This window comes from Gekko japonicus, unplaced genomic scaffold (genome assembly GCF_001447785.1).
Source record: "Gekko japonicus isolate JY-2015 unplaced genomic scaffold, Gekko_japonicus_V1.1 scaffold1352, whole genome shotgun sequence".
NCBI lineage: Eukaryota > Metazoa > Chordata > Lepidosauria > Squamata > Gekkonidae > Gekko > Gekko japonicus.
The window spans coordinates 458,930-521,665 of NW_015168691.1; the positions used below are offsets into that span (position 1 = coordinate 458,930).

General features: G+C 44.2%; 1 protein-coding gene across 1 annotated transcript; it reads right to left on the reverse strand.

Moving 5' to 3' along the window:
* Positions 1-1,953: 1,953 nt before the first annotated feature.
* WIF1 (WNT inhibitory factor 1) lies at positions 1,954-60,377 on the reverse strand. Its single transcript, XM_015415456.1, has 10 exons — positions 59,940-60,377; positions 58,349-58,488; positions 29,909-30,017; positions 16,231-16,371; positions 14,851-14,946; positions 11,358-11,453; positions 7,847-7,942; positions 6,182-6,277; positions 5,818-5,913; positions 1,954-2,686 (listed from the first exon to the last, which is right to left on the reverse strand). The coding sequence occupies exons 1-10, from the start codon at positions 60,088-60,090 to the stop codon at positions 2,565-2,567; spliced, it is 1,143 nt and encodes a 380-aa protein (XP_015270942.1). The 5' UTR covers positions 60,091-60,377; the 3' UTR covers positions 1,954-2,564.
* Between the last annotated feature and the right edge of the window lie 2,359 nt (positions 60,378-62,736).

Below are 62,736 nucleotides of genomic sequence, written 5' to 3' on the forward strand. Positions count from 1 at the left end.
CTTCAAGCCAGATACACTAATGCTACAAGGAAGGAATGTGGCTAAGACATTTGCACATAGTACTCCTGCAGTGCACTGAGCTGCACAGGCCAAGTACCAGCAAGATCACCCTGAGGTGCTCAGAACAACACAGTCTCTATATGAGCAAAACAATTCAGGAACACAAGTAGAGAGGCCATCACTTTTGTGGAAGGTGGCAGGAGTTGACTTAACAGATGACTGCTTCTTAAATGGACAGTTCTATGTGGCCTGCTCCAGAGTGAGCTCATCAAGCAGCCTGGTGATCCTAGCACCTGAGGGCAGAACCACCAATGTGGTCTAGAGAGAGGTCCTTCAGTAGAGAAAAAAAAAAGTACGTATGTCTCACTTCATTTCTTACACTACAGTCTTCCCCATTAGAATTCCTCTGACAAATGTCACATTTCAAATTTCACATCATCAGTATTATAACTGGATTTACAGAACGTAAATACTGTAGCGAAGCACGGGTATCAGGCTAGTTTTAAAATATTTTTGATATATTGAAGAACATCCCGCCATGTCAAGTGCTTAACCCTTTTTTGGGGGTGTGCATATCATATGGAGACTCCTTCCCATTTGTTTCTAGTACAAATACAGCTGTTCTTCCCTATAAAGGATGAGTGCAACAGCAGTCATAAAACAAGCGAACCGAGTTTCATTTTGCACAAGATGCTTATATTTTTAGCCCTATAATGCCTCTAGCACATTGGCACTATAGCATCATACACTGTGACACATTTAGGGATAGTGGGAGATGCAAGCACCAGGCAGAGCCTTTAAATGACAATGCAGAAGAGAAGCTAGGAACGCTGGTCCTCTTGGTGGGAATTTCCAAAATTGACTGGCTGTTGGAAGTGTACTGAAGGAAAAGTGCAGAAAACCCCCACAGAGTTGGGTGGACTTGAGACAGTGGCTTAGGATGACCACCAAGTGCCCAGATGCCCCAGAGGACCAAAATGGAATAAGGCTTGGAAATGTTCCTGGACACATGGGTGCATGAAGCTGCCTTACACTGAATCAGACCACTGGTCCATCAAAGTCAGTATTGTCTACTCAGCCTGGCAATGACTCTCCGTGGACTCAGGTGGAAGGAAGTCTTTCACATCACCTACTACCTGGTCCTTTAAACTGGAAATGCTAGGGGTCGAACCTAGGAACTCTTTTATATTAGGGCTTGGGTCCACCAGTGTTCTTCCATGGGTAGAGGTATTTCTGCCAGTGGAGGGTGATTTTCTTCCCCCCTCCATTCCCCATGCAGCCCAAGATTCCTTTCAAAATGCTGTTCCTGAGAGTTCCCCATCCTTCAGGAGCAGCACTGGGGGAGCAGGATGATGGAGGAGCTGAAAAAGTCTCACTTTGTGGGAAGAAATCCTTCTGCCACCAAAAAAGCTCTGGTGGATACAAGCCTAAGAGACGGTGGAGATTACCTTTTCATTTCTTATAGAAAAGAAGTTTGAATCTGTGGTCTTCTTCACTCATATGCGGTACTCTGCTCTGCTCTGTATTCCATATACATATGCTACTTTTTAAAAAAGATCACTACATGGATTTACTAGTACGAGAGCAAAGGATGATCCTTTCAGTACTACACAAGTAATAAATTCATCCTCTAGTTTCTTGCCATCCCACAAAAAGTCCCGGTGGTGCCCTTATGGGATTTGCAGGAGCTCAGAAAGAGTAATGAAAGGAGTGACCAAGGTATTCGTTACACTGGTCCAAGTGGGTTGTTTTGGTTCCCCTGGCATTGGGACAATGTCCCCTTGTGCCTATGACGTATTGAATGTGCTCCTCGTCACAGTGGAGCCAAGATCAGCCCAGTAATGAGATTCTTTCGATACATTGTCATATGTCTCCACACACAAAAACTAAAGCAGCATCTTTATTTCATACATAACAATCAGTATAAAAATGTTTTATTACATAAGAGCTGTTTTGTGTACAATATATTATATTGCTATAAGCCAATGCAAAGGCTGTGTTCATACTTCATAGTTCCACTTTGTTTCCAATATATTATATTGTTTCAGTGCCACAACCACATTTTATTATAATAGAGAATGCAGTAGAAATGGGAACTGGTTTTAAATTAGAAAACGTTTTGTTTTATCAAACAAAATATGTTTTAAAAATCCACTGTGCCCCCAAATTAAATGTTCTATTTTGCTTAAGCTACCTCAGCACAATCAGGCAAAACTTGTATATTCCAGGCCAGCATTTTTTTTTAACCCTCCCTCCATTTTTTGGGTTTGTCAATTTGTTCCAAGGAGTGAACTGCAGAAAAATTTAACATGCTAAAGAGTTGAAATAAAGAACAAAAAGAAGCCAATCAAAAGCACTGAAAATAAGAAGCCTATATAACTGTGCTAGGCGAAGTAAAACTTAAAAAGAAATAGCAACTATCAACTCAGTGGTTTATAATGAAGCTAGTAAAATTCAGGCCAGTAATCTTAAAATGTAATGAACAGCATTTTAACATTCAACACATGAAAGGTTAATGAAGGCAATGAACTTTGTGTAACCTAAAACGTTTCAGATGTTGGAGTTCACCAGATATAATTGGATTCGGGTGGCGTTTGCCTCTCTTCGGCCCTTTTAGGTGAAGGTGTGTGCTGCCTGTGCTTGGTGCCTGTTGGCCTCAGGGCATTTGCGAGGTTGGCTCCGTACCCTGAAAAATGATCCAGTTGAAGAGTAAAGAAACCACAGATGCAGACCTGCTGTTTTTCACTGTTAATATTTCACATAGAAAGAGTTTTCTGTCCTTGAATGCAGCAAGGGACTGTACAAGCCCTGGCACCATCCAAGGCAGTGCTGGGTGATTCAGTTTTCATTTTGAAAATATGACATTTCCTATGACATTTCTGGATCTAGCATTCAGTAGTAGATCACTGCTAGTCAAGAGCTGAATCACTCAGTCACTTTTGCTTGACCATTTCCCGAGTGCATTCGGGCACATTAAACAAGCCTTTTAAATGCTTCAACACATTGTCGGTTACAACTCTTGCCGTGTTCTGGTTTCTTGCTTTTTAAAGGATTTGGGGACTTGTGATCTAGTAAAATATTCGTACGCTACAGGAAAAAATTCAATTAGTATTGACCTCACAATTTCTCTTAACAAGAGACTTTATGAGACAAACATTCAGATTACTTACTGGTACCCATTCTAAAGGCTTGTGATGTGTAGTAATAGATGCAATGCTGAGATGGTCTGTATGTAGACAATGGGCTCTATCCTATGACTCTATTCCACTAAATGAGGAAGCTTTCTTCTGACAGGGAAAGCGTCCTCTGCTAGAACAAGTTTTTTCATTTAGTGGAAGGGGATCATAGGCTCAACCCAATAACTTTTCATAGACTTCTTGTGCAATCCTAAAAACACTTTTCTAGAAGTAATCCTGATTGAATAGACCTGATAAGGATTTGGAGTAGACCTCCTTAGAATGGCACTGGTGGAGATTATATAGTAGGGCTATCATAATTGATAGTGTTAATTTTGTGCATCCCACCAGGTTATCTGGTCAATCTGGTTTGGCCAGTTTTTGTAGTATTCCAGGTTCAATCTGCAACAACAGATGTATTGGACAGCACCCATAGATCCCTTGATGAATAATGCTCTGTCCCTACACCCCTGACTAGGGTTTCTGCCTGCTCTTTTATTCATATTATTGGCTTATATGTCTGATGATTTTATCTTGCTGCCTGTTTTTTAGGTTGTCATACGGATTTATTTTATTTTTTTAAATATCAATATCCCATTTTTCAGCCCAATCAGGGGCAACAAGAGAGCTAACAACTAAAAACAGAGCAGTATGAAAACACATAATAAAATGAATTAAAAACCAAAACTAAAATACACACACATATAAAAACAGAGAAAAATTACTTTGAAATATAGGGCAGGGAGGAGGGATTCTTGATGGAATGCCGGACAATGTCTTCACCTTCTGGTGTAAGACAGTGATAGAAGGGGACAGATGAATACCCTGGGGACACAGTTCCAAAACCTTGGTGCCATGACCAAAAGACCATCTCTTGGGTTGTCACCTGCCTGAACGTAAAAGAGGAGGACCCAAAGCAAGACCTCAGAAGATGACTGTAGTGATTAGATATGTTTGTATGGGAGTGGGTGGTCCTTACGTTTTGCTGGCACCAGTCCATATAAGGCTTTGGAGGTCAACGCCAGCACCTTGACTTGCTCCCAGGAACAAACTGGGAGTCTGTGAAGATGAACCAAGACTGGCATGATATGGTCCCTATGACCCACTTCAGTCAACATTGTGGCAGCAACATTCTGGACAAACTGAAGTTTCTGAACACCTGTCAAGGGCAGCCCCAAGTAGAGTGCATTGCAGTAATCAAATCTAGATGTCATCAGGGCATGCCCCACGGTGGCTTGATTTTTTTTTCTGTACAGGAAAGGCCACAGCTGGGTAACCAAAAGCTGGTAAAAGGTATTCCCAATTACAGCTGCCACCTGCTTCTCCAGAAGTATGGCTGGGTCCAGTGTCACCCCCAAACTATAGACTTGCTCCTTTGTGGGAGAGCAACCCCATCCAGAATGGGAGACACCTCAATTCTCAGGTTAGTCCTTATGCTCACCAACAGCACTTCCATTTTGCACGATCATTAAGTGTTATGCTGTCCATGCTGCCTTTATTGGTCTTTGTACTGTGTTATTTTATTGTTTTCACTTGCTATTGTACTACTGTTTTAATTTGGAGGCTGCTATGGGCAATCTTGTTGAAGATGTGGTAAAGAGATTTTTCACTAAATAAACAGAAGACGGCTGTTTTATTATGTATTATGTGAAGGGATGAAGGCACATCAGTGGTCATGCAGCCATCAAAAATAGTGTCAGGTTATTTGCAAAGAGCTTCTTAAAGGAGGTTCCCTTTCCCCTTCCTTACATTTGAATGGTTATCAAAATGCTGAAGCAGAATCCTGGTTAGTGCCATTGTAACAGTAAGGCCAAAGTCACTTCCACTGACCCACATAAATACTTAAATTTACAAAGTCTAAAGTAGTCCAGTCTCATAAATTCCAGGGAGTGGGTTTTGAGGAAATATTTTGTACTGAGTAAGTGGAAGATCTTAATAATCCAAACACCATGTGGAGTATTAAGTAAGTTGCTCCAAACAATCTCACATGCTGTGGCACAGAGCTAGTGCTGCAAGTTGAACCTGGATATCTAATATTTCACAGCAGTGTGGGTTCATGTTATCCTGCGAGTAGAGGTCACCATTGCCAGATGTGGCATACAGACTTTGTACAATGCTGTTGCTTTCAAAATAATTGTTTGGAGAGGGTGAATGGGCAGGTATCCCTTCCATGCAACATTCGCAATGAATATGCTTCTGCACCTAATAGTCTGATGGAATTTCAGCAGCCAGATGGGAAGGAATGTCATTGTGCCTCCATTATCTCAAGCTATTACCTCATTGTAGCCCTGACCTGGATAGCCTAGACTTAGCCCAATCCTGTCAGATCTTGGAAGCTAAGCAGGGTCAGCCTTGGCTAGTATTTGAAAGGAAAACCTTCAAGGATTACCAGGGTTGTGACGCAGAGGCAGGCAATGGCAAACCACCTCTGAAATGTCTCTTGCCTTAAAAAACGAGTCCAGCTCATCACCTAGTGGTGCATAACTCTAAAAGAGCTAGAACTTCTGGCTGCCAGCCAATCTTAGGATCTCCTGGCTATTCTATACCCAATGCCATATGATGATGATTATGATTATTATTATTATTGCCCCATTGTATATTTATAGATTCAAGAATCAGATTTTTTAAAAATTCCACTTACTTTTATTGCAATACCTTCCATGCCATCCATCCTGACATTGGCACTTGTTGGGTTCAGTACAGGCCCCATATAATCCACAACCAGGTTCACAAACAGCTGAAAGAAAATATCTATTTTTAATAGCCAAACCAACTTTCTGTTGAGGGGTCAATATATTTATTTATATATAAAAGCAAATCTACAACATGGACACCTACATCTTTTGTGTGGATGTAACACCATAGAATAGCTTTAGAAAAGCTTGATTCGTGTGTGAAGTGCAAAGTACTTCTGTTTTACAGTGTGGACTAGATTTTAAAAACAAATAAACTGAAATGAAATCTTGGGGGGGGGGGGAGAGACATAACGTGAATGTGGCACTTACGCTTCGAACAAAGATCTCCTTGGTAGCCCTTGGAGCACTTGCATTTATTTTTCCCAGTACATTTACCGCCATTTCGACATGGCTGATGGCATTTGCCTGGAAACAGAGAACAGTGCTTTTAACATCTTAAATGAAAACCAGGCCAATACCACCAGAACTGGAGTAATTACAGGACAATAGTATGAGGACTGCGATACACAAGTGATATGGATGCCACTATGGTCAATAAAACTGGACTTCCCAACCACAGAGTAGGTACAGTCGGATAGCCTGTAAGCTGTCTTGTAAGACATACACCCCCCAACCCATCACTTAGAAAACTGTCATGGAGAGGGCTGTTGTTCAAAGATGTTTCAGAACTCACTGGGTACATAATACCCTTTGTATTCAGGTCAAGAATTCTAAGGAGCAGACCAATGCTCCCTCTAAGCTGTGGAGTCTTGTGAGCAGAAATGCTACTTTGTGAACTACTGGCCTTAAAGTTGTGAGCGAGCGATTTGGCTGCTGCATCGGTTAGTTTGCTCTGGAGCCATCCTTCCTGAGCTAAGACCAAAATGTGTGAGCCGGAGGCTAAAAAACTGTGAGCTAGCTCATACCAGTTCAGCTTAGAGGGAACACTGGAGCAGACGACACGTTACACCCAAACATGTGTAACAAAAGCCTCGTGCCAGGTTGTCTTAAAGAAAAGCAGCTCCAGGGGAATGGAGAGAGTCAACCCTTTTACTCAAAATCAATTCCTTACTAAGTGGTTTTCTTTAAAAAACAAAACATCTTGCCCCAGAACTCTGTTATATACATTTGCTTGTAAACATGTAGTCAGTCAGCTCATAAAAGAACTTCATTACTCTCATGATTTCTTGCTGCTGTGGACTGAGGTGGCTAATGTTATAGAAACTTGCAACTAAACAGAGTTACACCCTTCTAAGCCTATTGACTTCTGGGGAGGAGCCATGGCTCAGTGGTAGAGCATCAGCTTGGCATGCAGAAGGGCCCAGACTCAGTTCCTGGCATCTCCAATTGAAAAGACCAGGTGGTGGGTGATGTGAAAGACCTCTGCCCGAGAACCTGGATAGCCTGAACTTGATGGCAACTTCAGCTTCATGTGGATTTAGAAAGGTGTATCAGTGGCCATTAGCCACAAGGTATAGATAGGGGCTCTGGGGCAAGTGATGCTCTGTCTTCTTGGTGCTTGGGGGGGTCAACAGTGGGATGGCTTCTAATGTCCTGGCCCCACTGGTGGACCTCCTGATGGCACTGGTATTTCTGGCCACTGTGTGACACAGAGTGTTGGACTGGATGGGCCTTTGGCCTGATCCAACATTGGCGTCTCTTATGTTCTTATGTTCTTATGTTTGGGACTGCCTTGTAAATTACTTCTCACTGAACTGTAGAATGTGTTCCTTTTGTGTTCCTTTTTTCTCTGTTTCGTAATCACATGGCTGAATCATTCATTCTTGACAATATGGGATTCATACAGTAGTTGACTAAATGCACCTATTTGTCATCTTGCCACAACTCCTGCTGCATGGTTCAAAGTACAATAAGCACAGTAATCACTGGGTAGCCCTGTGCTAAGACTTATTTTGGCCACGAATAACCTTGTGCTTTAGGGACTTCAAGCAAAATGCTTTTGGTTTAGTATAATGATTTAAAACAGGAACTCACTAATTTCACACTGATCCCCCTCAAATCCTGCAGGACAAATACATTTTCCAGGATAAATGCATGTTCCTCCATTGAAGCAGGTTGTTGTGCAGTTTGCTGAGGGAGACAAAACAAAATATTAACATGAGTACGTATTTGTTTTAAAAATGGGTACCCCCTACTGGTGGTGGTTGAAAGTGCCGTCAAGTCACAGCTGACTTATGGCAACCCTGCAGGGTTTTCAAGGCAAGCAGGGGTCATTTCCTGCAGGAGCACAGCTCTGGCAGTAAAGAGCCCAGGGGGCGGGCACATGCAACAAGCCCCAACCCCTGCTCCCAGCAGCCCTCAGTCAGAGCAAGAAGCAGCCAGGTAAGTTGCAGAGCTTGCCCCGCCCCCCCAGTCCAAAAAAGTCCAATGGCACCTTTAAGACCAAGTTTTATTCAGGTATAAGCTCTCCCTCCTCTGTGAGGACAGATCTGCACTCCCCCCCCCCCATAGCTAGCAATCCAAAACAGTCCAGTGGAGCCTGAGCAGTGGGTGTTGCCTTCTGACACACTTCTGGTGATGTCAGGGGGTGTGGCATATGCAAATGAGTTATGCTAATGAGTTATGCTAATGAGCTCCTGCACCTCTTTTTCTACGAAATGACCCCTGAAGGCAAGAGATGAACAGAGGTGGTTTGCCGTGACTACTCTCAGTTAAATGCTTTTGAAGCTGCTTACAAACTACATGGGTGCCAGCCTGTATTTGATCCTGTATAGATACTTAAGAAAGAATATGGTATAGTTTTGATAGGGCACAACAAATTTTGGGTCTCATAAACAAATTCAGCCAAAGGCTACCAAGGCAATGTTCTGCTGTATATTCCTCCATAGGATCCAATATATTCCCAGAATTCCAGCATCTCTTTATGTGCAAAGAACTGCCATTTCTACTGAACTGAATGGAGTAGCGTTTCAGACAGGAGAACTCTGTGTTCACTCAAAGCCCAGTTGTGAGAGCAGATAAAGATAATTCCTGGATCTCACCTATGTGAGACTGATGCTGAGTTCCGGCCAGGGCTGACAACATGAAATGGTCACTCAGAGTGCATGCTGTCCCAGAATCCTTTGAGCACATTTTAAGGTTATTGCTCTATTTGTGCAGGGAATCAACTATGCTGCACTGGCTTGGTCTTTTCAGTGCAAATTGACAGTATGTCACCGAATAGATGCAGGGCTGTGTTCCTGTAAGAACTCTACTTTCACACTGGGAAATTGTGACTATTCCTATCCCTTGTGTGACCTTACAGGACCAACATAGGCAAACAGAAGCAGGAAGCAGAGCATAGGGACTGAGTGGAGATGGGAGAAGAGCCTTGGCTCTAGACAGGATTGCCATGTCCCATCTTCTCCCCAGTGGGGGGATTTCGGGGCAGTCTGGGCAGAGCTCTCCCCAATGTGATGATGTCATGCAAAGTGACATCATCACATTGGGGATGCAGCACCACGTGTGCAATGATCCACCCACCCCCGCTTTCCCCCAACCATTTAAAGGGAACCTTCCCCCAACCATTTAAAGGGAACCTTCCCCCAACCATTTAAAGGGAACCTGCACTCGCCTGCCCCACAAGCTGTGAATTCGTGGCTTGCAGGGCAGGCATGCATGGTCCCTGCTTGAAAAGAGCAAGTGCCCTGCACATCTGCCCTGCAAGCTGCAGATTTGTGGCTTGCGGAACAGCCGTGCGTGGCCCCCACTCTTTTCAAGGGGGGCCATGGATGACTGTTGGGCTGGCATCTGGGGGAGCCCTCAAAATAGGGGGATCCTTCACCCCCACCTGGAAGGAGTATAAAGAGCTGGAAGGAGTATAGAGAGAAAGGGAGAGAGGGAACCAGTCCCCTTCCCCTTTCCTGCTGCTGGGAAAATGTCTCTTCCCTAGATGTTACTTTGATGGTCATTTAGTCTACCATTCATTATAACAGGAGAGGCTATGAGTTGGATCCAGTGTTCCCCTTAAACTGAGTTAGTGTGAGCTAGCTCACAGTTTTTTAGCCCCTGGCTCACACATTTTTCTTAGTTCAGGAGGGAATGCTCCAGACTAACTTATGCATCAGCCAAATCGTTCGCTCACAACTTTAATGCCAATAGCTCACAAAGTAGAATTTTTGCTCACAAGACTCCACAGCTTAGAGGGTGCATTGGTTGGATCCCACCAATTTTCGCTGATCACCCCCTCCCCACAGTGGGCCTTCTACTTCTTGCTGTCCCTTGGGTCCCCTGTCCTTCAGAAGCAGCATTTCAGGGGGCATTTGGGACTGCAGCAAATTGGGTGGAGGTAGAGAAGTCATGCTCTTCTGACAAAAATCCTTTAGTCACTGGAGATTTTTGGCAGGATCTAACCCTATCTTTGTTTCCCATCAAGTTATGTACAAGAATATTCATTACAATAATAAGCCAGAGTTAAAATGGCTTCTGAAATTAAGATGTTCTCATCCAGCCCATACTATTGAACATCCAAACTTACTTATTTAAGCCCTGCTCTCTCAATGAAATAATATGCCCTGAATGTATGGGACAAGATAGAGCAGGATTGCTCCTGTAGGACTGCTCACTTCAAGCTCTGTGTGTTCAGAGAAAGTTATGAAAGCACCACTGCATGTAGGCTTTGTACCCACAATCAGGGGTCGTTTAGTAGAAAAAGAGCTAGGGGAACTCATTAGCATAACTCATTAGCATATGCCACAGCCCCTGACATCACCGGAAGTGTGTCATAAGGCCACACACCCCGTCCCCAATGGTCCCAGCTGCCGCCGCCGGCATTGCAGTTCCACCGCCGAGCCCCATGAGGGGCCCGGCGGTGGACCTGCAAGGCCGGCGGGAGTGCAAGGAAGCCCCGCGAAGGCCCTCCCTGGCCCTAGGCAGGCAGGGGTGGGGAGAGGCAGGGAGGAAGCAACTTACCCTCCCTCTTCTCCTGCCTCCTCCTGGCTGAATGAGGGCCGGAAGCGGGGCGGCCGGAAGCAGGGGGTGGGGCTTCGTCATGTGCCCCGCCCCCGTACCTCACCCGGGGGAACTGCGACCCCCCGCGATCCCCCCCGAAATGACCTCTGCCCACAATCAGGAAACCTGCCTTGTCACAGCTTTTACTGAGTCCGTGGAGGCTGGGAGCAAAGATGGTGGGCATGATCCTGCTCTTCATGCCCTTCTCTCATGAACTCAAAATATGAGTTTTCAGCATTTGGCAGGTACTTGTGGTTCTTATTGGCCAAAGAAAAACTATAATGTTGTCATGTTAAAACACAAAATAGGTGTTAATTGTGGGCCGGAATGGGGGGGAAAAACCAGCAAAGGTGCTTTCCCCCATTAAATTTGGTATGAGAAAGTGGCAAATCTGTGCAGCCTGCAGTGGTGTGCTTTTCAAGAGATCTTGGTTGATTACAACTCCATCAGTTAGCCGGGGCTCTATTTTTAATTTGCAATTTAAGGCTTTGGTGGCTTAGTCTCTGATCTAATCAGTTTCAGCTTGGATTTCTAATCATCATTCTTTTCAGCGTACCTTTATCACAGTTGATGCCATTGAAGCCAGGTGGGCAGATGCACAATCCAGGCATGACACAGAGTCCCCCATTCATGCAGTGTGGTGTGCACAGAGCTGATGGAAGGAAATGGACAGGGGACATCAAGTGAATTTAGGGAACATTTAAAAAAAATCAGGACTGACTAGAGGAAAAAGCACTGAAGCTTAAAACATATTGTTGCTCACAGTTTTGTCTTGTTAAGATAAGTAATTACATGTCTTGTACAAACAGAACAGCTGATTCATTGGCAGTGCCACAAATCTGGTGGCATGCACAAGCCACTACCCATGATTTGGCTCAAGCTGGGTCTGTAAATGCCTTTTGAACCTCATATTGCTTCAGAAACACAGTCAGGGCTGGCCCATCATAGACAATTTTTAGGCAGTGGCCTAGAGTGACCCCTTAAGAGGGGGTGCCTCCCCAGCCTGCCACCCCCCCTCTCTCCCTCCCCTTTCTGGGAAGGTGACCGGCTTGCCCATGGGGAGCCGAAGGCACCATGGGAAGCAGCCTGGAGACGGTCCTACCTGTGGCCGCCAGTGGAGGCACTTCGCTTAGCAATCACAGGACGCCCTCTTGCCCCCGTGCCCCCCGGGGGGGGGACTCCTGGCGCGCCTGCCTTTGCCACCCCACCACCTTCTTCCACTGGCCAGCAGGATCCAGGGCACCTGTGCTCTGCCCGCCGCCCTTGGCTCTACCTGCGCCGCCTCCCTCCACCTGCCCGAGCCAGCCCTACCTGGCGGCCACCCCGCCCCTGGACCTCCAGGGCCCCACCGGAGCAGGGCCCTGAGCCAGGCCAGGTGGGATTGCCAGACCAACCCCCGGGCTTAAAGCAGGAACGGGGACAGAGGTGGTGAAGGCCGGGTCGGGCACACGCAACCGACGCTGGCAGCTCCCCACGGTCAAGGAGCAGCTTTGCAGAACGGAGGGCTTGGGTTGCCAGCCTGCAGGTGGGACCCCGGCATTACAGAGATCAGATCTCCTTGAGGAAAGGCATGCATTGGACTCAGCTGAGCTGCCTCCTCCCCAAACTCTGCCTTCGCCAGACTCCCTCCCCCTTCCGCAGTCCCCAGGAAATTTTCTAACTCCGAGTTGGCAACCCTGTTTAGACTCCAGACACTGGAGGAAGCCAGGAACTCCTGTCTTTGTTAATGACTCTGTTATTGATTCATTGGTGTTTTTATGTTTATTGATTGTATTACTGTGCTAATTGTTACTGTAGAACCAGATCAGGAGCAAAAGACACTGGGGCTTTTGAACTCCTAAAGGGTTCTTCCTAAAATGCATTTATGTTTGAAAATTGGTGGGCACACCGGGGGGGGGGGGGGCACCAGAAGGTAGCCTTGCCTAGTGTGCAAAAAACCTGGAGCCGGCCCTGAACACAGTATTAGATTGCTCATAGACTCATTAAGATTGTTATGTGATATAATGTAACTACAATAATGTAATGCTAGTTGCAAGATTTTGGAGAGTCTTGAGCAAAACACTCTTAATGCGTTCCCTTAACCTGGAAGAGCTGGGGCACACAAATGGAGGATTCTCTTACCTCCTGAGGTGCTCCACATAAAATGAGAAGAGTAGAGACACCACTGAGCAGTAATCCCTCTGTGGGTCTTGGTAAAGGTAAAGGTAAAGGTTCCCTTGCTCGAAAGCCAGTCGAGTCCGACTCTAGGGTTGCGGTGCTCATCTCCATTTCAAAGCCGAAGAGCCAGCGCTGTCCGAAGACGTTTCCGTGGTCATGTGGCCGGCATGACTAAACACCAAGGCGCACGTAACGCTGTTACCTTCCCACCGAAGTGGTACCTATTTATCTACTTGCAATTTCTTGCTTTCGAACTGCTAGGTTGGCAGGGTCTTGGAGTGGGTCTTGGGGGTGGGTCTTGGAGGCCCCAGCAAATGCTCGACCTTATCAAATGCCCAGATACAGTAAAATCTGTTTATCCAAAAGGAAGATGCTGTATTTAACCCCCCCCCACTCTACAAAGAAGGGGGCACCTTCCATTTGCGTATTAGGCTCTGCTTAAGTGGCAGGAGGCTACTATTGTGACCCCAATGCTAGGGTTACCCTATCAGCTGGGCTGCTTCCAGTCCCTCATGCCTGCTGTTGGGCCTGCCATCTGTCCCCCATGCCTACTGGCTGCTGCCAGAAGATGCAGAGGTGGAGAGCTCACCATCCATCTACTTGGGCTGAAAGCAGCCTGGCAAGACAGCTGGTTGGTGCTGCCCCCCCCCCCCATCAGCCCCGTGCCTTCTGGCTAGTGCCAGACAGAGATAAGCACACTCCCCCAGCCATTGTCTTGTTTCAATGCATAACTGTATTTTTTGAATAGGGGGGGGGGTTGTCTTACATTCTTCTGGGTAAATATTGTTAGGACACACCATCGGAACATTGGACTGGACCAGTTTCAAAGTATGTATTCCCTGGGACATTTTCTTCTTTTTTACTCATAGCACATGAAATGCCTTATACTGAGTCTCACCACTGATTTTTCAAGGCCAGTACTGTCAACTCTGATAGGCTGTGGCCCTCTGGGCTCACAGACAGTGGTCTTTCACATCACCTTCCGTCTGATCTGTTTAACTGGAGATGCTAGGAAATGAACCTGGAACCTTTTCATCTCTGCTTTCAAAGACACATAATGAATCAGATCACTGGTCCATCAAAGTCAGTATTGTCTACTCAGACCGGCAGCAGCTCTCCAAGGTCTCAAGTAGAGATCTTTCACATCACCCACTGCCAGATCTTTTAACTGGAGATACCAGTAGGGATACCAGTCCCCAGGTTGGGGTGGGGGATACCCCTCTTTTACGGGCTCCTGTCCACCGCCATCCAGCTGGCTGGTGGGAGGAAGTTCCTCCCACTGCATGTGACACACTGACGTCACCCAGAAGTGATGTCAGCGTGTTGGTGACATGGGGGGGGGCGACATTCTGCTTTTTTGGCAAAACTCTATGGTTTCAGGCCATTTTTTACCACAGAGTTTTGCCCAAAAAGCAGAGTGTCAACCCTGAAGACACTGACACGCTGATGTCACTTCTGTAAAAATAATAGTAGAGTAGTATTTTGTCTTATAGCTTTTCATTAGCAACAGCATTCTACTTAAAGTTTTGCCAGATGGACTTGCATTCAGTTGTTGATCAACTAGATTTCATGCTTTAAATCCTTCACTAGAGACAACATTATCTTTTCTGTAAACAGTCCATGCTTTCTTAGAAGCCACAGCTCATAAACTATTTTACTTATGTCTTTAGATTTGATTTTTGGAAGCATCCTAGCAACATATGAACATTTCCACTAAACAGTATTTTGAAAGGCAGAGACAGTCTGGCTGTTCTTGCAATATAAATAAAGGGCATAACTTGTGGGATAGGGTGGGGTATAAATTAAATCCCACTCGTGGGATAGGGCGGGGTATAAATTAATTAAAATAACAACAACAACAACAACAATAATGAAGAAACCATTTTGATTACCTTTTTCACAGTGAGGCCCGTAAAATCCATCTGGACACTCGCATACATGCCTTTCATTGCAAAAACCTCCATTTCTGCAGCCACCGGGACATTCAGCTTGAAACCAAATAATACAGATTGAAATAACTGCATGTGCTGTGAACCATTTTGTGATTTGCCCTTGAGTGAGAGCATCAGATCCTACTGATAATATAGTAATGAAAAATATTAGCTGCAAACTGCACTGTACACATGATTGACAGGGGTAGTGCATGTTGACTGACATGCTCAGGAAAAATGTGTAAGAATATTCTTTTCCTTATAGTGTTGAAATATTTAAACCATATATAACCAATAGTTTCCCAAAAAGTCTGATGCATCAGCCCAACACTTTTTGCCCCTGATTAAAACCAATCCAACAAGTTAGTAAACACACTGCTTTCAATGGGACTTAGTTACAACTAATCCAGGGCAGTACACTGAAGTTATTCTTCAGTAACTTGAATTTGAACCAAAGATAGGGATGCCAGCTTTGGGTTGGGAAATTCCTGGAGATTTGGGGATGGAGTCTGGGGGAGGGTGGGGTTTAGGGAGGGGAGGTACTCCAGCAGGCTATAATACCATACAGTCCACCTTCCAAAACAGCCATTTTCTCCAGGGGAACTGATCTCTGTTGCCTAGAGATCAGTTCTAATCCCAGGAGATTTCCAGCCACCACCTGGATGTTGGTAGGCTTGCCAAGTCCCCCCGGGGGCGGCGAAACCCCCGCTCCAAAGGCCCGTTCCCCGCCACCGCCGGATCGGGCCCCGAGGGGAACTCCACCCCAACGTGCACGTCACCAGGAAGTGACGCGACCACGTCGGGCATACTGGGGGAGGGGCCACGGTCATCCAAGGGAAAACTCTATGGTGCTCCAGGATCGACCCAGGAGTTCCCCGCTTCAGGACGAGATACGACTTGGCAACCCTAGATGTTGGCAATACTAACCAAAAGCATAGGAACAAGCTAGACTGCAAGAAAATCTATCAACTGAGACTTACAACAGAAACCTATAAAATCCAGGGTCACTAGCACTAGTAAATTCAGGGTAGTACACTGAAGAAAAATTCTATTCTTGAAAATAGTTTTAAAGTGGCTTATATCTTATCTGATTTGGGAGTTATGTCTGATAATGATTTAATAGGCAACACTTTTAACACTGATTATATCCCCTTGGAAAAGTATGATATTCAGATTGATTAATAGTATTTGGATAAGATTAGGGAAGCCAGTTTTGCATAGTGTACCAATACTATGTTTAGTCGCAATCTCTTGGCTTTTCCTGTGTTTTGCGTCTGAACAGGTACATAATCTGTTGATCCTCCCTAAATATGACAAGATAAATATTTCAGTTCTGGATACCTTGCTGACATGTTTTAAAGAAGATGGCATTCTGTGGTGTCTGGAGTATGATGTTGCCTTCTGAGTTCATTATAATCACTGTAACTTCAAATGCTGCCACTCCATCTTGCTTCCCAAGACAAGGAAATCCGACCTGAACAACTAAAAAGGAAGGGTGGGGAGGGGGAGGGGTGCAGATGTTAGTAAAGTCAAATGCAAACTTCTTAATGACCAGAGATGCAATTTATATTCGTCTAGGAAAAACAATCACTGTGCAGAGAACAAGACAATCCAATTCTACTGCAAACTATAGTTACACTCCCAATGCAGTGTTGTCTTATTTATTTCAGTGAACACATTTTGCCGGCATCCATCACAAGACAGTCCTTAAGAACACATATGAGCCCAAGGTTGATCTGCCCTAGTATCCCATTTCTACCAGTGTTCAGGTAGGAAGTGCGCAAGCAAGGTGCACAGGCCACATCTTTTCCTCTGTGTGCCCCCAGTGCCTTTTATTCAGCACTGTACTACCTCTGGATTTTCTCATAGCTACTGACAGACCCAGGGGTCATTTTGTAGAAAAAGAGGTGCAGGAGCTCATTAGCACAACTCATTAACATAACTTATTTGCATATGCCACACCCCCTGACATCACCAGAAGTGTGTCAGAAGGCAACACCCACCGCTCAGACTCCACTGGAGTGTTTTGGAATGCTAGCTATGGGGGGGGGGAACGTGCAGATCTGTCCTCGCAGAGGAGGGAGAGCTTGTACCTGAATAAAACTTGGTCTTAAAGGTGCCACTGGACTGTTTTGGACCCAGGGGATGGGGGGGGGGCTCTGCAATTTACCTGGCTGCTTCTTGCTCTGACTGAGGGCTGCTGGGAGCAGGGGGTGGGGCTTGTTGCATGTGCCCATTCCCTGGGCTCTTTACTGCCGGAGCTCCGCTCCTTTTCGCTCCTGCAGGAAATGACCCCTGGACAGACCTATCCTTCCTTCTTTCTAATGCAGATGCTGGTGATAAATAGGGCGGGAAGATGGAAAGTTGTTGCCATCATACTTACACCTTGTTTTCCAGAGAGCCAGCATGGTGCAATGGTTAGAGCGTCAGACTAAGACTTGGGAGACCCGGGTTCTAATCACTGCTCTGCCACAGAAGGTGACTTTGGGCCAGTCACTCAGCCTCACCTACCTTACAAGATTATTGTGTGGATAAAATGGAGGAGGGGAGAACAATGCTCTAAGCCTCTTTAGAGAGAAAAGTGGGATTATAAAGACATTGCTTGTGAGCTTCCTAGAGACATTAGCCTGGCCGGCATTCTGCAACCTTGGTCTGATCTAATGAAGTTTGTCTTAGTTCTTATGACAGCAGAGCAGAACAGGGTAACACCACACTATAAGGATTAGGTGAGCAATCCTAAAAAGGTCTCCTCAGAGTCCTACTGGGGTCTATTTAATGGGATTTATTGCAGGGAAAGTGTTGTTAGGATCACACTGTAAATACTCTTCACTCTTATTTAAATGCTTGCAATTTCCACACAAAGAACTTGTGTCAGAAATCAGTCCCCTTTTGAAACCACCGTCTTCTCCAAAACAAGTGCCTATTGCTTTGGGTTTCCCCACCTTTTGAGATCAGGCAGGTGACAACCCAGGACAGGGCCTTCTTTGTCATTACACCAAAACTCTGGCATTCTCTCCTGAGACTTTCATGTCCTGTTCTGTTACCATCTTCTGTGTTCGTGTGAAGACTTTTTTGTTTCATCTGGCATTCCCTCAGTGATCCCTCCTTCCTGCCCCTTTTAATTGTTGTTTTTATATTAATGTATTCTGTTGTATTGTATGTAGGGGTCCCAAATCCCCCCGGGGGGCGGAATTCCCCCCGGTTTCGAGCCCCGATTCCCGCTCCCGTGGAATCGGGGCCCGGGGGAAACCCCACCCCCGCGCGTGCATCACCCGGAAGTGACGTCACACGCTGGGGGCGGGGCGACGCCATTTGAGGGGAAAACAAAGAGTTTTCCCCTGAGGGGGAAGCCTGCAAACTGAAGCTGGTGCAACAGCAGCTCATGGCATCAGAATCGGTGTTTGGACCGGGCATCTCTGCATGCCACCTTGCAGGGCCCAGTCCCCAGAGCGTGGGGATGTGTCGTTTGGGGTGGTCCAAAGATTATTTTGGGGTGCAGCCTGGCCCCAGTGCCTGCCAGTGTGACTGTCCTGGGGGCACCGCACTTTGGAGCAGCTGGCACCAGAACCGCGCTTTGGACCAGCATACAGATCATGTCCCCTCGAAGGGGAGAGTCCTGTGAATGTGGGGGTGTATGAGGTGTGGTGGTCCAGACCTTATTTTGGGGTTCAGAGCTTTCCAACTCACTCTCTAGTGTTTCTGAATGACTACACGAATAAGTAACGAATAAGGAATGAATAAGGAAGTGCGAATAAGGAACCAACTTCAGCCTCCTCCAAGATAGCTAGTTGGCCACCCCAGGAAGCACAATGTCAGATTAAATGGACCTTTGGTCTGATCCAGCAGGGCTTTTTCTATGATTTTATTAAAAAAAACTTGGGGGGGGTGGACTCCAGAAAGAAAGAGCTATAACAAATTTTGTCAAGCGTTCTATATACAATGAATAGATGGAGACGGCTGCTTCCAATACAAACTTTGTTTTTAACTACAAAGAGTCAATGAAAAGCAGTAAATCTGGAATATTTTAATGAGGAGAAAGGCCTGGTAACCCTACAGCCTTGGAATGCTGTTCTGTGGTTGCTTCATCTGAAGATTGCTTAAGATTAATAGTGACAATTATCTGCTTTCTTCATGGCTGGCTTCTCATTCATGCCTTTAAAACTACATCTGTTACTTAGTTTCTTTCTCCTTCCAGCACATTTAAGACTTTATAGCAACATACTCTCCTAATGTGGTGTGAATCTATTTTTCAGGGTGTCTCATTGTCTTAAACAACTGATAATCAAATATATGTTACACATCATGTAAACATTCTTCATCATGGATCAGTTTTTTATTAATTTAATATGATAATTTTCTTGTCTTAGATGGTCCTGGGCAAAGTTATGATCATAGGTGTAAAATTCATGCCTCTTAATTCTTTTTAAAGCATGTATCTTTAGCCCTGCTTTAGTTTCCATTGACAGAAAAAGCTTGTCAAAACACTACTATTCATTTAGTTGCATTTGGGTTAACCCATTCTGTTGAGTCTTAAATTACTAATATGTCATTTTGACATACACATACATTTCAGACCAGTTTACTGATTACTACTGCATGCCATATGAATTAATTTAGTGTGGGCTTATTCTGCACTACAGAGTGTAAGTATATTGGTAGATCTGCACATGCCTGCCACATAGGAAAAAGCTGTCCATCTCACTAGCAGTCTTGGAAGTCAGTCACCAGAACTACAATTAAAACACTACCTTCATTCCATTCAGACCTCCCAAAATGATAGTTAGCAGAGCTCCTGCTTAAAACAGGGAGAAGTCATCTCTCCCTGACAAGAGTGGGGCATAAAGCTAGATGAAACAGAGCACATCTCAACTGGTCATTCACTGAAACGGAAGAAAGCTTCAGAATACTTGTTGTGTCCTCCTAACTACTTGTTGCTTTGAGTCTGATGAGATAAGGTTGGTTATACATGATTAGACAAATATGACACATTGTGCATTAAAACTGATCCTTTCACACACCTTGGCCAATTTTTCTGCTCAGTCATGCTTCACAGCACATTTTCATTGTTGCAGTCCACCCAAGCTGACTATTTGTAATTTTCTGTGAGTTTCCCCCCCTGTGTGTACTAAGAACATTACAAGGGCTTTTGGAGATACTTAGTTATTAGAGCATATGACACAGACAATTTCACAGAGAAAGAAAGCATCTTTTATATGCATATAAAGTTGCTTCTATAGGGTGAGAATTCTCCATGCTGCTTTCATCACCACTGCAAATACAGAGGTGTGTGCATTAGAAACAAGTGTGGGAGCAGGGCTGGTTCCAATTTTTTATGGAACCTGGGCAACAGAGTACAACTGACCCCCCCGGTACAGTCCCATTCTACTGTAACCACCACATCCCCTCCTAGGGTTGCCAAATCCGTCTTCACTGGGAGCGGGGGGCTCCCGGCCGGCGTCGGGGCTATGCGTGCGCACGCACCGCGTGCACGCACTGCGTGCACGTCACCCGGAAGTGATGTAGGCACGCTGGGCACGCTGGGGGCGGGGCCACGGCCATATAAGGGAAAACCATAGAGTTTTCCCTTGTATGGCCATGGCCACGCCCCCCCCCTCGCCCACATTTGGCAGCCCTATCCCCTCCACTGACTCTACCCTTCCCTTTGGCTCTACCCTTTCTTCTTTAACAATTCCCTTTTCAATTCACTTTAGGGTTGCCAGGTCTTAACTGGCTGCCAGTGGGGGTGTTCCTCCCTGGTCCCAGGATCTTCTGGTGTGACATCATCATGCCGGGCACATCACGGGGGGGATGCTCCAGCATTTGAACAAAAACCTCTATGGTCACCATAGAGTTTTAACCCAAATGCTAGAGCGCCCCCTGTGTGAAATGCCTGGCGTGATGACGTTACCCAGGTGACGTCATCATGCTGGGCACATAGGGCATAATGGGGCTTTTGGGGGGCAGGACTCCCCCACTGGCCAACAGGCCATTGGTGGATTGGGGGCCCCAAAAGTGGGAGAACCCTCACCCCCATCAGTGGGGTGGCAACCCTAATTGGCTTACCCTGGTAAAGAGAAATCATACCAAATGTTGCTTTCTTGGTTACCCTTTATTACTTTGTATTAAACAATATAACTAAGGTATAACTGATGTAACAAGTAAAATTATTTTTCTGTAACAAAATTCTTTAAAATCTCATGTATTACATGAGTGCCACACTGGTGGAACAAGCTCCCGGAGGATATCAGGACCCAGCAGAACTTGCTACAATTCTGCAGGGCCTGCAAGACGGAGCTCTCCCACCAGGCATTTGACCACATCTAACATCTGGTACATCTGGTTATAACATCAGAGGCTTCCCTGGGATCCTGCCACCGTCACTGTTGCACTGACTGACTCCTGTCACAAAAATATTGGATATGGCAATATCGGAACATGTTCGCTACTGCATAGGAAACTATGAATGTATAGCACTTTAGTTTTTATGTTGGTTTTAAACGGTTTTAAATTTTTATGTAAGCTGCCCTGAGCCTGCTTCAGCGGGAAGGGCGGGGTATAAATCTAATTAATAAATAAAATATGTTGTTTGCAAATTAAAAGTGACTTCAAACCAACACAGCTGACCAACTGGATGCATTTAAGTAGAACACTTTCCACCTTGTTTTTACAGCAGCAAAACAGTGAATCACAGGGCCAAACTAGATGTGACCACAAGGACAGCCTAACATCTTAAAGTCATTTATAAATGTTGTGAGGGCCTGATTCTGATCAGGCTCACAGCATGGCAGCCTGAGGAACTATTGTTCCCTGCTGTTATCAAATGCTGAAATGGCTGCACACACCCCTGGCTTTTTTTGGCACTCAAAAAGGTGTGTGGGGGAAACAACATCTCAGCCCATTGCAGTACACTTGCAACATTTTAAAATGTTGCATCCTCTAGTTTTAAGTTAAAGTTTGAAGAATGTTAAGAACATAAGAACATAAGAGACGCCAATGTTGGATCAGGCCAAAGGCCCATCCAGTCCAACACTCTGTCACACAGGGGCCAAAAATACCAGGTGCCATCAGGAGGTCCACCAGTGGGGCCAGGACATTAGAAGCCCTCCCACTGTTGCCCCCCCCAAGCACCAAGAAGACAGAGCATCACTGGCCCCAGAGCCCCTATCTATACCTTGTGGCTAATAGCCACTGATGGACCTCTGCTCCATATGCTTATCTAATTCCCTTTTGAAATGTTTGCCTAAACTTCTGCAAGATTTAATAACTATAGCATATCTGCTTGTTTTACAGGTGACTGCTTTACATCCTTTGTCTGAACTTCCTTGTGCAATTTGGATGTTGGGTATTCAGGAGGGTTATTTTTATTGTTTTAAATCTGCCTGTAAATACTCATTGAGGCCTTCTGTCACAGGCTCAGCCAGTGGAATACCATTGGAGAAGACCATGGTTTTGCATGTACTGCAAGGCTGATTACAGTTAGTGGTTTTTTTTTAAAGCCCCCTGGTGGTGCAGCAGGGGAAAATGCTGGGGAAATGACCATGGCAAAATGGAGACAGTGTAGAAGGAAACTGTGCAGGCATGAAAATGTGCACCATTCTTTCCATTCCTTCTGGACAGTGTACTAACATGCTTGGACAGCATTTTTTCAAAAGTAAAACAGGTTTGGGAAAGACCATATTGAGGATGGGGAAAAGCTTGAAACAGGATGGTTACAGCATAATGCCATGTGACTGTACAGTACTGAGGAATTACATGTAGACCAGAGACAGAACTTCCATATCATCACACGTTCCATTAAACTCAAATGATTTTTTTTCCAGAGGAGGTAGTTCTCATGTTCAGTTATTAAGGAATACACATTGAGTCATGAGAATGTAAGGTTTCTGAATCAATCCATATGTTATGGCACCAAGTGGAATACAGCTAGAAATGCTTCTGTGAGGCAAAGATTCCCAAGTGACAGCTTTAATGTGTGAAAGGTGCATTATGCCCTCCATGTGTTGCCATCACTACACAGGAACAATTTTCAGTGTAGTAACAGTGGTTGTAATAAGGAAATGCAGATCCAACACCCAAGAGGCCTCTGGCGTCAAAGAAAACACTCTCGTCTGGGAACCAAGCAGTTCAATCCTAGGGCTTCTGGCTGAAAGGAACTGGTTCCCCTTTATGGAAGCAGATAGGCATGGAAATGATAATCATCTATTCACTAGACAGATTGCTGTTGGGATATCCTGAATTAGAGCCATAAACACCAAAGACATGCTCCTGATTACAACTGGGTAAAGGGAATGGCAGAAAGCATGTGTATACTGGAACACTGAATAAAAGCACATAAAGTACTCATAAATAAATATATAAATGAATAAAGTGATAAATATAGTAAGACTGTTTGTTTTGCTACCTTTTAAATGTCCCTTAAGAAAAGCAGAAGTTTTACGAACATGGAAGAGTGGAGAGAGAAGGCAAGAGAGGGAGGGTGTCAGAAAATGCCAGTGACAGTTGACTGTAGTTGGAATGGTTGTTTTTTTCTGCTGCTTTGTACACAAATGCTCTGAACAGCCAACTGTATTCAGCTCACTAGGAAGAGCTGTGCTACTGAACTAAATGGAATTTGTGAATTCAGTGGTGACAAAAAACCATAACGCTAATCAGATTAACAAACCAGGTACAAACTGTAGCTTAGAATTCTATTATTTATTTGTTAGTTTATTGCACTAGATTTTAAACCACCCTCCCTCTACTCAGGGCAGTGTACAACATAATAAATTCATATTATACATAGCTAAAACAATTTCAAACAATAAAAACAGAGTACTTAGCCTAAAAGATGGTGTTAAAAATTCCAGTAGTGCCACTGCCTCACCGCGGGTGGGGGTGGGGGAGGATGGTACCATCACTGTCCTCAACCAAACACCCGACGGAACATCTCTGCCTTACAGGCCCTGCAGAACTGCATCAAGTCCCGTAGGGCACAGATGTTCAGCAGAGAGTTCCACCAGGTTGGAGCCTGGGTGGAAAAAGCTCTGGCTCTAGTTGAGGACAGCTGGATATCTCTTGGGCTGGGGACCACCAATAGGTTCTGATCTACTGAGCATAATGCTCTTCTGGAGGTATACCGGGAGAGGTAGTCCTGAAGATACATGGGTCCTGGACCATTAAGGGCCTTAAAGGCCTACATAGGTGTCAAACTCATTTGTTCCAAGGCCCGGATCCAACATAAATGTCACTTTGTTGGGCCAGGCAATGTGGGCTATAAAATGTAACACGAGGTACCAGAGATATAAACTTTATAAAGCTGCTTTCAGATGTTGAATGGCAATAGCAGGTGAATGACAATAGCAGGCTTGATTGGATTAGGTGTGACATGCAAAGGGGTAGTAGGTGTGGAGATATCAGTGTTGGTAGGTCTCAATTCCATCCAGCGGGATTCAGTCCAGGAGGACGCAAAAAATAAATGGACATAAGTCTGACATTAGAAACCACAACATTCAGCTGCTGACCTAAGAGTAGCAGTGCTCTTACAAAGGAATTTCAAAGGGAGAGTAGAAAGAGAGACTGCTGAATTGCAATTGATAATGAGGCTCAAGATAATGCATCCTCCTGGATTGAATTGAGACCTAGTTTTCCTGCCCCATTATCAATGTGTGCTATTATCATTTGGCATCTGAAATCATTCCACTCTCCAAAATATAAAGACCAATCTACGTGCTCTAAGTCCTAATCAGGGTATTTTTGAAAGAAAATAAATCCAGACAGGAACAGAGAAATTCAATCTACGTAATTCCCCCCCCAGAATATAAACCAAAATAATTTCCTCAATGTACATTGTGCTTCCCTCCCACTCACCCACCCACCCAAGAAGTGTGCTTGCACTCAAAAAGCTTATACCTGGAATAAAACGTTGTTGGTCTTAAAGCTGCCATGGGACTCCAATTTTGTTTTATGTCTGTCTTTTTCTCTCCCCCCCCAAAAAATAGAGAGAAGCAACCCTGAAGAAGAAACCGGCTGCACTAGCAGCCCTGGAAAAGGAAGCAGGAGAAGGAAGTTGTTAGGGGGCCGGTTCTGAACCCCGTGTTGGCTGGATCTGGCCCACAGGCCGCATGTTTGACACCTCTAGCCTAGAACCTTGCATTTGATCCGATACTCCACTGGAAGCCAGTGAACCTCACACAGCACAGGATAGATGTGTGCTCTACGTGGAGTCCCTGTAAGGGCCCGTGCTGCTGCATTCTGTACCAGTTGAAGCTTCTGGGTCAGCCTCAAGGGTAGGCCCACGTAGAGCAAGTTACAGTAGTCTAATCTAGAGGTAACTGTTGCATGGATTACTGTAGCTAGATCAGGGCAAGACAGGTGGGAAGTCAGTTGCTTGACCTGGTGCTGTTTGAAAAATGCCAGTCTGGCAAAATTTGTGACCTGGGCCTCCATTGTTACGGAGGCATCCAGAATCACACCCAAGCTCCTGACAGTTGGTGCTGGTATTAAGGGCACACCATCAAGAGCTGGGAGTTGGCACCCCAAACCTGAATCTCCCCGCCCCAGTCACAGAACCTCCATCTTAGAAGGAGTCAGTCTCAGCCAGCTCTGTTTCACCCATCCCACCACAGCCTCCAATCCCTTAGCCAGGTTTACTGGGGCGGTATCCAGCCAGTCACCCATCAGCAGGACCCTCCTAACAAACCGACCTGGATAGCCCAGACTAACTTGATTTCATCAGATCTTGGAAGTTAAACTGGGTCGGCCCTGGTTAGTATTTGGATGGGAGACCTCCAAGGAATACCAGGGTCATGACCCAGAGGCAGGCAATGGCAAACCACCTCTGAATGTCTCTTGCCTTGAAAACCTTACAAGGTCACCATAAATCAGCTGCATCTTGATGAGGGAAAAGGAAAAGGAAAAACCTACCTTGACCTGGATAGTCCAGGCCAGCCTGATCTGATTAGATCTCAGAAGCTAAATGGGATCAGCCTTGGTCAGTATTTGGATGCGAGACCACAAGGGATACCTGGGTTAATATACAAACCACCTCTGAATGTCTCTTGCCTTGAAAACCCTCTGGGGTCATCATAAATTTGCTGCAACTTGACAGCAAAAAAACAAACAAAAAACCCTACAGTTTATTGGGCAACCTTCATTTCAACACAACAATAAACCAAAGTTTAATTTAATTGAAACTTAATTTAACACCCCCCTATCTTTTGTTGTCATCTGTGCCCAGTTTTCCAGTCTTAATCCCACTGTCCCCTTCCCCTCTAATTGCCATCCAACCTTATTCTTGTCCTCTCTGGTAATTTTTTTCTTTGTTGTTAAATAAATTACATATTCCCAGTTTCTACATTTTTAAACTTTATGGAGGGAATAGGGAAAGGGACTGGGGTTCCTCAGAGTATCAAGGCATGTTACAAGTGTTCCTCAGACAAACAATGGCTGAAAATGCTATATAAAATCCTCTGGGTTCCTCTTTGCAGGCATTCTTTGTCATAACAGCTACTCTCCTCGGTCAATGTAGTAGGTGACTTTTTGCTAAACCTCTCATCACCATGAAGGCATCACCCTACTCCATAGGCCTTTCCTCTTACTCCTTGTAATTCAGTTACGGACTTCTAGGCAGCAGCTGAGCCTGCACAAAGTCTTGAATCGATGCAGAGCTGAGAGCCCTGTCTTGCTCTCGGCTGCTATGTACTGATGCCATTTGTCCTATTGCCGCACTCTTATCTCTGTCATGCTGCTCCTTTTGCCTGGAACAGCTTATTGCACCCTCTGTATGCCGCTGCATCTCTTTCCAATTCAGTTTCCAACTCCACCACTGTCCTTGCCCTTTCCATGTAATACTGCCTACCTCTGTTTACCCTCACATGCCTCTGTGGATCCAGTCAAGATTTAAGATTACCTCTTCCTAAAGGGCCTATGGTTCAAGAGCCAGCCATGTTTACCTAATAAAAAACATTGCTTATCCATTCACACACTATTTAAAACCCTTTACAATCTGTTCAGAAGGGGAAAGGATTTGGTTTTGTGATTAACACAGAAGGTTGGCCGATCAGCTCTATGCACCCTACTCTGAAAATAGGAAAGACGGTTTTGTGCTGATCAGTCCTGTGTGAATCTGGTTTCTGTGAAAAAACAGACCAGACTTTCCCTGAGCCTTATTCTGGGAAGAAGCCAGTAAATATGTTGTAACTATGGTAAGGACAGTAGAAGAGGAAGGGTGCATGCACCCATGTTTAGCTAGATCAGAACCTAAAAGCAGTTGAATAATCTGCCAAAACTGGAGAAGATTTTGGTGCAACTCACTGGAAACTTCCTCTGCATAAGCCTATTTGCAATAGTTGGGAGATGCGGGGGGGGGGGGTTTCTATTGAATAATTTGTGGGTCTTTTTTTTTTTTTAATCCCCTAAGGGGGGGTTTTTTTTGAAGTTTTTTATTGATTTTTTTCACAAACTACAAACTATAACTGAAAATATAGGAAGGGGAACTACATCTAAGGAGAAAGAAAAAAGACCCACTAATAACTAAGAACCCAAGAGTAGGAGATCAATACATCAGCTTATCTCAATGTTATTCTAAAATGCTAATAATACATTGAACATAGTTGGTTATGGTAGGTTAATTATCTTTTAGCCACCATTTAACTGTTTAAAGAAATCCCCAGAGCATCCCAAAGTTATTTCAGAATTTTCAGGCACAAATCAGAGTCCTTCAGCCATTATTTATTCTTATCTTTTTCTTATCCTCAATTTATATGGACTTTTGGGGGCAGCCTCCCCCTTTTCAGACAGAGAGTCCTCGTCAGAAGACACCGAGCCTAACTCGCCCTCAGATTTACTTTCTACTTCTTCCTTCTTGTCTCAGCTGGTTCCCCCAGCTGTATTCGCAAAAAATCACGTGCTTTAAGAACAGAGTCAATCTTTTCTTTTTTATCATGGAGTTTGAAAATGACTCCTTCTGGAATTAGCCATCTGTAACTGATGCCATTTGTTTGTAGAAAAAGGATTAATTCTTTATATTTCTTTCTCTTCTGTCTTATGTCAAATGGGATGTCTTTTAAAATCCTGATGTTGTTGACCCCAATTTTCAAGGCTGTTCCCGTAGTTGCTTTCCAAATAGAGTCTCTCACATGTCTCTTCGAGAATCTGACTACTATTTTCCCAGTCAGATTATTTTTCTTGATGTATGAGAAATAGGACCTGTAGACCACATCCATCTTGCTGTAAAGGTATTCCGCTGTCAAATCTGTCATTGGGGCTATTGCTTCACTCAGCCATTGCTTCAGATTCTCTCCTTTAATTTCTGGGACCCCTCGGAACCGTAGGACCAAATTTGCTTTCTCCATTTGCAGCTGTAGAAGATGTGACTCTTCCGTGGCTTGTTTCTTTTCCAGCTTTTGCACCTTTTTCTTAACTTTTTTAGTATTGGAGTCCATTTCCTTCACCTTCTCCATCATTTGCTCCATTGCTTTTAAAGATTGAGGCAATTATAGTTGCTGTGAAGCCAAGCTCTGAACAATTGTTGCTTGATATTAGTCATCTCATCCAGCAGAGGGTGCAAGGAATCTGCCAACATTTTGGAAAGCTCAGTGGTCTCTTTTGTTCGAGGACTGCCCACTAGTTTCACTTTCAATGGTTTGTCCTTATCCGGTTTCTTCCCCGCCATCTTTTTGGATTTGTTTACTTTTCTGAAAGTTGCTAAAGTCTCTGATATTCACCCAAACGCTTATCTGTGCTCTGGTAAGTCTCTTAAAACAGGTTTAAATGCTTATTTTCCCACTCCCCCCTCTTTGTTTCTGTGTTTCGTCTCTGAATTTGGGAGGGGGCCCTCCCCTGCTCGCTTTCCGTCGCTCATTTAGGGGGGCAGCTTTCTTTTTAATTCTTCATGCTCGCTTCAACCCGACTCACAGTTCATTGCCAGCCAACCGGCCACGCTTGGCATCAGTTTTTTCACCTGATCTCCAGTGCTTGACCCAGTCAGCAACGCTACGTCCATGCGGACACTCAGCGGCAGGACCTTCGGGGCAGAGGAGCGCCTCAATTCTCCAGCATCGCACTGGCGAAGAGGTCGCCCCTCAAAAGCCCCCTGCCTAGGAACCTAGGAGTGCGACTCCCTCCTACACAGTTGTGCAGATTGCATCCCCGGGACATCTGGGAGATGCATCTGCCTGTATGTTGCCATAAACCGGAAGCCCAATAATTTGTGTGTCTTTTGTCAGATGGAGATTCCTTTACTGAATTAGCCACAGGTTGTCAACAGAAAACCAGCCACAAGAACTGATACAGAAACGCAAGATATGTCATAAAGTAAATAACAAACCATCCCACAAAATAAAAGATGTGCTAGAATTCATATAAACTAAGCTAAAGTACTTCAAAACATCCAGATCTTCAGTTCTACATGTGTACAAAAGAGGCTGAACAGAAAGACTTATTTCAGGTACACATTTTAACCCCATCTCTTCAAAAGCTTGTGTAATATTCAAGAGTAGACAACGCTGCTAATGTAGTTACAGTCTTTACGACTTCATGAGGCCTCTATCACATTTTGTCCTTGGAAACTAATTTTGGTGACTCCCCACATTACCAGTCAATTACAATATTAAAGTGGATGTAAGACACCTTGGCAACATTTTTGTTACGTGTACAGCTATATCCACCAGCTGTTATTTGGCTCACGCTATGTAGACGCTGAAGATATAAAATAGTGACGCCTTTGTGAGCATTCCGAGCAGGAATGACATTTTATATACATGCATTTTATGCATTGCACTTTGGACTAACTCCTGCTAGACTGCATCCATTAACAAGACTAACAAGGTGGGCTTGTATAGAGAAAATATATAAAAGAGGCTATTCAGTACATATTTTAAAGGTGGAGGCACAGTAAATTGATCACACATTATTTCTACATTATAAATGTGTGTCATTATGCAAAACTTTCCTCTGACAGAAGACTTTTTTCCATTTGACAACCCAACCCACTGTGTTTCAAAACATACACATTCATTAACTTTATGTAAATGCCACAAACCTGATGCTTTGTGAGGTACAGTTCCAAGCAGAGGGATGTTTACAGTTGGGTCAGCCATTATGCTTTTATCCAACGAGCGCAAAGACAGGAACTCATAAAAGTATTCAGCCTATAAGAAAATCCATTTAAAAGAAATGTTTATTCTGATTACCTCACTTTGTGTCATTCAGCCTATTATACTGAAGAGAGGGCAATAATGTCGTGTATACATTTCAGTCTATTTACAGGTGTTTTCATTTTTTACTTTTATTGCTATTGTAAAATGTTTTACACAATTTTAAATAAAAATCAAAGGACCAGGAAAAAAAAAGACTATACAAATATATTTAAAGCGGAGGGCCTGTTGTATTCCCCTTCCTACAGAGTCTTATTGCAACTGAAGGGACTTTTAATTGGGAAAACCGGTACAGGGCAGACGCCTCATATTGGGGCTTTTGGGGGTGCTTTTGCAGGTACTATTTGGGGATCTCATAATGGCTTTCTTGATTTAGCTAGACTTGAAATTCTGTAGCATTTATGTAGCTCTGAAACAAATAACTGAAATTATTTACAATCTGCCAAATTGTCAATTTTTGCCATTCAGTTTTTGAATACAAATCTATTTTGAAATTCATTAAAACTTATTGAATTCCTTGATTAAACTGTCAGGCATCAAATATGAAATCTTACAAGCTAAATATCATTACAGTAATACTAACTACTATTACAGTTGGCAACTGGCAACTGGTGGGAGATGGGGGAGAGCAGGGGCTTATGTCCGTGGTGTTGTCCATGGCATGACCTGGGAATGATATCATCACTCTGGGAGGCAACGCTCTAGCATTCATCCAACATTCTATGGTTTAATGCTAATTGCCTGATGCAATGACACCATTTCTATGTTGTGCCAGAAGTGACATTATTGCATCAGGTGACAATGATTGCCCCTCCCTCAATTTTACCTGGCATTTTCCCCTCACCACCCAGCTGAGCAATGGTGGACAGAAGAAAGAGGGGACAGGAAGTCTCCTGGCAAAGTAGGAGACCTGGTAACTCTGATTACCAATCATCTATCAAATAGAACTGCCAGTTATGCGATAATGAAATCAAATATGGAAGTGAGGCATCTAATAAAAGGTACCAAATATTTGATGAATTCAAAGCAACCATGCTGTTGGCTTTTTATCACACAGTCTGCACTCTTAAAAATTAAAAAGAAAAACACTGAAGCATAGGGTTGCTGGAGATCTCCTGGAATTACAACTGCTCTCCAGGTGAAAGATATCAGTTCCATGGAGAAAATGGCTGCTTTTGGAGGCAGACTCCATGACACTATAGCCCACTATGGTTTCTCCCATCCCCCAAACCCCACCCTCCCCAGTCTCCATTCTCAAAATCTCCAGGAATTTCATAATCCAGAGCTGGCAATCCTACCAACTGTCACTACCACTGCACCCAGAAACGACCACCCATAGCCTACCCTACTGCAAGATTTAAAGGGCCTTCCAATTGACTAGTGGGAGCATGCGGCCACCGATCAGTTGGAGGGTCCTTTAAATCTTGCAGGAGGGAGGGAGGGAGGGAGAGGGGTGGCCATGTGTGCCTGCACTCCAAGCCATGAATTCACAGCTTGGAGTGCAGGCGCGTGTGGCCTGCCCCTTGCTTCTTCTCAAAATCATTTAAAGGGACCCTTTAAATGCTTTTGGGAAGAAGCAGGGGGTGCCAGTCCCCAACATGATGATGTCACTTCTGCATGATGTCATAGCATTGGGGACAGCCCCTCCCCCTCCAGTAATGCCCCCAAAAGCCCCTGCTGGGGACTTGAAAGGATCTGGCAACCCTACTTCAGAGAACAATCTTAAGCAGGCCTACTCCAAATCCTATTCAGATCTATTCAGTGGGGCTTACTCCCAGGAAAATGTTTTTAGGATTGCATCTCTCCTTATATATAATTGTGAAGTGGGGTGGCACTTTCTGAACATTTCACATGCTCCTAAATCAGTTGGCTCCATGATGTGTCACTCAGAAGCTGTCCCTATCCACTGGCTGTGTTGCCTGAGTCCCGCCCACAGAAGCAGTGCCTGCCAAAACTTTCCTCAGAAGACAGTTGCTTCGCTCCGGTGAACACAGGTACTGTCTTTGCTCTTCTCAGGGGAAAAACCCACCACCTTTAGCCTCCAAGCCAGGTTTGCTGAGGCAACACTTTCCAGAATGGAAAAAAAAACCCACCAAGGAAGCCAGAGTTTGGGGAGGGGAGAAGCCTCAGCTGAATAGAATGCCATAGGCCACCCTCGAAAGCAGTTATTTTCTCAGGGGGTGGGGGGGAGAGATCTGTTGTCTGGAGTTCAGTTGTGATACTAGGTGATACCAGATGGCAGAGATCATTGTTGCCAATCTCCAGGTGAGGGCTGGAGATCACTCAGAATTACAACTGCTCTCCAGATGGCAGAGATCAGTTCCCCTGGAAGAAATGGTGGACTCTGTGTCCTTATACCGTGCTGAGATGCCCTCCCAAGGCAGCCAATGTGATGTAGCAGTCAGGGCTTCAAAGCACGGTAGAGACTGCAGGTGTGTGTGTGTGTGGGAGATGGAAAGCTGAAGACTGAGAGGGAAATAAAGGTAGGTTGATGGTTGGCTGGGAAGGAGATAGGGTTCCAACTCCAGGTGGGAAATTCCTGGAGATTTGAGGGATGGAGCCTGGAGCGGGTGAGGTTTCAGGAGGGGTGGGACCTCAGACAGGTACAATGCCATAGACTCCACCCTCCAAACCATTATTGCCAATCTCCAGGTGAGGGCTTGAGAGCACTCAGAATTACAACTGCTCTCCAGATGGCAGAGACCAGTTCCCCTGGAGAAAATTGTGGACTCTGTATCATTATACCCTGCTGAGGTCGCCACAGCAAATGGACACTGAGTGCCCATGCCCAGGGCACTCTCCCAGAGCCTCTTTCAAGAGATTGTTGTATTTATTTCTACAATGGGCCTTATTACTAGCATAGGCATAATGGCAAACTGTACCTTGACAAGGAGGGTTTCTACTCATTCTTCCTCTAGCTGTCACATCCCAAGCCATCCTGAAGAATTTTCTACCCCCCCCCCCCCCGGGCTAAGCAATATTTGAGAGGTATAGAGGCTGCCCTTGGAAGGTGAAGATAGAAGCACATCACATTGCAAGGAAAGCTCCATTTGCAGTGCTTTGAATCCAATCCTTGGCAAGTAAGTGAAATTTGGTCAAATATAGGATGCTCCTGTTAGTGAAAGATATCTTGAAAAGATCAAATACAAAGTGGGAGGGTAGCAATATGTGAATTCAGAGACGGACTACAGCAATACTTAAAGCTGGGTTTTAATAAGAGGGTTTTATGTAATGTGGAATAAGAAAATGACCCATACAGCTTAGTTTATGCACAGTTGTTTTTTTTTAAACAAAATCATCTGTTCGGGGGAAAAAATAATTGTTTTGTTCCCTGCAGACCCTCACAAAGCCATGGCAACAGAGCTACTGCCATACTGTCTGTTTCTCATTGTTTTGCTTTTGATGTTTTAATTATATCTAAAAACAGGTTATAATGGATTTTGTGATTAAAACAACATGTTCTTAGTAGTAGGAAAACAACAATTGGTGAGTCAACCAAAATAACTCCACACTCATCTTTCAAGTGTAGTGGCCTTCACTGTATGCTGCCCCCCCCCCCCATAAGACTCGATGCTTAAGTGCAGGGGGACTACCTGTCATTATTTGTATCTCTTGCACAAGTGTTACTGAATCAAGTGAGGTGAACGGGACACTTGGTAAGATGAGAGTATGAAACTCAAATCCCTCTTTTTCTACACTTCCATAAGGTTGCCAACTCTAGGTTAGGAAATTCCTAGAGATTTGGGGGTAGAACCTGGGAAGGGTGGGGTTAAGAACATAAGAGCTCTGCTAGATCAGACCAATAGTCCATCTAGTCCAGCATCCTGTCTCATGCAGTGGCCAACCAGTTCCTCTGGAAAGCCAACAGAAAGGCACAGAGGCTGATGCCTTTCCCTGATGGTGCCTCCTGGCTCTGGGATTCAAAAGACTAGTGCCTTTGAATGTAGAGGTTCCCCTCAGTCACCATGGCTAGTAGCCATTGGTAGACTTATCTTCCATGAATCTACCTAATCCCCTTTTAAAGCTGTTGATTCCTGTGGCCATCACTACATCCTTTGGCAGCGAATTCCATATTTTAATCACTTTCTGTGTAAAGTAGTATTTCCTTTTGTCCAAGTTTGGGAAGGGGCGGGATCCAGCAGGGTATAATGCCTTAGGGTCCACCCTCCAGAGCAGCCATTTTCTCCAGGGGAACTGATCTCTATAGTCTGAAGCTCAGTTGTAAACCTGGGAGATCTCCAGGCCCCATCAGGAAGTTGGCAACCCTACACCTTCCACCTTAACTCCATGGCTCCCTGCAGAATTCCAAAGTAACATCACAAAAGACTTTTATTTTCCCAATAAGGCATATCTTGAAGGTATTTAGGGTGCAAGAGGACAGTATAGCATCACTGGCTAGCTGTCACTGGCTGGAAAAAGGGATAGAAGGAGCAACATCTTTACCTTTCCGTTGTTATTTATGTATTATTTATTTAAAATACTTATATGATTGCCTTTCTTCTGAGCGTCCCAGGGCCCAATGTGCCTATGTGGATATTTTCCAAAATGTGGGTATGGTATGCAAATAATACATGTTTGGAATTCCATTGTAGGCCTATAAATAGGGGAAAGGATGCAATTAGTCTCTGAACCTTATACCATTCATGCCTGGCCTAAAAGCTAGATGTGCTATTTATTAAGACTCCCTGTAATGAGGAGAAATGAAAGGCAGAGCCAAGCCAAAAATGAGATGGATTCAAAAAAGGCATCTAGTCCAATTCCCTATCCCAAATGTACCATCCCTTAAGAGGGGTTGAACTGCCAGAAATATGATGTGGTAGTGAATTTTGTTGACAGGGTTTCATCTTAGCCACGATTCACCCAATCCAGAATCTACTTTCCATGCTCCATCCTTAAAAAGCAAAACAACCCAGAGAACCAATGAGCCTTAAGACCAGCAAATGCCAGCTTCAAAAGTTTGGTCTTCACAGGCTCACCTGAAAAGTGAGTAGGGGTTTTCTTGTCACTCTCAGGACTGACCAGGCCCGTAGGTACAGTGGGGCATTTCGGAGCCCACCCCCCAAGGCCCCATGGCTTCCATCCAGCCTAGGCCCCACGACTCTCTGGGCTGTCTGGAGAACTCCCTGCCGTCACCCCTTCTCCAAGTGCAGCTTGCTTCCCCACCTGCCAGCAGACCCATCCGCTCTATCCCAGGCTGGCAGTTGGGGAGGCTGTGTGTCCCAAGTTGGCGGTGCTCAGAGGTTGGCAGGGTTGGGGCAGGTGCCTCTTTCTCCTCCTCTTATGACTCCTCCTCCTCCTGGGTGCCCAGCTGGAGCCGGAGTGCTGGTAGAGGCCAGCTCCATGGCACTTGGCATCCAAGGCCCGCTAGCCCGCCCCCTCACCCTGTTGCTGCCAGAGCCCCTTGCCTTGCCAGAGCCTGGTGCACCACTCCCTCCAGCCACCACATAGAAGGCCTCCATGGTGAGCGTGAGTTATTTTAATTTTATTTTTTAATTTTATTATGTCAGTGCCCCCTAGGGTTGCCAAACCTCCCCCCCCCCCCAGTTTGGCAGGGGTCCCCTGCTTTTTTGGGCTTCTACCCACCGGCGGCGTGCGGAAACGCCGCCTCCCTGCAGTTAAAGGATCTAGGGGAAAAGGGACCCTGCAGTTAAAGGGTCTGGGGGAAAGCCTGAGAATAAGCAGCAGCGGGTATGTACTTTTGTGCAAGAGTGTGCAGAGTGGAGAAACTGTTGTGATTAGCAGAGCTGCTACAGGGGTTCGTACAGAGACATGTAAATAGTGTTCAAGAGAATTGGTGTAATGGCTGTTGTCAAAACACATGTCAGAGATCCACTGAAAACTCCCTACTTAAATTGGCTTGCTGTGTTATTGTAATATAATGTAAGACAGAAGACGATTCCCTCAACTCCTAGGTAAAAGGTTGCAAATGCCCCCCACAACACACCAGGAACCATCTTCCCAATTATACTTCTTCTTGCACCAGCAAAGTGGTTGAAGAAAAGGTGACCAGTTTTGCTCACAGATGTATAAAACATTATTATGGAATCACAAGATGACAATTTCATTTTGAAGAACAAAACCAACACTGGCCACATGAGGCAATACATTTGATTTTAAGGCTATTATTTTGGGAAGACTACTTTGATTCGGTGCAACAGATCTTTAAGAATTATTTGTAAAACATCTGAGCAACATCCTGTTTGATTAAAGAGGGATATTTCAAGGTGCTTCATCTTTCAGGGATGGAGGCCGGTCTGATGTGATGAGAGAAGAGTTCACAGCCCTTCAGTAAGCCTAATTCACCTCTTTTAATGGTAGGAAACATGAATCGGACATGCAGGCTCACTCTGGCCATGCTTCAAACTGGCGAGCCTTTGTTCTTAAGGCTCAGAAAACACCTTTGAAGTTGGGATAAAACTCCTCTAACACGCCATTACCAAAGAACAACCTTTTGATTATGATCTCATGAAAGTATAATCAATAACTTACATAAGTGAAAAGTGTGGCTAGAAGCAAAGGTCTTGTAATTGGACCTTTATTGGTTCCACATGTTTCTCTACTGCCTTCAGCTTGCTCTCATGTATAATAAATATTTCCCCCCCCACACACACACACATTTAAACCCTTCTATAAAAGCGATGAAACTTCAGCAGCTACTGTCAGCCATGAACTTATTCAGGTCATAAAGAAGGGTTTCACTGCATCTTTTTGGTATGAAGAACACTTGGTGAAATCCAGCCTCTAATAGACTTCAACTGAATGAAATTCAGTTGAAATTCAAAAGGATTTATAAAGCAAACCTTAGGAAATGAAGGGGGACCAAATATTTTGATACCTACAGTTGGGGAAAGGACACACAAGCTGGGAGCCTGCAATAAACTGCAGAAGAAGGGAACAATTTGGTATTGATGGATGATTAAAATGCCAAAGATGGGGGGGGGGGTGCCCCAATGTGCATCATTTTAGTTCCACTGAATCTCATTTGCTAGTTGTTGCCCTTTCACCAGTGCAGTTTGAGAGGTTCTAGGATCTTTAGATTATCATTTGCTTGTGCATGCTTCTTATAAAGTTAGATCCTATCTTCCACTTTGACCTGAAACCCCATGGGGATGCATCATACTGTTGTCCCCCATCCCTGAATTCAAGTTAAAAGCTGCGCTTCAACTTTTGGGGGAAAGTTAAATACCAGCAGTCTGGTTCTATTATGGTTCATGGAACCCATCCTTTTTTTGCACAAACTCAGCTTGTACCAGAACATTTCACAGTTCCTAACAAATCCAAGTCCTTCCTCTTAGCAGTACCATAATGTGTATTGTCAGTCTAGCCATTTTCTTAAAATGCTACCTAGCAACCTACTGTTGCCTTCCAAAACCATACACTTAGTACCAACACTTACTGGATTCTTCCTCTACACCGTCTAAACCGTACTGCATGTCCACAACTTTTTCACTAGGCTAACAAGTCACCATGTGGTCATGTTAAACCATGAGGGTTGCCTGGTCCTCCTGGCCATCAGCAGGGGGGGGGGGGGGAATAAGGCTGCCAAATCCAGGCTGGGAAAGTCTTAGAGATTTGGGGGTGGAGCCTGGGGAGGAGAGGGACCTCAGTGGGGCACAATGCCATAGAGTCCACCTTCCAAAGTATCCATTTTCTCCAGGGGAACCGATCACCGTAGTCTGGAGATGAGCTGTATTTCCAGGGGATCCCCAGGTCCCACCTGGAGGCTGGCATCCCTATACCTTCATATATTCATAACAATCAAATCTCCCACTACCAAATCTCCCACCAGAGAAGCAGATTCAAGAAACTAATTCTACTCAAGAAACAAATCCTGTCTTTGTGATCATTTCCTACTTCCTCAGTTGAAGTCCTCTTCTCTCTCAAGGGTTGGGTTCCTCTTTCCACAATCCCTGGAGGTTGGAAATTGATTGAACTTTCCAACTTTGGGGGAGTCTTTTTTGTGCCTCCCTCTGCAAGAGCAGTGGATTTAGAGAGCTCCTGATTTTCCTCCTAGGATCTCATTGATTGCACACACACCCTTTCTTTGCCATTTGGGTGCCCTTCCCCTTATTTTTTTAAAAAATCCTTCATTTGTCCTTCAGTGTCTCATCTTCCTAGCTGCTGCCTTTTCTTGCCCAATGCTTCAGTTGTGGCAGTGTCCTCTACCAGAGTGGCAGCTGAGGCCTCCTGCCACAGGGTCTCCTCTGAGGGAGACTTGGGGAATGTTATCGGCAGTTTGGTGGAGCAGGAAGGCCCTGCAATTCCACTTGCCTAACTGTCCTGCTGGAACAGAACTCCTGGACACTTTTTGCCGCCAAAACTGAACTCCCTACCAGCCAGCCAGGAGGGCTGGTATCAGCCCAACAGGCCTGGTCTACACAGCTTTCATGGGCAGTAGGAATGGTGAGTTGATGGATGACAATAGCTCCCCAACGTGTGGGAACCCGGGAGCAATGTTCCCTCTAAGCTGTGGAGTCTTGTGAGCAAAAATTCTACTTTGTGGGCGACTGGCATTAAAGTTGTGAGTGAGCAATTTGGCTACTGCATAAATTACTTTGCTCTGGAGCCATCCTTCCTGAGCTAAGACAAAAATCTGTGAGTTAGAGGATAAAAAACTGTGAGCTAGCTCACACTAACTCAGTTTAGAGGGAACACTGCCCAGGAGGGAGGAGAGCCTTTTGTTGCTCTGCCACGCTTTGGGGACTGGTTGGAACAATTTGTCTCCAATCAGAGAAGAAAAAAGAGCCTCTTTTCCTTCAAGGAAAAAACAAATGAGGCCTCTCATCCCCACCCCCTCCAGCACCTTTAAAAAATCTAGCAACTTCAAAGGCTTTTCACAGAGAAAACTGAAAAGGCTCACCTGGCCCACCAAGGCAACTTCTAAAAGCTTCCTTCCCATTAGGAGCAATTATTCATATTTCACAGACTATAGATCTGAAGACAAGGATTTTCCTATAAAGTCTGAAGCCGACTCACCACCTTTTTTCACATTAGGAGCTCCCCTTATTTGCTTCAAAAAGCATAAAAAATTCTGCAGTTTTCTGCTCTTAAGGTAGAAGTTCCTAAGGATGAACAGGAGGAGGAGGATGAAGGGGTCCCTGAGGTGTTCTCTAGGGTTAGGGAGCTGAGTTCAGCTTTACTTTCCCCTTGTTTTCTAAAGCTGAGATTAAAAAGAAATGGATGGATCTGACCAACAACTGCTTCTATTCTGGACAGGCTAAAAGGATGTACTCTTTTCCTCCTAAGATGAACCAGTTTAGTGAAGGTTTCAGTGGTGGATGCTCCTATGGCTAGCTTGGCATCAGGAATGGCTCTTCCAAAGGAGGGAGAGGGCACCCTTAAGGACCCTAATGACTGACAAAGTGACACCGCTCTCTGCACACCACAGCCCACCACCAGGCTATTTAATGAAATGCTTCTGCTGCTACATCTCTGATGGCAAGAGCCTCATACAAGTGGATCTGAAAACTGCCCCAAGGATATCCAGATTTAATCAGTGCCTAATTAGTTACATGCATAGGCTAGAGAGGGCAACAGCTTCATGTTAGATGCTTGTTGTGGACACAAGTTTTAGCAAGGGCCATGGCTTCCACTGGGATAGCCAGAAGACATCTTTGGCTCAAGTTCTAGAATGTGAACTCCTTAAGTCTCAGGTGGCATCCTTGCCTTGCCTTGGTAGTAAAGGGAACAGCTTAGAGGACATTTTAACTGAGACCAAAGACAAGAAGAAGGTTGTACTGTTCACCTAAAAAAGCGAGGACAGAAGGCAGAAGAGTTATGGTTCACAGTCCTTTCATTCCAACCAAATATACTTCTTATAGATTGGCCTCCAAGCATAGATCAAATCCTATCAAAACTTCAGAACCACAAGGCAATACAGCAACTTGGGCCAAGCACCTGCCTCTGGTAATGAAGGAAAACAGCACCACCAACAACAAAAATGATGCCAGATTAGCGCCAGTGAGGGGACAGCTTTAACAATTCCATCAAGTCTGGAAATGATCAGCCACCAACCAGTGGGTAAAGGAAACCATATCTCATGGCTATTCTATAGAATTTGTGACCCCAGCTTGTGACAGATTTCTATGTTCACCAGTTCCTTGCTGGACAGCGCACCGCCTGACCAGGCAGCCACAGACTTCCCAGACATGATGCCAGCACTGCCGCCTGACAGCACTGTTCCTGCAAAACCAGACCAGGGTCCAAAGACCACGCCTCCGCAGAGAGAGTGCCAATGTCCAACCTGGGAATGGCACAAACTGGCGTACCTGAGGGACCTTGTGTGTTAAGGTGTTTTGGAACTTAGGGGGGAGGGGTGTTGTGTATTGAGCATGCGTCATCCCTGAGTTAGTATCCGAGACTAGCTGAGCTTGTTGCTCTGGAACAATAGCTTGCCAGGATGCTGGAGGGGACCAGTGGGGAAGTAGTGTTATGTAAATAGCCTATCATTGGGAGTGGGGTGTGTTTGGGTGTGGTGTTTGCATGCTATTTAAACAGGGTGGCAGCCCTGGAGTTTGTCTTATAGTGTTCCGAAAATCACTTAATAAGATAGAGCTGTTCACTGTAATGTGTCTTGAACCTAATATTTAATACAGCCTTTGATCTTTGAGTAAACTAACCAGGATCTCATCACAGTCTGACCTTTTTTCAATTTTTTTTCAAAGTATTTGTTTGAGAAACTTCTGTTTTGCTCCTTGTAAACCTTGCTGGATTTGGTATATACATCATCTGTTTTTTTATTTTGAAAAATACTGATGTCTTGCATTAAACAATTCTGTATAAAATCATTATCAACTGTTATGGGCCAGTTTGCAAGGTCACTGTATTCTTTGAAATCACTGAATTTCCTTCCTGTTTCTGCTCTGTCTCTCTTCTTGTTCCATGGTACTTTCATGTTGACCACTGTGATTGTCATCTGTATCAAAAGTGTCAACAGTGGCTTGATGATTGCTAGAAAGAGCTCACTGGCTTCACTGGTGCTTGCTTGGCTTGTTTCAGCTGTAGGTGTTGACAAAGTTCGACTTGACATTGTAAAATAGTTTGATAATTTTTGACATTTAGAAATTTCATCAGATTGTTTCTCCTTGAGTTTGCGTTTTTGGTATCCACTTAAGTACTTTCTTGAACTCATTGCTATTCCTCTTGGGATCTTGTTCTCTACAATTACAGCCATAATGTTGTTATTGTTATTAGTTCTACTGCAACTACATGTATTTATGAGTAACATAAACACAAACATAACAGAGGCAATGCAACAGATGCAATTTAACATTACAATAAACAATATAAACAAAAGCATGGAGGTTTTCATAGGAGTCCATGTTCATCCCAGTCCAGTTGCTATTACTTCATAGCAACATTTTTTAGGATACTATTGGCTACAAATATCTTCAGCATCTACAAAGATGCACAGTACAAAAAGTCTAAACACATAACTAATACATATATTGTAAGTCCAGGTTAAACTCACAATATTGGGACATCAGATAAGATTTCCAGGTTGTATCTGGGAGGCTGCAGTTCTTCTCACTTGGATCCTGAATCCCACTTCAACTTTGTTTTAAAAGATCTCTAATACTTGCACAAATTACCAATGCTTACTTGCAGTAATCCAAAGCAGGCCTTGAAACAACAAGATCTGTGCAGGCCTTTCTCTCCCCTTATGGTGCAGCTTCTTCCTGGGCCAGGCCAAACTCCTCAGAAGCATTAACAAACATTATACTAAAAACATGTATTGCAACAGTTCTAAATAATAATAATTCACCTGCAATAATCCAAAGCAGGCCTTGAAACAAGAAGATCTGTGCCGGCCTTTCCCCATCCTTATGGTGCTGTTGCTTCTTCCTTATGATTCTGTCACTAAAATAGCCTTATTTTAATAACAAACACTTTAAAAATGAATTTTTGTTGAAAAATTCTCTCTCAAAAAAAGTTGCTTCAGGGACCCCCTGGGATTGGGGGTCCTGAAGTTTAAGCTTCATTAGTTTCACAATAGATCCACCTCTGCCTAGGCCTATGCCTCTCCTGTTTGTGAATGTGATCTTTAGAGGAGCCACAACCCAGTGATACAAGATATGGCTGCAGAGAACCTGCAGTCCCGGATGTACCTACATTTCAGAGTTTGGCAGGAGTAAGAAAAGACCAAAAGTCCATCTATCCCATATCCTCTTTCCAATAGCAACCAGCCAAATACTTCTGGGAAAGCCACATGCAATGCATGAGGGTACTGCTATTGGCTCCTCAGAAACTGATATTCACACACTGCCGCTGAACCTGGAGGTTCCATTTAGCTACCATGACTAAACAACAGTTCACAGACTATCCTCCACGAATGCATCTAATCCTCTTTTTAACATTATGTAGTTCAGTAGAAATCTACACATTTCTACTGAGGCAGTCCAATAATTATACAGTAATGGGGCGCATGCTGTACTTGTCCAGCATCAGATCCTGGGACAGCACACTGGGGGAGCTGGACTAACCAGCAGGCCTAAGCCGACTGAGTTAGCCTGGGCCTTTACTACAGAATGTTTGCATCATATGTGGCCTGATTCCTGTTGAGAGCTAAAATATGCCTGAAGTGAGGAGTGGTATTCTAGGAGATAAAACCTTCCTGGAAGAGATCAGCTTTTGGTTACAGAGGCAGCATTCTGTATCTAATCCATGTTCTTTGGCAGTGGTGGTGCTTACTGCTACCTCTGGGACTGTTGTGGTGGTGAAGGTAGGAAAAACAGAGTGTCTAGTGAGAGGGAAAATGGATCTCAGGGGCTATGAGAGCGCAGCAAAGTAATCACTGGGATTAATGGGCAGTAAATTGTAAATTAAATCCACTGAAACCCATAATAGTTACTGAACTATCAAGTAACCCAGTGACTGACTCTATAAGAATTGCATGGATTGTTCAAAAGCAGTATTTGAATTTACAAATAGATACATGACCAGAATTCATCTTTATTATCATGTCACATTTACTGCTCTACAGGAGTGTTTTCCATTCATTGTTCAATACAGAATCTACCAGTTTGTTTTCACACAACCCTCTTCTTCCCACCCCCTCACATGCTTTTTTACATGTTTCCTTTCTTTCCTTTCTTTTGTTCTACATTGCAACCATGATCTATTTGATCCCACTTTTGCTTTCCCCACTGAAAATTCTGTTTCCTGTTCTCTTCCACATAGCCTGGGATGGAGGAAAAGAGTTGGGCATTTTTAAAATAAAAAGTTCACAGTTCTATTCTCAGTGGGCCTAATCACTATGATGATCAGCCTTAAAGATAATATAATTAATTTATACATTATCACTTAGCTGATCATATATTTAGTAGCTCTCTATATGCTTTTGAATTAAGGCAAGGAAAGTTTATTGCCTGTTTCTATACTGGAGTTCAGCACTGAATTTTTAAAGATAAGGCCTTCATAGAACCGGGGGGGGGGGGGGGAATCAAAATTCCTGTGCAACAGCATTGCATTCTCTTTCTAATTTTCATAGAGTTACGTTACCAACCTTAAATAGCCCTTATTTTATGGTAATCTAGACTTATTAGGCAACTAGGCAATGTATTGTTATAAACCCTTGAACCTTCAATCCATTAGCTGAATTGTGTAACTGTTTTGGGAAACTCATGCCATACATAGTTGCATGCGGTCTATTTAGAATTAAACCTCAGGATTAGCAGCCACATGAAAAGGACCATCATCCCTACTACATGTCAGGAATGACACTACAGCCACAACTGGAATCCGAGAGAGGACTGACTTCACTTCCAGTTTTTCCTGGAAGTGACATCATGCCATCACTGACAGCACCCCCCTTCCCTGCTTCCCTGCAGTCTAGAGATTCCAAGTTTTCAATAGAAGAATGTCAGTCCTCTCCAAGAAGCATTGAAAAACCCTATGGTTATATCATAGAGTTTCTGGGAATTCCTAGACAGGCGTGATGTCACATTTGGGTTTTTCCAGAAGTGATGTAACACTGTCAGCCCAATGGCCATTTTTCAGTTTTCTTTTTCTCCCGAGGCTACTGTGAGTAGTGGTGGGAAAGAGGAACTGGAGTCAGGGGATCCCCCTCCAGGCTGGCTACCCTATTGCCATGCAGAGGACTAGGTAGGTGTATAAGGGATCCCTGCGTATGTAAGAACATTAATGTTCTAATTCAAGTTTTTATCATGTTTGAAGAAGAAGAAGAGGAGGAGGAGGAGGAGATTGGATTTATACCCCGCCCTTCACTTGGAGACTCAGAGCAGTTTACAAACTCCTTTCCCTTCCCCTCCCCACAACAGACACCCTGTGAGGTAGGTGGAGCTGAGAGAGCTCTCCTGAGAACTGCTCTTTCAAGGATAGGTCTGACAGAACTATGGCTTGCCCAAAGTCATCCAGCAGGTGCAAGTGGAGGAGTGGGGAATCAAACCCAGTTCTCCCAGATTAGATTCCGCACACTTAACCACTACACGAAACTGGCTTTTAGAGTGTATTATGACTTGCTATGCTTCACAGAGTTTCCTGACTTAGAAGTATGGAAATGTTTGAATGAAGTTCTTCTACTGTGGTTTGCCCTTGTCTCTATATAGGACAGGTGAAGCTTTTTAAAACTTCAGTTTAGTGAAATTGTGTAGCTCCCTTCAGGCTGTGTGTAAATAAGGAATGTATAATTTTGCATCAGCATTAAATGATAAGGAAATATTTCAAACTGCAGCTGATTTAAATAAGGCTCTGTAGAATTTATTATTATTATTATTATTATTATTATTATTATTATTATTAAAATAATATGTATGTGTAAAATGGCATCAAGTTGCAGCTAATTTATGGTGACCCCACAGGGTTTTCAAGGCTGGAGACGTTCAGGGGTGGTTTGCCACAGCCTGCCTCTTAACGGCAATCCTGGACTTCTTTATGGTCTTCCATCCAGGATACTAAATGAGACATGCCTATTGTGGCCCCGGTCACACGGGCTGGATAACGCGGGTGGGGGGAGGCGTGGCTATTTGCGGCGCTGCATTTTAATGCGCCATAATGCGATCCCACGCGTCGGCGGCATGCCACGGTTCCTTCCCTCCACATCAACGAGGGGCTGGAGGGAAAAGCGCCGCGCCAGCGTGATCACACCAAGGCATTCCGGAGGCAGCCCGTGGCAATCCGGTTGCTACTAGCTTCAACCAGGTATTTTTAAAGTCCGCATTTTTGGCGGTATGCCATGGGTTGGCCACGGGTGCACTACGCCTCCCAGATGTTCTGGTGTGATCGCGCCCAGAAAATCTGCCCAACTATCATGCCTTCCACAGGGCAAATGCTCCGTGTGAACAGGGTCTGTATTGATCTAAAAAAACACAGTTGCAATTTGTATCATATCTGGTTTTTGACTTCAATATCATAAAGTAGATTATTATTTAGTCTCCAGTTAAAAAAGGATTTTCCCTGGACTTTCAGTATTAAAGATATTAAGGCATGGTCAGTATGTGATTGGGTCAGTGTAAGTGATCTAGAAATCAAGAACAGACCAATTCCGAAATAGGTTTTATGCACTGCAGAGTAAAAGCATAGTCTCTATCATTACCATGGTGATTTCTCTAATTATCGTTTAAGCAGAAAAATTTCATAGCCTGCTTGAACTAATGCCAAAGAGAAGACTTACTTTCATTATTACTATGACTTGATCTGTCTAAATCATCACTAAATATTGCATTATAATCTCCACCTAAAACCAGTTTACCTTCTACAAATTTAAGACCTTGCTGGTTAATTCCCGGTAAAATCTGGATTTATTCGTATTGGTAGTATATATAGTGCCAATAGTTAATGGCTGACTATTTACTGTTTTAGAAATAAATACTTTAATTAATTTAGTACTCTACAACAAGTGAGTATGAGAGGTCTTTTTATGTGTTTCTTGTAGCAATATTGTATTTGCATTTGCATTCCTTAAATTATGAAAGCTCTTCTTTTTGCAAGGTTCATTCAAGCCATTAATATTCCAAGACACTATTTTCAGGGAAGATATCTTATCATTTGACTGTTAGAACTTTATCAGATTAACCTCCTATTTTCTTTTCACAGAAAAACTGTGCCACAAATTCTTCTGTCTCTTCCAAAGTCTTAATAATAAAAATTATTAACAATACAATAATTATAATTAATAATACAAAATTTAAACACCAGCTTAAAGGGGGTATCCCACCTACAGTCAATATTATTATTTCTCAGTTGTTCCAAAAATATTAAGTTCCATCACTTTTGCAAGGTAAATATGAATGTTATTTCCCAGTTATTGCAATTTTTGAATTTTATTTATTCCTTGTCACTTTTGCAAGTAACGCAGTAATCATACTCAGTATATTCGTGGTGTTTGCTGCAGCACTGCATTTCTTCTGTTAATCAACTCTGTGTTTTCTCTATATTTGTTTGTTGACTCAGAGGAGCAGCTGCCTTGATACTGGATGAAGCTTTGGGCTGCAGTAGCTTTTACTTGTTGCTGCACCATTTAGCACAACTGGTGTGTCAACACCCCATCGGCAGGTGTAAAGGAGAACTGCTACTGGATGAGAGTGACCAGATCCTTTCGTTTAACTAAAGTGAAAGGCACCCTTGATACCACTGCCACCACTGCTTGTCTACTGTCCATAAGGAAAGAGATCTCCAATAGCAGGCTGGATTGTTAACTAATTAAGCAAGCATATTGTGCACTCTTTAGTGATGTATGCAGACCAGTCCATTTATTTCAAGCTTTCTCTATCAATAAACATGGCCTTGAAATTTCAAAGGGGAGGCCCAGCCTGTTCTCTTTCATCCACATCTCTTTCTCTGCCAAGGCCTCTTGAAAATAAAAGAAGGGTACTAATTAAATTCAGCAGGGTGAAAAGGAAAATAAGCTGAATGTAACGAGATGCTAAAGTCACTGCAGCCCAAAAGTCTCAGTTTCCCTTGGTGGCCTCACATGTGCGCAGAAGAATTCTCAGCAGGAGTCCTACAGGATCTGACAGGAGAGCCCTTGGCAGAAAGTAAACATTTACCCAACACCACATTCTGGAATCTCTCAGCATGCAAAGGAAGAATTCTGTCTTGCTTTTGAAGATGGTGGTCCATGGGTGAAACTTGCTCAGGGACACAGCATCAGACTGTCTCATACCTTGGGGTGAACACTGCAAGCACATCATATGAGGCTGAAAACTGGATTTTTACTACCTTGTGCAATAACAGAAGTAAAACTAAGTGGCTAATTCCTAGCAATAACATATCATTTTATTTCTCAGTTTTTTGTTAAATTCCAGCCATTTCCTGTCTTAAATAAGGCTATTGGGATGTACAGCAAGAAAACTAGCTTTGTGGAGACAAATTAAAGGCAAAGTATGGCAGATTTTTTAAAGAAAAATTGTGTGGGTTTTTGCTCCAAGGCTATGTCATGGCTGATTTTGAAACCATAACTATTTAAATTAATTATATATGCATATATAATATGCATATATAATTAATTTATATATGCATATATATATGCATATATATATATATGCATATAATCAGGGGCTGGTGTTAATTTTTTCCTAATAAGCAGGGCTATTTTTGGGCAGGAACGCACAGGAACGGAGTTCCGGCTGGCTCCTGAGTTGGCCACGCCCAGCAGGAACTCATTAGCATAATAGGCCACACCTAACAGCAGACACTCATTAGGATTGGCTACATTGGGGGTGTGTGGCCTAACATGCAAAGAAGTTCCTGCTACAAAAAAAGCCCTGGATTTTGACAACAAAGTAAACAGAATAAGAAGCAAAAGGAGGGTGTGGCTGGATGACCACACTTCTGGTAACGTGTGGGGTGTGGCCTAATATGCGAATGAGCTGCACTGTCAGGGGTGTGGCCTAATATGCTAATGTGTTTCTGCTGTTGGGTTTGGCCTATTATGCTAATGAGTTCCTGCTAGGCTTTTTCTACAACCCCCCCCTCCTGCTAATAAGTGAAAAATCTTACTATGAAGGAGAGAATGATTCAAGGCCATCTCTTTTAAACTCCCTTGATAAAATTAAGAAAGTAATCTTTAGCACATTTTCAAAACAAATTAATTGAGGACTGCTTTCAAGAAAATATGTTTAGGACTGACTTGTTAGTCTTTGTATTATATGTGGTTAGCAGGACATTGCTTTTATTCAACAGCGCAAAGCATGTATACGACTAGCTTTTACTGCATTACCAGTCATGTTCTGGTATGTAATTCTTAACATCCACAGACACCTGCTCTCCAATGGAATTCAGGGTATCCTCAAGTAAAATGTTACAGTATCTATTACAAGACACTTTATAGGTGCCAGATTTTCATTTGGATATCAATACTTTGGATTGGATCCATACCAAATTTTCCATTAATGGATGGCACTTCTGTAGAAAAGTCCCATCCCCCTTGATGGAAATGCATTCTGTTAACAGAGACTTTGGATTCTGCCCTCTGGGTAGGTTCTTTTTCAATTTTTGTCACAAATTAAAGCCATCAGCCATTTTATACAGCTCCTTTGTGGCAATTTCTTCATGAAGATGTGTGATTTCACTTAAGCTATTTTTTAGCAGAAGCAGACAATATTCTTGAGCTCATGTTAATCATGAAGTGGGTACCTTCCAAAACTAGCCAATGTTTCCTGTAGTATTCACACCAGAACAATGGTTCTATGTCTTAAGCAGCAGGCTTTCTAGTTGTATTCCCACTCTAACTGCTAATGTCCCCCTTTCCCCAAGTATCCAGTAGTCCTGTCCTGTTTCTTTGATTCCATTCCACTATAATTATAATTGGGAAGTACATTTAACTACTACAAGATTTATCAGCAACAAGTAAAATGCAATCAGTAGGCTTTAATTAAAAGGGAAAAAATTAAATTAGTTAGTGGAAAATCATGTACTGGTGTCCAGTACGGGTGTGCATTCAGATCTTCCCATACCATATTGGTATTTTTGGATACATTTTGGTGTAGGGGTTAAGTGCGCGGACTCTAATCTGGGAGAACCAGGTTTGATTCCCCACTCCTCCACTTGCAGCTGTTGGATGACCTTGGGCAAGCCACAGTTCTTTCAGAGCTGTTCTCTCAAGGACAGTTCTGGAAAGAGCTCTCTCAACCCCACCTACCTCACAGGGTGTCTGTTGTGGGGAGGGGAAGCAAAAGGCATTTGTAAGCCACGCTGAGACTCCCTTGGGTAGTGAAGGGTGGGGTATAAATCCAATTTCCTCCTCCTCCTCCTCCTCCTCCTCCTCTTCTTCTATCTGGGTGTTCTCAGGAAAATGGGGGAAAATTCCAGATATATTCAGGAATTTCGGGTAGATCAGAAAACTGCGGAGAGGTGGAAGCAGATTGCTCCCGCCTCTCGGCTGTTTGTCAGGCAGGCTTATGCAGTCTTTAAAGGGACTGCAGAAGTCAGCCCGAGGATCAGCCAGGGTAACTCCCCACCGCCGTGGCTGTGGCTGGCTTCTCAAGAGCAGCTGGGTTGGTGGGGAGGTGAGAGCTCCCCACTGGTAGAGCTCTGTGCTGCCTTCTCCTGCCACATGGTTTCAACCGGGCAGCAGCAGGAGAGGGCAGCCCAGCCAGGACTGGCTGTGCTCACGGGGAGCTGATTGCTTCCTGGAGGAGGAGGAGAGGAGGAGATTGGATTTATACCCCGCCCTTCACTACCCAAAGGTGTCTCAGAGCGGCTTACAAACTCCTTTCCCTTCCCCTCCCCACAACAGACACCCTGTGAGGTGGGTGGGGCTGAGAGAACTCTGACACAAACTGCTCTTTTTCAAGGACAGCTGTGCCAGAGCTTGTGACTGACCCAAGGTCACATCAGCAGGTGCAAGTGGAGGAGTGGGGACTCAAACCCGGTTCTCCCAGCTTAGAGTCCGCACACTTAACCACTACACCAAACCTGCAGGTGTAGCTCTGTGCTGCCTTTTCCTGCTGCCCAGTTTAAACCGGGCGGCAGAAGAGGGCAGCCCAGCCGGGATCACTGTGCCCATAGAAAGTCAATAGCTCCCGGCAGGCGCAGCTCTGTGCTGTTTTCTCCTCCTGCCTGGAGGCAGGAGAGGGCAGCCCAACATGGGTTGGCTGTGCCTGTGGGGAGCCGATCACTCCCCACTGGCACAGGTCTGCACTGCCTTCTTTTGCAGCTTGGTTTAAACCAGATTGCAGGAGAACCCGAGGCAGCCCCAGGATCGGGCTGGTATTTTTTACTGGTATTTTTTGGTTCAGGTATATTGGACCCCCCCAAATTTTGGGATTTCTTTTTTAAAATTTATTTATTTTGTCATATAACAAATATAGTGTAAATCCAATATGTTAAAAAAAATAACTGATCATTTACACATTGAAGTATCATCGAGAGTCCGAACAGTTCATACCAACTTTTGAAACAGATTAACAGAGTCAAATTAACATGAAACTTTTCGAGGTATCAGAAAGTCCACTAATTACAGAGATTTATGAACCTAAGTATAAATACTAACCATGCATGAAAGAAGCATAAACGAGGAAACAGTTAATAAAGCAATCCAATATTGTTTATCATATCGCAAGAACAATTACACCCATCTCTGCATTTGTTGCCAGGAAGAAGGCAGAATATCTTCTGATGCTAGGAATTCTAAAATAGGGTTCCATTTTTCCATTATGGGTTTAACCACAGGTTTCAAGGCCGATCTATTTACTTTTCTGGTGACAGAATCCATGAGGAATCGATCCCATAGTTTTTGGTACCACAATGTCAGAGTTTGAGGTTTCGGATCTTTCCAACATGTAGCAATTTTGGGATTTCTGAAAAATCTTGGATCCAAATACTATACCAGTATTTGGATCCAGGATTTTTTGGGGAATTTTTTTCCAGGCCCAATAGACCCAAACCGAAAAATGCCAGTACAAAAACAATTGCACATCCCTAGTGTCCAGAGTGACATGGTAGACTCTAATCTGGAGAACTGGGTTTGATTTCCCTCTCCTCCACATGAAACCTGCTGGGTGACCTTGGGCCTCTCAGGTGTCTCAGAACTCCCCAGGTGCCTGTTGTGGGGAGAGAAAGGGACGATGACTGTAGGCCTCTTTGAGACTCCTAAGGGTAGAGAAAAGTGGGGGTATAAAACCCTTTTCTTCTTCTCCTTAGTTTACCAGAAGGTACTGTCAGAGATGGTTTTTTGACACCAAGCTCTAGAATGGCTAAGAAGTCGCAATTTGTTGCCCTGTGCTGAAATCTGTCATCTGAGCTGCAAATTAGAAGGCTGATCCATTAGGGCAGTGCCCCACCTATTCAGGCTGTCCCCTGCTACCTGCCTCCTTACTGTCCTCATGAGATAGTCTAGGGGGTGGCAGTAGGGATTGCCAAAAAACTTGGGCTAATTTTGCACTAGAGCTGCCTTGATGTTGTGCCGCTGTTTGCCCCGATACTATTGGTCAATTTCACACCCGAAGCCGCGGGGCTGCATTTGACCCGTGGCTTCGCCCAATTTCCTCCGCCGTTTCGTGAGTCTAAAAAAACAGGATCACGAAACTGCAGGGGAAATCGGGTGAAGCCGTGAGTCAAGATGCAGCCCCGCGGCTTCGGGTGTGAAATTGACCAATAGTATCGGGGCAAACGGTGGCGCAACATCGAGGCAGCTCTAGTGTGAAATAAGCCCTGGAGAAAAAGGGTCTTTCCCCTTTAACAGAGGCTTAATGGGATGTTATTTACCACATGATTACTTACCTCTGTGCCATGAAAATGTTCATATGCCCATTTCTACACATTAAGCCTTTGTTAAAACAGTAAAACATTTTTCTACAGATTATTTGCAACCTCCTCTCGCAGCGAAGTCACCCTCTGCCTTATTTTTGTTTAACTCAGCACAGCAAGTATGTGCTACTCTATAGAGATCTTTTTACCCCATAAGCCAGGCCCAGCCACAGCAGGACAGCAGTTCACTGGGCAGGGAGCTGTCCTTAGGGCTCCATTGGTCAATGGATCCATAAAAATCCATAGACTGGTTCTCTCAATCTTTTTCTTCCATTAAATGACTCATCAGAGACTTTCTCAGAGGGAGCGTTATTAAGCGACCGAAGCCCCAACACACAAGAGTGTTGTCTCTTTAAAACCACCATCTACTCACAATTCAGAATTAGGCCCATAGAAGAGAACAAATTCAAGGTGTTTTTGTTGCACATGCCCATTTCACTCAGGATTTAGCACAGCCTCTTTAATCTCTGAACAGAGCAGCCATGTTCTGTTTGTAAAAGGGGGAAATCCTGGAGAGGAAGATTAACATGTAAGTCTCTCACAATGGTACTTTCTTGATGCTGCAGAAAATGGATTGTGAAGGGGAAAATGTCCATCCTCCTCTCTGGCTCTGAGAATTTGAAGAAGGTAACTTCTGGAAGGTAACTTCTTCAGTAACTTGATTGTTAAACAAAGGCTGGAACTTCTTCCCTCCCAAAATAATCATTGTTACCCAAAGAAAAACAAATATCTTTAGGCTGCAATCCTGTACACGCTTGCTTGAGAGTGAATCCTACTGAATACAGAGAGATTTACTTCTGATTAAACATTCACAGGAGTGCACCATTAGTAGTAAATTAAAGGTGCTTGGCACATGACCTCAATAATTTTGTTACCAGAACTTTTTTTGGGGGGGGGGGAATCTCGTGAAAGTAAAGGGGACTCTTGAAAGTCTCACTTTTAAAACCAGCAGACCTTCATCTGGTATGGGATGATTGTACTCAGTTAATTGCCCCACTTTAAGGGAATTATCTTGACCTCTACATGGGGCTAAAGACCACTTAGCTTTGTGCTTTTTGTAGCATGGAAAATGAGTTCTTGAGCTAGGGGTCTGCAAAGTTGGTCAAACTGGGACCTGCAGTGCTCATAGCCTTCTTTGTCTCATACCCCTCTTCCGGCTAGCATGCTGAGCTTTAGGAAAGAAAGATATGTGGCAGGTTTTCTCTCCTGTGCTGGGTATGCCTACTGTTGTGGTGGTAAAGACAGATGCAAAGGGAGAGGCTACATTAGGCTGGCACCTGCATGGGGATTGGTGTACAGTTGGAGAAAGGTTTCTAGACTGTCTTCCAAAAGTGTTTGTCTTCTATGCAATGTTACAAGGGAAAAGAGGATGATGACAGGACTAGTTGTCCCTGCCTACTGTTGGCTTTGGCCCGGCCCTGCCTTCTGCCCTATCAGCCCTGGTGGGCACTGTCTGCCACAGGAGGTCATTGGTGCTGTTGGACAGAAACAGCAGAAAGGCATCATCCTTGACTGGGCAGCAGCATGGGATGGTGCAGTTGGGCCAGTGGTGAGTCTTCGGAGGAGGGAAGAGATCTGCAGCTGCAAAGACCAGATGGAGGCCCTACCCCTGCTGCGGCAGCACAACTTCCTGATTGCGCGGCTACAACTTCTGCTACTCCGTATGGCCATTCTGTTGATTCCTGCTGCTGTCAGTATGAAAGCTCATAGTTACCAAAATAAGAAGAGCTATTTACTGTGCTCATATTTTTAGTCAAAGCACTTTGTGAAATGAACATGCAGAAAACACTGTATTTGCCAAAAGTTGGTGCTGTTATGAAAAAAGAGTAATTCTGTAGTTTACATATATGCCATGTAAATTACTATGCAAACCAGATGTAGCTTACAAGGTACCTTGTAACTCATCTCTGCTGAGCAATAAAGCCTTTTTGGCAAAAGGCTGAGAAATTTACTGCTGTTTTCTGTCAGCAGCTACAACAGATGGCTGGCACATGCCTCCTTTCCTAAATGAAGTGGGATCTCTACAGCATGATTCTTTGATCTCTGGTGGCATGTCTACAACACCAAGATGCAAAATACCACAGCAGAGCTGAATCTAAATATTAAAAGTTCAGAGCATTGCTTTTGATACAGAGATTCCCGTTTTTTGTTTTTTTTATTGTGCCCATAAGCATATCCACATTCCACATGGCAACTGCAGGATGGAAGTTAAAAAAGATTGTATTTATCCTGCTGGGTGACATGAAAGCATAGTGAAGGTATTGTTAAAGGTGGAGGGCCATACACAATTGCATCTGCCATAGCATCCAAGATAGCCATAAGTCTATGGCTCTGCTGGCCACTTGTGCAGTTATTGCCTAAGAAACGTGAATTAAAAAGAGAAGGAATGGAAGGAAGGAGGGAGGGAGAAGAGATATTTTAGAACTAATGAAAAAATAAAATGTTATCAAAGATTTATGTGTGCATAAAGGGCAAGGGGTGGATGTTGAATCTACCAGTTTAACAGTACAATCCTAGTTACATTTTCCTCACTGAATAACATGGGACCCACTTCTGAGTAGACATGCTGAGGATGGCTTCCTGAGCTGATGTTATAAGAGGGTGGTTCGCGCCTCTTTAGTGGTTCCTTTTGAAAGACAATTGAAATGGAACACTATCACCACACTTTAATTTAGCTAAGGATGTTATCATATTAAAAAAGTAATCCCTATTTATCACTCTTATACCAACAGTGGATAAAAATGCAACCATCTATTTATCTTTTTAAAGAAGACTAGGGTGAAACTGGTAAATTCCCCTTCTCCCCAAGCCAGTGTCTGAACTCAGTAATACCTGTCTCAATCCCAAGTACTTTGTATAGCAAGAAGACGACTGCACTGTGGATTACTGTAGCCTTGAACATACCATAGGGCAAATATGTATGGGGTTTGTACCGATTTTGAATCAGATTGGTAACAGGATTTTTAAAAAATATTCACAGGATAAAACACTGCATTTTGTGCTGTAAAACCTGCTGGTATGTAGCATTGTCCTTATTGCTCTATCACCTCCATTTTGTTTGTGCAGTTTTTAATACTTCTGCCACTCTCATAGATAACCACATTTTTACATATTGTGCAAATGAACAAAAACAAAAGAAAGGTCATGGAGAACACTGAAACTGCCTAATGTTCAGGAATGAATTGTATGTAAATTCACAATTGTGTAAAGAAATCTTGAAAACTAACCCAGCAAACTAAATACCATGCATGACCTATGTGGTAAATGTGCTTGACTAGCAGCCAATCCCCTTTTGCCCCAGACAGAATGGACTGAGGAAAGGGGCCACATGAAAGCACAACAGAAGACCTCCATATGGTAATCCAACCCAACCCAACATGATGATGCATTTGCTGCAAAATGAATCCCCCATTCCTCTTATTACTTATTTTACATGTACACCACTGAAAAAAAAATTAACATTTTCAAATGGGTGAAGAGAAGACTAAACAAGGGGTGGGAGGAAGGTGGTTTATTCTCTAGCAAACTTTCTATAGAGTACCCATTTTCCACTTTCTACTTTAGTTATGAAGGTAGAGTATGCCATTGAATTGCAACTGACTCATTGCAACCCCATGAATTTCCACTTCACGGGGTTTTCAAGTCCAGAGATGAGCAGAGTTGGTTTGCCTCTGAATAGCAGCCCTGGTCACCAGGTCTCCCATCCAAATACAGACTCTGTTTAGCTTCTGAGCTCTAACAGGATTAGGTATGGGCTACTTAGGGCTGCTGCACTTTTAGTTATAACCTCATTTAATATTTTCATGCTATTGCAGAATAATGCTTTTGACAGTGAGATCACACTGCCACTGTGCTGTAGGGGTCAGAGTGTCTAGGAGCACCAGATTCAAATCTTTACTCTGTCTTGAAGCTTGATGAGTGTCCTTGGATCAGTCATTCTCTCAGTCTAGCCTACCTCACATGGTTCTTGTGCTGATAAAACTGAAGAATGCAGAATATTGTATGTTGCCCTTAGTATAATATGGGATTTAAAAAATATACCAAATAAAAAACAAGAGGTGTAAGTATGAATCTTGTCTTGAAAGGCTGGCCTATTTATCGACTCTTTCAGAGCCTATTTTCAACACGTTTTTAAAATTGCTGTTTATAAATTGTTCTAAAGACTTTAAAAGCAAAAAATCAACCTGAAAAGTAAACATCTGTTTTCAGATTCTTATACTAACCTCAACCAGATTCACCATATATTGTCAATATACCAAACTCTGCCTATGTTTGATTTTTGAAGTATGTCATTCACATAGAGATGTAACCAAAATAAACTTTGGTGGGTCAGATGATGTCACCATTTGGACATTATAATTTTAATTCCAAACCTATTAACCACAAATCAAACTCTTCATGGCCAGTTCAATGCAATTCTCCAGGTTCAACATTTTTAAAATGTACAGTAAAGACTGAAGGTGTTCATTTCCACTGTGGCTTCCATCCTGGATCCACAGGCACATAAGCAATGAAACTGAAATCTGAGAGCACAGGGGCCAGCAATGCAAATCCTGAGCCGCATTACCCCCTTCTAAGTCCACTACAGTCAATTGACTTTATGCACTGCTTAGGGTTTTAATGCAAAAGCCTAAGCTGTCAACAAGGAAATGTTTCCAGTTTTGCCTGGAACGTGAAGTTATTAGTATTGTGAAACAAGCCACCAACAGTGCAATCCCAAGTACTGTCACAACATTCTAAATCCATTGAAGTCAATGGTCTTAGAAGTTTCTCTCTCTCATTCTAAGAAAGCTATCAAATGTTTCTAGTCTTGCCTGGGCCAGGGTTCAGTTTGAGGTTGAGAGTCCATTGAAATCAATGGGCTTAGATGCTCATCCTCTACTAAGGATAACTCTCAGCTTGAACTCAGTGGAGATAAAAATACTGACCTACTTTACAAGACTGTTGTAATGATTATTGATTTGAATACACAGAAGCACAACATAAATAGTAAATGTCATTGGTAAATGCCCTCAAGAACATTGCTTAAAGACTTAAGTGCAGCTAGAATTCTCCTATAAATTATTTATTTATTTACTTACTTATTTATTACTTCAACTTTTACCCTGCCCTCCCCGCCAAGGCAGGCTCAGGGCGGCTTACACAAAACCAATAAAACAATATACATCTCAATATAAAATACCTAATAAACAAGTTTAAACCATTTATATGTTGATGGCAGTACAAATATAATAAAGTGCGTTCAGGGCCGGCCCAAGGTTTTTTTGTGCACTAGGCGAGGCTAGCTTGTGGCGCCCCCCCCCCCAGCGAGGCATCATGAGGGAGCCCCAAATCCTCCGCATTCCCTTAACTGGGAAAACTGGAGGACTCCACTCTGTTATAATTTGAGGCTTTGATACCATAACTTGCAGCAAAGCCACAGCATACACCCTGCATTCCCAGATAACACCTGATACTGAACCACACTTGTGGCGCAGTTTGCTGTATTCACAAAGACATCTAGACCCAGGGCTTGTCTACCATGTCTGGATCCAGCAGTGAGCTTGCATCTCCACTCAACTAACACTGGAAAGGCCACAGGAAGAAGCAGTCAAGTGCCCTTCCATCATGCTAGACCTCACCAGGAACCCTTTTTCTGAGCACCTTATTATTAGTCATTCATCTTTTTTTTTATGACTGGTAAAAGCCTGTGGGGGAGCCCACATTTTTGGACAAAAAAGGCCAGGTTAAACACACACAGATCGATCTTTGTCCAGCAGCATGTTAGAGACCACCAAGAGTTGCAGGGAATAAGGTTTCGAGAGTCAAAGCTCCCTTTCTAGGGATGCCAGCCTCCAGGTGGGTCCTGGGGATCCCCTGGAATTAGAACTCACCTCCAGACTAGAGTGCTCAGTACCCCTGGAGAAAATGGATGCTGTGGAGCATGGATGCCTTAGGTCGGAGATTGGCGCCCTAGGTCGGAGATTGGCGCCCTAGGTCATTGCCTTAGTAGGCCCTGAGTGCATTTAAGTCACATTCAGTGGTGCATCCACTCTAGGTGGCTTAGGCTGGAAATAAAAATGGCACAGGGCGTGGCTGATAACGTGCAGCTCCTATCGAAATGCCTGCCGGAAGAGCTCTGTTTTCACGGACCTGTTTTCTGTAAACCTCAGTTCTTTATCTGCCAAACATAATCTGCCAGGTTGAATAGACAGCATTGACCTCACCAGATTATTGGTCTGGCTCGACATAAAGCAGCCTCACATGTTTTCAGATCTTTGTGACATCTACTTGCCTTTTAATACTTGGTACACATGCCCAAGAGGGTTTTTCCACATACTCTTTATACTTGATAATAATTTTTTTCTGGATTAAATTGTGAACTATTTATTTAGGGGCTGAGTTTCCCTGAAGGATGAGGAAAATGAGCTCTGTTTACTTTTGCTTGCTATGGATTTGATTTATTCATATTTCTCATGACAGGTGATTTAAGCTACCACTCTGTAGCAACTTTTTGGCACATCTCTGAAATACTTTCCATAAATATTTTTTTAATAAGCCAAATATTTGCTCCAGCTAAATGTCTTGCTTCTTTCCGCCACCAGTCCCAGGCTCTGCCCCGACGATTTTCTACTTACCCTGCCGGTTGCTTGCCAGGTAAAATTCATTGCATGGATATTGACAGGGATGGCTGGCATCCTTTGCTGGGCTTTTCTAAAATCATGAGTGAAGGGGGCCATCTTCCCCTCCGAAACAATCAGAATATCCTCTTCAAAGCCTGAAAAACAACCCCTAATTAACTAGAAACAGGTGGGAAATTCATCCTAATGTGGGATGAAAAAGATTTTACTCTGAAGCATGTTCACATTCAGTCAAACACAGATGCTTTCCCCCCCCCCAAGAGAGCTGTTGAAAAGTTCCTACCCAGAAAACACTCCTGTAGAGGGGGAAGGGTGTAAACTGCATACCTGCAAACTGCAGGACTGCTAAGAGCCATTGTGGCCCCCACAGGAAAAGATTTCCTTGGCCCCCCTCCCCATCCCATGTGAGGGATGCCAGTCTCCAGGTGGGACCTGGGGGCCCCCTGGAATTACAGCTCGCCTCCAGAATACAGAGATCAGTTCCCCTGGAGAAAGTGGCTGCTTTGGAGGGTGGATTTTAGGGCATTGTGCCCCACTGAGGTCTCTCTGCTCCCCAGGCTCTGAGGTCCCTCTCCTCCCCCAAATCTCCAGGAGTTTCCCAATCTGGAGCTGGCAACTCTACTCCTCATCCCTTGCGGATGGCCAGGGGGGAACCTGGCAACCCTATCCCACGCGTGTCCAACCTAAATATTGTATGGAAGCAAATATGACTTGCCCCCACTGCACAGGGCCTCAGGCTGACCAAGGCCGCTCTAGGCGGATCTGGTAGGTTGCAGCACAATAAAGCAGGAGCGCCCAATGACACTTTTTCAAAGACTGACAAAGTTTTTCAGCAAAAGTTTTCATGGCCTCGCTTTTTCAGATGACTCATGAAAGCTTATGCTGGAATAAACTCTGTTAGTGTTTAAGGTGCCACTGGATTTATGTTGTATTTTGCTGCAAGAGACGAAAAGATCTACCCCTCTACTAGACTGCCATGTGTGACAATTTCATATTAATCTGTATAGGATGAAACTGAAATTGGCTACAGTATGTGTTCACTGTCATGGGTGTGTGTGTGTATGTGCATCACACGTGACAATGTTTACATGGACAAGCGTGGGACTGGGTTTACTGTGGGAAGTACACACATGTGCAATCAATCATAGCTCACGATCTAGTTACAATTTTCATGTTTTCCCTTGCACTGCATGGAAAGCTTTTCCAGGTCTGTTCAAAGGAGGGATCGCTCCTTGTCCTGCACCTTTGGTTTTCGTGGGGTGCAAAGAGCAGCATTTAAGCAAAGCGAATTTAAATTACAGCACAAGAAAAGTGAACAGTCTTTTTTACAGAAGGCTGCTACCCACTTCCCTATTGCAGCGCTCCTCAGCGGCGAGATACAATGAGTCCAGAGAGACCCCAGGGTGTGACTGACATCCATTCTCTATCTGGTACAGCGAGCTCCAGGGTGAAGTTGGACAGAAGTGCCCTGAGAAGCCCCGAGGCTGCAGAGGGTGGAAGCCGTTCGCAGTCGTGTCTGGGGCTGAAGAGCTCTGGGCAAGATCCCTCCCGGGCACACCCCCTCGCCCCTCGCCTCGCCTCGCCTTACCTATCAAGACGCGGGCTTGATGAGCATCGATCCACAGGTAGAGCGTGTCCTCCTGGCGCGGCGCAGCGCGCAGAGGCTGCAGGCTGGAAAGGTACAGGACGCCGCAGAGCCAGAGCGCGGGGGAGCTCAGGGGGCTGGCGGCACCGGCCATGCTGCGTGCTGGTCGCTTATCCCTGAGCACAGACCTGCCGCGGCGCTCCCTTCTCCGCGGCCGCAGCCCTTTAGCACGGCTCGCCCGCGCCCAGCCGGGGTCCCCCGCTCCGCGCGCTCCGAGGGCAGGCTGCCTGCTGCCGCTTCGCCTGCTGGCCGGAGCGGGTTCGTCTCTCGCTTGGCAGCCTCCGCGGTTGTGAGCCGGACGGCGAAAGGGGGACGAGTCGGGGAGAGGTGCAGGGACAGGCGCTCCCGCTCGGCTCCGCTAGGTGGCGCGGCGGCACCGAGGACGCGCGGCCAGAAGTGTCGGGCATCTGGTCGGATCGTGGGGTATAAAAGCGGGGAGCTGGGGGAGGATCCCACAGGAAGAGGTCGTCGCTTGGGAGCCGAGATAATCTTTCATCTCTCGAGGCCTTAGCAGGATGCGTGCGTCCATTTGAGCAAAACTTTTTTTTTTTTAAAGGATCGCTGGTGAAGTCATCTGCTTGCTGTTTGTTTCAGATGGTGTTGGAAGGCTTTTTCTTTTTTAAAGGAATGCATCCCTCAGCACGAAGAAAGAAACGGGTTCCCTGGGGCTGAAACAAAAAAAAAGCTTCCTGTAGAGACAAACGGTGTCACATTGACCGCAACACCCCCCCCCCCTTAGATGAGAACAAGAATTACAAAAGATTTCAGCCAGGGCCTGCTTCACCATCTTGTGGATGGATTCACACAGCAGGCCACAAGCTCTACGCACGCACTCACACACACACACAAATGTTACACAAATCCTGATATAGAGGAATCTCCGAGCGTATCTGGATCCTGTTACTATATTTCGTTGAAATCCACCTTAAAATGGGTTTTGTGTGGTGATCTGCCAACATTCACCTCCAGAAACGATGCCACATTGTTGCTTTGAACAGCACACAAAAGTCTGCAGTTGCCTCCATTTATACTCTGTGCATCTGTGAGATGAGTTCATAACACAAAAAAATGAATAGTGGGCAGCAAAGGGGCCAGCAAGGCTGGTTACAAGCCTAATGGTATTTTCTTTTAGAAGATTGTATTTTGAGTCTCAAAGCAAGAGGGGAGGGGACCATTATTTATGTGGAAATGAATGCCACCTTTGGGTCCTGTTTTCCACACTGCTGGTTGCTTCTACTGGCTGAAAGTAGGGAGGGATCCGGGATGAGTTCCATTATCTGCATGGACCCCAGGCACTGGAGATGGAGGGCGATGTAAGGGAGGAGTGTGGCTGTGGTGGGGTAAATAAAGGGAGTGGAAAGACAAGTACCATTTTTCTCCTTGCAGGCAAGGCTTTCACAAGGCTTTTGAGAGCTGTTAAAGTGATCAATAGTCGCATAATAGCACTATAGCAATTACTGGTCTTTAAAAGCTCTCAGCCCTCCTGCAAGTGCTGAGGCAGGGGAAGTGGTGGCCACAAGGGGTTGGTGGAAGGGAGAGAGTGCCAATGCATGTGACACCATGTGCGCACCTTCCTGTCCAGATGCTATTCAAAGGCATTTGGGCTGCGTTCTTTCAGAAAAAAGATCATAGTAAACCAATCAGGAGTGAGAAAGAGGATGGGGGAAAGCCGGTAAGGTGGGCAATTAAGAGGATGATTGTTATATATTAGGGCTGGAATATTCCAGGACTGGGGGTCAAAGGCTGGCGGAGCTTGGAGCTCAAGAACAATTGCCCACGAGGACTCTGGAAATGACCAATGAGAAACTAATGTTATGTAAATAGCCTGTCATTGGGAGTTGGGTGTGTTTGGGTATGGTTTTTGCATGCTCTTTAAACAGGGCTGTTGCCCTGAGGGTTCAGTATTGTATCTACTGAATCACTTAATAAAGTAGAGCTGTTCACTGCAATGCATCTTGAATCCAGTATTTAACAATGACATTATGTTGATGCTTCCAAAAACAGCACTCTGGTTTGGGAGGAAAGGTGAAGAAAAATGCCCTTGAGGAAGTTGTACAAGTTATGCAGTTCAACTGTGTACATGTTTTCTTGCAAGAAACCTCCACTGAATTCAAGAGGGGCTTATTTCAAAATAGGTATTAATTGGATCACCTCAGAAAAATGGTTTGTAAATGTATCTCTTTGTAAATGTATCTCTTTTAATTGAACTCTCATTGTTTTAAATAGCCAGTTTAATCTATCATTGCACTTGCATGTTCTTATCCTTATCATCAGTTTATGGTTTGAACACGTATGATCATGGTGTTCACCGATTCTATGTAATGCTTTATATTGATTTTGATAAACAGCATCCGTGGAGTCTCCATTTGACAAGGGATTAACGGCTGTCAGTATAAGGAGGCCCTCTAGTGGTTGATATTCCTAGTAGCAACTTGTTGGGAAAATCTCACTGGCCTCTTGAATCACAACAAAATTAGTCTATTTTTGGTATTTGGCAACGACTTTTGTCGTTGGCCCCAACTCCTTAAGCAGAATATGGCCCCAAACTCCTTAAGCAGAATTTTATGGCTTTTCTTGTTTTAGGGGTGTATGATAAAGACCAAATCTTGTTTTTTCTTCCATTGATTGTAGAAACTTCTTCTGGTTTGGAAGGGGGCATGCACGAGTCCCCCAAATCCAGTCCAAACAGAATGAAGAGTATACCTATTCAGAAAAGTAGTAAAAGGACACACATTGAATA

Coding starts and splice junctions, on each gene's coding strand:
- WIF1 (XM_015415456.1), bottom strand. CDS start 60,090: ATGGCCGGTGCCGCCAGCCCCCTGAGCTCCCCCGCGCTCTGGCTCTGC. Junction 30,018..58,348: donor CCTGGCAAGCAACCGGCAGG/GTAAGTAGAAAA, acceptor ATTTTCTTATAG/GCTGAATACTTTTATGAGTT. Junction 5,914..6,181: donor AGGAGATCTTTGTTCGAAGC/GTAAGTGCCACA, acceptor ATTTTCTTTCAG/CTGTTTGTGAACCTGGTTGT.